The sequence below is a fragment of the Lissotriton vulgaris genome, chromosome 1_1, assembly GCF_964263255.1.
Source record: "Lissotriton vulgaris chromosome 1_1, aLisVul1.2, whole genome shotgun sequence".
Taxonomy (NCBI): domain Eukaryota; kingdom Metazoa; phylum Chordata; class Amphibia; order Caudata; family Salamandridae; genus Lissotriton; species Lissotriton vulgaris.
Window position 1 is genome coordinate 72,881,899 of NC_141685.1, and position 72,089 is coordinate 72,953,987.

At 45.7% G+C, this 72,089-nt stretch overlaps 1 long non-coding RNA gene and 1 pseudogene across 2 annotated transcripts; both read right to left on the reverse strand.

Annotated features, from left to right (window-relative positions):
* Nucleotides 1–18,128: 18,128 nt before the first annotated feature.
* On the reverse strand, nucleotides 18,129–21,154 carry LOC147737360 (uncharacterized; annotated as a pseudogene). Its single transcript, XR_015296047.1, has 2 exons — nucleotides 21,140–21,154; nucleotides 18,129–20,058 (listed from the first exon to the last, which is right to left on the reverse strand). The product of XR_015296047.1 is annotated as an uncharacterized LOC147737360 (transcript).
* A 476-nt stretch (nucleotides 21,155–21,630) lies between these two features.
* LOC147737361 (uncharacterized) lies at nucleotides 21,631–47,990 on the reverse strand. Its single transcript, XR_015296656.1, has 4 exons — nucleotides 47,917–47,990; nucleotides 35,593–35,643; nucleotides 31,765–31,881; nucleotides 21,631–21,718 (listed from the first exon to the last, which is right to left on the reverse strand). It is a non-coding gene; the product is annotated as an uncharacterized LOC147737361 (long non-coding RNA).
* Nucleotides 47,991–72,089: the final 24,099 nt, after the last annotated feature.

A 72,089-nucleotide genomic window follows, 5' to 3' on the forward strand; every position in this document is an offset into this window, starting at 1 on the left:
TTTCAATGTGGAGCAATCAACTGGAACATACATTTTTATTTGGTCCCAGAATACGAAGAAGACCCCTGGTGCAAAGGTTCTACTCAGTAATGAGGTGTAGTGTATAGTCTTTTCTTTATGTTCTTTGTTTCAGGCTCACTGTCTATGGAATCCTTCATTGAGTTCGAGGTTCCACATGTTGCATCCTCGCAGAGAGTGTATCATCAAACATGTTTATGTTTGAAGATGCATCTCTCGTGGGGCTGCCTTCCAGTTCGGATCACAGCTGTTGGTAAAGCCATTCAGCTGTTGGTCCAACTTCAAGGCAGCAGCACTCCCGAGTGATGCCGATACTTGGAATAAACCTTTCAATTTAAATATCTCCTGCTTCTGCCTACATGTGCTATTGGATGTTGGATACTTCACATGAGGGTTGTCTGCACTTAAAGTACAGTAGAGATCTGCACATACCCTTTCTATTCATCACGTCTAAAATGGGAAGGTGACATGTGCTGCATTGCCCTTCTATCAGCTGGAAGATGTTGGCCCTGGTATTGGACACTGAAAGCTACCTTTCTCTTAGGCCAACCAAGTGCAGATGTTTCTAGGGCTTTTGCTCTGCATCCTACTAGCAGGCTTCTTCTTTCTGAGTGAAATTAATTTTCGCTGTTGGTCTTGTATTCTTAACATCATTCTTTCTTTACTGAAGTCTATATTTTCAGATCTCTTTTCATAATGTCGCACTTCACACTAGTTGAAGTGGGGGAAAAATGTGGGGAACTGTGGGCGGAGAATCAGAGGGTGGGAATAACTTGAGGATTGGATCAGTGGGCGGAGTCCGAGGTGTGGCCACACCCACGCATATTTCTTCCTCTTATTGTAGTTGAAATGTTGGTATGTATGTAATAGGTGCGCAGAAGAAGTTTTCATTACTGCTGCATTGTACCTTGTTCTAATTATGTTCTTTGATTCAGTGGCTTGCCTTCAGGACTATTAAACTGTTAAGGAATGTGGCCATTGACAGAAGATGCCATACAGATTCATCTCAGTCATAATAGCAGTAGTCACGTGTTCCTGTATAGTCCATTTCATATGAAGCAGCCATACTGCTCATGCTCCCTCCCAGAAAAAAACGAGACCGAGGCTTGCTTTGATCTCTCTCCCCCACATCAACCGCTAGTGAAAGTCAGTGTTTTTGTAATTAATCATGGCATCATAATAACTACATGAGCCCAATGTCTTCTTGCCACAACTATATAATCAGACTGATAAGACTGGTAATGATTCTTGATGCCTTTTTTGGGGAAAAATGTGATCATCCTCAGCCTTTCTTTGTAATACTTTGGATTTGATGTTACCGTTTAAATCGCTTTATTGGCATTTTCATATGAAGATGGCAACAGGTAGAGGGCAGCACTGCTGAGTCCCGGCCTCTGTCTCATCTCGGACCCCGACCATCGCCGGAGACTCGACCTCCGGCGCACTCACGCGCCTGTCACCTCTGAGTCAGAGCGCACTCTGCTGTCACCGTCCCTGCACTCTCGTCTCAGTGTCAGACCTCTCTCACTCTCGTCTCAGTGTGTGTCAGACCTCCCCCCTTACTCTCCGCTCTCATCTCCGTGTCAGATCTCTCTCCCCTTTCACTCTCCACTCTCTCTCCCCTCTCACTCTCCGCTCTCTCTCCCCTCTTGCTCTCCACTCTCTCTCCCCTCACACTCTCTGCTCTTTCTTCCCTCTCACTCTCCACTCTCTCTCCCCTCTCACTCTCTGCTCTCTCTTCCCTCTCACTCTCCGCTCTGTCTCTCCTCTCACTCTCTGCTCTGTCTCCCCTCTCACTCTCCACTCTCTCTCCCTCTCACTCTCTGCTCTCTCTTCCCTCTCACTCTCCGCTTTCTCTCCCCTCCCACTCTCCTCTCACTCTCCTCTCACTCTCCACTCTCTCTCCCCTCTCACTCTCCACTCTCTCCTCCCCTCTCTCTCCCCTCTCACTCCCCTCTCACTCCCACTCTCTCTTCCCTCTCACTCTCCGCTCTCTCTCCCCTCTTTCTCTCCCCTCCCACTCTCCACTCTCTCTCCCCTCTCACTCTCTCTCCCCTCTCACTCTCCACTCTCTCTCCCCTCTCTCTCCACTCTCTCTCCCCTCTCACTCTCTACTCTCTCCTCCTCTCACTCTCCGCTCTCTCTCCCCTCTCACTCTCCACTCTCTCTCCCCTCTCACTCTCTACTCTCTCCTCCCCTCTCACTCCCCTCTCACTCTCCGCTCTCTCTCCCCTCTCACTCTCCACTTTCTCCTCCCCTCTCTCTCCCCTCTCACTCTCCGCTCTCTCTCCCCTCTCACTCTCCGCTCTCACTCTCCGCTCTCTCTCCCCTCTCTCTCTACGCTCTCTCTCCCCTCTCTCTCTCCGCTCTCTCTCCCCCCTCTCTCTCCCCTCTCACTCTCCGCTCTCTCTCCCCTCTCACTCTCCACTCTCTCTTCCCTCTCACTCTCCGCTCTCTCTTCCCTCTCTCTGCTCTCTCTCCCCTGTCTAGGCTGCTCTCTGACTGTCTCCAGTGGCCTCTGTCTGTCTCTGGTCACCCCTCCTCACCATCACACACGCTCACATCCACTCACCCTCACACCCTCACCCTCCCTCACACCCCCTCACCCTCACACCCCTCACCCTCGCACCCTCACTCACCCTCACCCCCTCATCCTCACACACCCTCACTCACCCTCACACCCTCACCCCCCTCACAACCCTCCCACCCTCACACCCCCTCACCCTCACACACCCTTACCCTCACCCTGACACACCCTGTCACCCTCACACCATCACCCTCACACCCCCTCACTCACCCTCACACCCCCTCACTCACCCTCACACCCCCTCACTCACCCTCACACACCCTCACTCACCCTCACTCACCCTCTCACCCCTCACACACCTTAACACATCCACTCACCCTCACACACCCTTACCCTCATCCCCTCACCCTCACACACCCTCAGTCACCCTCATACCCTCACCCTCACACCCCCTAACCCCCTAACCCTCTCACACACCCTCACACTCCCTCACACCCTCACCCTCACACCCCCTCACACACCCACTCATCGTCACCCTCACACCCCTCACCCTCACACCTCCTCGCCATCACATCCTCTCACCCTCACCCACCCTCACCCACCCTCACTCACCCTCACCCACCCTCACTCACCCTCACACCCTCACCCACCCTCACACCCACCCTCACACCCCCACACCCCCTCACCCTCACACCCCCTCACCCCCTCAACCCCACACCCTCACACACCCCCACACCCTCACACACCCCCACAACCCTTGCACCCCTCACACCCTCAAGCCCCCTCACACCCCCTCACCCTCACACATCCTCAAACACCCTCACCCTCACTCATCCCCACAACCCATACCCCATCACCCTCACGCCCCCTCACCCTCACACCCCCTCACCCTCACACCCACTCACCCTCACGCCCCCTCACCCTCACACCCCATTCATCCTCCCTCACACCCTCAGACCCCCTCACCCTCACACATCCCCTCACCCACCCCCTCACCCTCACTCACCATCTCACCCATGCTCACCCACCCTTTCACCCTCACCCTCACTCAATGTCTCACCCACCCCTTCACCCTCACACACACCCTAACTCTTACACACACCCTCACTCTCACACACCCCCTCACCCTCACACCCCCTCACCCTTTCACACCCCCTCACCCTCTCACACCACCTCACCCTCACCCTCTCACACCCCCTCACCCACTCGCACCCCCTCACCCTCACCCTTGCACGCCCTCACTCACACACTCGCACTCTCACACACCCTCACTCTCACACACCCTCGCTCTCATACACCCTCGCTCTCGCACACCCTCGCTCTCGCACACCCTCGCTCTCACACACCCTCACTCTCACACACCCTCGCTCTCACACACCCTCGCTCTCACACACCCTCACTCTCACACAACCTCACTCTCACACACCCTCACCCTCTCACACACCCTCACCCTCTCACATACCTCTACCACTCTACCGCCCTCACTCTCCCACTCTACCGCCCTCACTCTACCACTCTACCGCCCTCACTCTACCACTCTACCGCCCTCACTCTACCACTCAACCGCCCTCACTCACTCTACCACCCTCACTCACTCACTACCGCCCTCACTCACTCTACTGCCCTCACTCACTCTACCTATCTATCGCCCTTCCTCACTCGATCTATCAATCTATCGCCCTCCCTCACTTGATCTATCAATCTATCGCCCTCCCTCTATATCGATAGCCCTCACTCCCTCTATCTATCGCCCTCATTCACTCGATCTATCTATTGCCCTCCCTCTATATCGATAGCCCTCACTCCCTCTATCTATCGCCCTCACTCACTCTATCTATCACCCTCACTCACTCTATCTATCGCCCTCACTCACTCTATCTATTGCCCTCACTCACTCTATCTAGCGCACTACCACAGCATCATTCAGGGGTGTGTGAGAGTGCGAGTGTGTGAGTGAGGGCGTGCACAGGGGTACCACAGCATCACTCAGCACCACCACAGCATCACTCAGGGGCACCACAGCATCACTCGGGGGCACCACAACATCAATATGCGCTACCACAGCATCACTGAACGCCACAGCATTACTCGTCGCCACCACAGTATCAATCTGTGCCACCATTCAACATCAACTGGTTCAAATATGTTCTCTCAATGTTTCAAGCTTTATTACAAATGTCACAAATATGTTAATATTGCCATTATAAATTACAATAACTTTTATTTAAGTATTATGTATTTAAAAAAATTAAAAGCCATTGTTATTTGTAATATCAATACATCTAAGTCACGTAGACACCAATTCACAAGTACAAGCAAAAAGTTTAGGGGTGAACACGCCAGAAGGGCCAAGGCCAACACTACCCCTGGGCACATATGTAAGAGGGACCTTTCTCTGGTCAAAGAGTGTTTTTTAAGAATGAGCTGCTGTGATAGAGAGGGAAATGAGCTGTGGAAGCCTAGTGTGAGTAAGTACATTGTGTTAAACACTGTACCAACCACGGAACCTTATCTTCTAGGTCTTAAAAACATCCATGATTGTTTTCTATTGACCCAGTTTCGGCTCAACCTCTTCCATTACCTCCTGGCACACCCTGTGGCTCCCACAGAGGCCTTGTGCCTCATGCCTTGTGGCTGCAAAGGTGGTTCTCCTCAGGCCATGATGCACTTTTTTTAAATGTTTTGTAGTTTTTATGCTATCCCTAGAAAGTTATTTATTATTCCCATTCTCAAAAAAGCGGGTTTTAGGATGGTGAGACCAGCTCTTATCTTTTAACAACTGCTCTCTAATGACACTGTTTTGCATATGCTTAACATTTTACGAGTCGCTGTTAGACTCAGGTCAAGCTGCTATTAACTTCTGTACTGTAATTCATGAATTTTTACCTTGTGTTCTGATTAACTTGGACATATTATATTTGTCAATCTATAACTTGGAAGATGTTTTTCTTTTATAAAACCAAATAAAGTTTGTTGACAATAATCACTAGGGGATTCATTTACAGGGTAGCATGGTATCCCTCACAATAACTCCAGGAGTCACAGTCGACACAATGTACATGCTTTGTTCCCCCTCCTTCCAACCTTACATATACCCCAATCACCTGCCCAAACCTCTCCCTGCTGATGCCAATGTGGTCCTCCGTCAACCCACAGACCATATTTTTGGCCCCTTTGAAACTGCCCATACAATAAAAATGCTGCAGTTGTAAATACATATCAACTACCATTTGTTGTGTTTGAAACATTTTATTTGAATAATAAAACCTAATAAACATAAGCTGATTATTAAAGCAAAACCAAACATCAGTTGCCATACACTTAAGAGACAAAAGTAGTACATAAAAATCAACGTACTGTAACACAGCAAAGTTATGTAGAGCACGATTCCTAATTTTGGGCAATCTTTGAAGTTCAACAATCGAAACGATCATAAAGAACAGGAAAGGAAACAAAGAAGGTGGGATACAGTGATTTCATTAATGTAATGCTTCCTACATATAGAAAAACAAATACTAATTATTTTCCTTAAGCAATACATTCCTCACATTAAAATATTTAGAGACATATATTGAACAATTAACATTTCATATGTATTTAGAATTCAATTTGAATATTTTAACACCTTGGCTGCTAGGTGTTTCCCCTCCTGTGCTGATCCTGGATGAACCCCATTGTTCATGACGAGCTCAGCTCGTCATCAGCACAGCTCAACCGTGCCTCATGACGAGCTCAGCTCGTCATGAGCATGGAAGGGATTAACCTCCTCAGCATTATTTGACTCATGATTACAACCTGAATGCTTTCTGGAAAGGAACCACCTCATGGGGTTCAAAATCATATATTTTCCAATAATTGGATTCAAATGATAAACTTGAAATTCAATCCAATGTATTGATTTAGGCCATTTTGGAGATCAATAATTTAAAATATATACAAAATCCATACACTTTTGTAAAATTGTCGCCTAAACTTGAATTCAATCCACTTTTTGATTAAACACTTCCCATTCCAGCAAGCATCACAGGACCACTTGTTGTTATCTTCCTAATTAGTGATAATGTTTCGGTTGGCAACAATAATACATTTTAGCTCCGAAAGCAAAAAACATGCCATTTCTGAAACATGGTGCACAATAAAATGTAGGAACAGAAGGGCATCTTTTGGTGTAGCATTCATTAAGGTTTGACCAGGCTTGGAACTAGAATTCCTGAACTTTTGGACATTTAAATGCCATATTTTAAAAGAGTTCAAACAGACACAGCACGAGCTCCGTGAAAAATAGAAGATGAGTGAATTGTACTTAGAGAAAATGTGCTGATAAGTAATCTATTGATGTAAAATACAGTGGTCAGGAAATGCTTGTGGATCTAATCTATTCAGATTTCAACTCCATAGTTTGTTCAATAAATTGGCTGAGCATAATACTTGAAGGTCCATCTCTCAGATCAGTTCTATTACAGTTTTAGTTGCGATAACACTAATAGAGATCATTGATAAATAGATTTTAAAAGCCATAGGTGGAATTGATCCTTGGTCTAAATCAAGATTATTGTCTGCAATAGAAACCAGTACAAACAGATCAAATCTAAAAGCATTGAATATGTTTATAATAGTGGTTTAGAGTAAACCCAGAAGACACACATTGTTCCTGAAACTTAGAAAATGTATCTAAATATTATGATTATATCCTATTTCATGTCCAGAGACCGCTATAGATGCTTTCCTGTTTAAGTGACAACATTTGCAAATATATTTACCAACACATTAAAGATGGATGTTAGACATTCTGTCTTTAAGTATTGTGTAAGAGTTGTGTGATGGTTTTTATTTGATCTGAAGCACCACTAACACTAAATAGGTATGTGCACAGGTTATCATTCAACTAACATTATTAGCAAAGTTAATATGGAGGGAATTGAGAAACATGGCCTCGTGCACCAAAGGTTTTATTGTTCAAAAATCCACTGGTTCAGTATTTCACAGAGTTTGCAAATGCTAAACCCCTTTTTGAAATGTACTAAGACCATTTAACAATTCAGATTTCGAAAGTGGAATGTTAATAGTGTCCCTTCTGAATATTTAATACATCGTTACAGTATGTATTGAGCTTTGAAATCATATGTCGGCTGAAAAACCTTAACAGGAGGTAGTAACTCAAGGGGACATTTGTGAATCTGAAAGTAAAATGGGGTGCATTAAAAAAGGCCTTTACTTAAAAGCAATCACAGACAAAGTAGTGTGCTGACTCTACAAGCAACCACTTTTTACCAAATGGATTATTAATACATGAACCTTAGTATTTCCTATATTGCTAAAATGTAGTCTCTAATATTTTTGTCATGTCGTGTAAATATTTGTTCCTGTTATTTCCCATTACAATATTGTCTTGAAATGTACCTATTCTTTTTGTTAAACATATTGAAATATCTTTATCATTGGGGCATTCTAAAAAGTGTTTTCACTCTTTAACTTGAAGCTTCCTAAGAAAAATACTGACGCCAGTTCCTGGTTTCTCCTAGATCATTTAGCTTTCTCACTAAAACAAGCACAATATTGATTTGAGAGAGGTGGTTATTGTAGTCATACGCACTGTGGTTAGTTTAGAAAGGATCAATATAGAACTTCCTTAATCTCTAGAAATAATACTTGCAAAGTTTATGCTCAATAATTTCAGATAATTTACTGATAAAGATATCAGATAAAGATCCCCTAATTTCTTATACCTTGTGGTATCAAAAATCTGCTAGAATTAACAGACTTCTCTTCTAGATAAATCCAGGTTTGAGAAGGTATTAACTGCGATTATCAACTTTCCGTTATTTTAAAATATTTTCTCAGTGCACAGAGTAGTTTTCCTACATTGATCACAAGATTTCAAGCAATGGTCTGTGCTTGAACGTACAAAGAAGGGGTACAAATTTATTTCTGCCACAATCAAGAAACCCTTGGGTCTCTGAGGATTACTGTTGCAAATGAAGACCTAGCTAAGATGAAATATCCCATTAAAAGGACGATTTCCCTCACCCACCATAGTTGGCATGCTTTCTTATTGGGAATCTCCTTGCACCGTGATACAACCCCCTCACTGAGAGGGAGGAGTTCAGGCATGTTTTGTTATGGAGAAAGGTATACTAAATACCACAATAATGAGCTCAGGGTATTGGGGGCAGCAGAGTGAAAGTTCAAACGTGCTAAAGGGTATGTGGTTTCCATTATTTGTACGCCCCTGGGCCAGGATTAAAATTTAAAAACAGGGCACCGTGGGAGAAATATATATGCACCGTTAGAGTAAATAAAAGGTCAATGTGAGAAGTTGGCCTGATATATAATGCTCACTAATTCTAGTGATCACTTTGTATCAGTCCAAACAACCCTTATGGTGATTGGTTGTAAGTCAACCTTATAGACCAGCTATCCTAGTGGTAGCATGGAGAAAGCAGTCTTAGGCTAAACTCAAGAGGGCATGTGAAGCCAGCTGTTTTACCATATATAACCTTTGAATACCAAATGAAAACACACCACACAAGTTGTTATGAAAATAAACTATTTATTTATAACAAATACCTCTGAACTCTTTATGAGGTCAGGGGCCTAAGCACATGACAATTGCTAAAAAGAAATAAGAGTATCCACAATATTTACACAAGTGCCCTAGGGGCACGACAAACCATATACTCAATAAATGGAATGCGAGGAAAAGAAGAACAGTGAGAGGATCCAGAGGCTAGAGGATCGCTGGGACTACGCTACCAACTGAAGAAGTAAGGAGCAGGAGGCCCACGGGACCCACTTGCAGAGTGGAAACTCACACGCGGGATGCGTACCAATGTCTATAGATCGTACTGTTTGTTAAGTTACGGATTCCGGACGAACCCAACTAGTTAAGGGAAAAACAACAGTGGATCTGGACACTAGGATAGTGGACACAGACTTCAGCACCCAGATGCCTTAGTTACCTAACCCATGGGCTGCGGGTGCATATGGCTGAAAGTGTGTCGGGTTTCTGTGTTGATCCCAATGGAGCCTGAAGTAAGAGTTGCTGGCAGGTGACCAGATGGAGGTGTCCGGAGTGATCCAAGGATGGATCGAGGAAGAAGAAGTCCTGAAAGAGAAGGGGACAGAGTCTCAGTCACTAGCCAGTGACTGGGCTGGAACCAGGAGGGAACCAAATGCTGTCGTCGCGATCAGGATGAAGAGTGGACGCTTGACTCGCGGACCAGGAGGTGTTCTTGATGACCAGGCTGGAGGCACGAGCTGTCCCACAAAGACTTCTGCTGTTAGCTGTGTTGGATCGTCGATCTGGACAACAGGCCTTGGCAAAGGCAAGCCCACGCGGTGGAGCAAAGATGGCGTCTGGTGCGGACCAGGAGGGTCCGGGGTTCTTCTCCTTTGCAGGGAAGTAAGGGCCAGTCTGGGGGACCAGACCAGCGGTGTTGTTTTCTTCGGGTCGTCGTCTCAGAGGTCACTAGCCAGCCGGCAAGTAGATCTCGTGGATGCTGGGGGGCTGGTCTTTGGTGCAGGTGCTGCTTAGGTCTAGGGCTTCTCAAACCCCGATGCACTCACTCGAGGATCCCTCGGCGGTCGTGCTGGAAGCGCAATGCAGGCTTGTGAAGATAGCCGGCTTCAAGTATCTTGTAGCATCCACGGGTCCCAGCTGTGCTGTGGAGGCAGGTTGCGGTCAGAGAGGTCTGAAGATCCAGGTCTCGTCGAGCTGGGCAGTCTTGTTCCTGGAAGAAGGACGTTACAGCAACCCGCAGAGATGCTTGATGGTGCCTGCGGAGCAGGATGGTCACTCCCTGACCATAGGGGAGATTCTTCTGTCTTCTGAGGAGCAGAACGTCGAAGGGTCAAGAGTTTCTTCTTCTGAAGTTGTCAAGAGTAATCTAATTTCTAAGAGACCAGCTCCTGCCTTTATCCGTCTAAAGGGGGCTGCACTATGACTAGGTCCCTCCCCTGGGTGGGACCAGGAAGGGGGGTGGTTACACCCCCTTTCCTTTGTCAGGTTTCGCGCCAGAGCTGGGGCTGGAGTGCCACAGCAGCTGGTTTGAACCGGTGTATGCAAGGGACACCGTGTGTGCCCCAGGCATGTCTCATTCTATTCAGCCTGGTCCTCCCTAATACACAAAGTCCTGTCTGGGGTGGTGCTGGCACCTCCCCAGGCAGGAAACCCTTTGTCCAAGCCTCCCTCGCTGGAAGAACTCCCAGCAGCAGGAGGTCAGACATGTGTCTGTGGTGGCAGCATCCATTTTGTGATGCTGAGGCTCTGGTTAAGTTTAACCGGGGTTCTGGTTCTGTACATGTTGTGACCCTCTAGAAGGGTGGAATGCTAACCCCGTTGCCAAAACTGGCAAGGGGGTATTATTCCAATTCGTATGACACCTTACTCGACATGTTTTGATAATGCTATACCCAAGTTGGCAAATAACCGCAAGGATTATAATGCACTTAAGAGTATATGGTATAGCGTTATCATGGAAACAGCCTAAGGACATGGTTCTGAAAGCTGCAGACAGGCTCAGCTCATGCTAGAGCACCATCTCACATATTTCCAAGCACTCTGCCTCCAGGATTGATGAGGCCTACCATAGGAGTGACTTAGAGGAATCTATGTGTCCATTTTAGGTTAGATATAGGTATGCTAAATCTATAGCAAAGGGTGATTACACCACCTTGCCCCAGCTGTACTACCAGCCAGTTGTGTCAGTTTTGGATGGCCAGCCAGGGGTGGCATAATACATGCTGCAGCCCCTGGTAGGCCCTGGGTACACCTATGCACTGTACAGGGGCTGATAAGGTGACCCAGCATCCAATCAAATATGTACCTAGGGTACATGGAGTCTATGTTAACAGAGAGAGCAGGAAGCCTGGGGCCCTGAATAGCAGGATCCGAGGCCAACTATGTCGAAAACCAGCTAAACACTAGGCAAAAAGTTGGGGGCAACCATAGTCAGGTATCCACCTTCCTACAGTCAACATGTTTCAGCCTATTAACCCTCCAAAGAGGTGTTTGCGGCATTCTTCAGGACTTAATCAAAAGTTCTGCTGCTCAATATACTCCATCAATAACAAGCATTGGCATAGCCAATAGGTCTCGCCTTTGGGACCTTATAGGTGTTTAGTCATGCAGATCCAGTAACAACGTGAAATAATTTATAAAAAAGAAGACTATAAACTAACTAAGCTAGCCGTGACTTTATAAGGTTAATCAAACGTTTCTGGAGGTTTAATATATATAAAGAACTCCTTTTATCTATGGTGTGTCACATAAAATTGATGCTCTAAATTTTGGTAAGAGTACACAATGTGAAAAAATTCAATACTGCCTTTATAACAATTTACTTTTGAAAGCTTGAAGTGAAAGACAAATGGCATTTGCTTATGAGTAGGCGCTAATGACTATTGCCAGATGACAAAATTAGCATTTTTTGTATAAGATGTGTTAAAAGTATGGGTAGGGAAAATGGCTATTTTGGCCAAAGGCTCCCCTTTCTATATGCATGCTAGTTTTAATTTGTAAACAGAAACCCAATTTTGTATGTGGTACACTGTAATGTTAGATGAATTTGTTTTACCCTTCTGATAAGCAAGGGATGACAATGAACCATTTTTTCATCCCTGGTTTAAAATGGATTCAGGTTGGAACAGACAAGGTGTTGGTTGACTTTGCCTCAGAAAATGGTTGTTTCCCGCATGCTGCTTTCATGCGACTTAAATCCCTTCAGTGGGGAGAGGCGGCTGCATGCCTTCATATATGGCCAGATCAGTACTTGGCTGTTTCGGTTCTCCAGTGGGCTAGAATAGAAGCTGTTAAGGGCAGGGGCTTAACTTCCCATTGGTGCAGCAGGTGCAGTGGCACCAGGTCCCAGATGCCTTAAAGGCCCACTGAACCCTGATAACTGCTGTTTGTCACAGTTCAAACAGAGGCCTGTGGGGCCCACAGAACAATCATTATTGCTGTTTTCCACAGTCCAAATAAAGGGCAGGGGTCACATTTCCTTTCTTGCCTTGGGGCCCTGGGCACACTGGCTAGGCCCCTGATTAAGGATGCAGTGGGGAAGAGGTGGCGAGACAGGTGGATTATTTAAACAGCTCGACAATGACTTCATGCCTGGGTATTAAAGTATTCATTGTAATTAAGCGTTGAAGCAGGAATAGATCTCATAATATAGGAAGGCCTATGTACAAATGCAGCTCGATTAGCGGCTGCCTTTTAACTTTTCACTTATCACCTTTCCTTAGTTTACGGTTTTATTTTAGATGCAGACTTAAATCGTGACCTATGAATATGTTTATCTATCTTTAGGTTACAAATGACCCATCTTTTCCATATGTAAGTATCAGGCAGGTCGGAAACGCCTAATGGCTTTGAACTTGATAAAGCCACATTAATCACTGTCTTGAAATGCAAATGGAAGCATTAGGCACACAGAGGTGTAATCTACGTAATCTCATTATGTTCAGGGTACGGGAGAGTATTTAGGGCATAAAGCACTTTGACAAAAACATTTCCGCCACCTTAGAAATTCAATCTTCCTTGTCCTCCCCTAGTATACAAGTAGTACCACATTCTTTGTATACCTGAATTAAATAGGCACGCAGAATAGTAACGTATGTAAAGGCCCAGTTCAGAATTACAGGGAAGGTGCACTGTCCCAGACTACACAAGGGTTGAGCAAGAGAAGTGAATTGCTACAATGGCAATGTCTTCAGTGGGTGCTGTCATCCCACACAGGGATCGAGGGAAAGAGTCTTCAGAAATGGTATCTGGGAAAAGTCAGGACTTGAGCACCATTGTAATAACAAAGTGAGATGAGTAGAAATGGTAGCTGAAACTGAATGGAGGGCTCCAAATTTCATAGTGTTGATAAGATGAGAGTTACCATTACCAGGAAATGGTAAGTTAGTTACTCCACTGTATCTGTCCCTAAAGATTATCTGGTGTTATCTTAAATTCCAGGAATATTTTATTTACTTTGGAAAAAAGAATTCGGCTAGTTCATTACAGCTTTTCGGCTGGGAGTTGCTACATTTTTATAATCAAAGGATGAAAGTGATTTAACTGTGTTGAACAATAGGCTGTAACTCTTCCTCCAAAATTGTTATTGGTGCCTACATTTTCTTTTACATTTCTTGAGATCATAGGAGTACCATGGCGCGGAAGGGGCAGACAGATGGTTAATCTTCAATCTAAAAGGCCCTACTTGACAAACTGTCTGGTAACAATGTGCAAGATGATTAGCCTTGAGTAGCTCAAGACTTTCACTGATCAGAAGTAGCTCTCACTACAGAAAAGGTTGAAGAGCCCTGTTGTAAACACTTAATATCCCCCAAATCAAATAATTTGAAAAATGCACACAAAAAAACACCCTACACCACAGCACTGCCACCAACCCCACCACAGTAACCTTGAAAACCATAGCCCCTTTCCCCAAAACACTGCCATCATCCGCTCCCACATGACACTGGCCCTTTCTGCTTGCCCTACACCTACTGCTCCACACTGCCACCTACACTCTAAACACTAAATGGCTGTCTGCTTCTGCCATAACACTGCCCTCTATCCTGCCACCCCCTCCCAAACTGACCCCTACCCTACCATTGTCCCTATTGCCAGACACTAGCCTCTACACTCACCAATGTATCCTGAAAACACTGGACCTCCAGCACCAAAACACTAGGGAGGGAAGGCTGGATGAGAAGGGGTGAGTGGGAGCCACCAAAGAACGGCCAGAGGGCTCAACCAGTTGTTTTTTTTAAGCAGTGGACGGGGCACTGGCACGTTTGGTGGGACCCTTTAGAAAAATATTGTCCCACTGGGCCCGGCGTTTCACTGCATTTAAATCTTGGCTTGTCCCCGGTCCCACCACATCCCGCATGGGAGCTGGACCCCTGCATTAATATACTGCCCCCTCTCAGGGGCCACCATGCTGGTTTTCCCATGCCCCCTTCCATTTCCTTGCCTAGGGCACCCACAGCCCCAGGAAGAACGAGCAAGCTGTAGGAGTGGAGGCGACAGATGGATACTGCTTCAGCATGCCAGTATAACCTACCTGATCTTCTTTTTGGTTCCCCGTTCTCCGACGTACAATCTGTTCTCTCTTCTGGCTGCAGAAGAGTCCAAGCTGTAGCCAGGAAGGTCCGGCGGCAGGTGGTGGAGTCCAAAGCCCTCCAAATCATTGCAAAACAGCAGGCAGGCCGGTGTGGAGTAAATAAACAAAGAACACATCACTTGCCTGCTGCTAAGATTCCTCCTTTTATTGGCCCATTGGCAAGCGCTGGATCAATGCAAGGACGAGGTAGCATTCACTGGCATTTTTATGAAAAGTGCAGACTTGTTACAAAACTGGCAATTTTATTTTGTACATCGCTATATCCTGGAGGGTCTGAATGGCAATGCTCCCCAATATAATCATGCCCTGTGGGATACAGTGTGAGTGTTTGATTGGTTCAGATGCTTGGGCTAAAGAACGGTGATGGATTAAACCCAGATCTCTTGACTGAGTGTGAGTGTTTGATTGGTTCAGATGCTCCGTTCATCACCACCCCCTTTTTTACCACTTTTTGTCCGCCATAAGTGTATGCTCAGACGTGAATCCCTTGCTCACTTTGCCACTGGATTCAAGCAAGCCGGGCCGAAGACGGTGAAATGCCAGAAACCGGTCCCCGGAAGCTTGTTTCTGGTCCAGGGAAGGCATACCTTGGCAGTTCGGGCTGGACTGTTCCCATGAGGCACAGGGTCAGACTGATTTGCATATGGCTATGTCTGAACTGGGGTGGCAGAGTGGGCTAAAGAACGGTGCTGGATTAAACCCAGATCAGTTGACTGGGTGTGAGTGTTTGATTGGTTCAGATGCTCCATCCTTCACAACCCCCTTTTGTACCACTGTGGGATACAGTGGCCCAAACTCTGCCGGGAAACACAAGCTATTCAGGATAGCTGTGTTGCAGCAGTCAGTACTATGTTGTGACTTGGATATAGCCTATTGCTTGGGTCAGGCAATTGGCATGAGTGTGGAAGTTCGATGCATTGCCTGGATTAGGTCTATATGCTTCTCTAAAGATACCCAAGCATCGTTAATGGACAAGCTGTTCAATGGCTCTCACCTTTTAAGCAAGAAAGCGGACTGGGCCCCAGACAGATTCCTTGGGTCTGTCTGCCTCGGCCACGCAATTTCATCACAAATCTCATCCCCTTTTGGCTACAGTAGGGTTTTTCAACACTGCCAGCGCCAGAACCTGCTGCAAACCCAACAGGTCTCCAAGTTCTTTCATGGCCATGGCACACAAAGGCAACGTCCAAGACATCATGCCACTGAGTGACCTGCTGCTACAACTGGCGCAGCTGCAAAACCTCTTGGTGTCCTTCCAGACACTGACTCACCCTATTGTAGGCAGTATCCAACATTTTCTCCAGTGAATTAGATTGTGCCAGTGGCAGACCCCTCTCCCTATTCCACCCAGACTCAACAGTGGCGACGGATGTATCACGTCTGAGATGGGAAGGCCATATGGGAGACAGAGACTAGGAATTCCTTGTCACCGGCAGAGACACAACTCCACATCAAGCTGTTGGAGTTGCGAGCATTTCACTTGGCGGTGAAGGTCTTCCGGCCCACCATCACAGGATGGCGGGTGCAACTTCTCATAGACAAGACAGTCAATGACGATGGTCTCATCAGGAAGAGTCACACTTGAACTTGTTTGACAGTGAGCCGAGGATTCACTGGCTGCAGTTGTTTGGTCCAATGAACAGGCGCTGGAACTGCTTAGTTGAATTTGACTTCCTCCCAGGTAGGCTGCCCTGAGATACTCGGTTGTATTGAATATAGTGTGAGAAGCATATGGGAGAGGAGGCGATCTACCATCCTGTTGAGACCATGATAATTAACTGGAACGGTCGAAACATTGACTATACAGGAACTATTTCATAAGAATGATGTTTTCCAACAATCGCCTTTGCTTAACGTGTATTCGACAAAAAGATATTTACAGCCCGGTTTCTGTGTACAAAATGTGGATCCGACTGTTTTATCATCATATCACTTTCATCTTGAGCACCGTGCAGTCATCACTACATGATTTATATATACATGTGCTGCTGAGAGTACAATTAGAATTTTTGGAAATTAAAAGGCCTCATCTGAATTCTAATCATGATAAAAATGGAGAATTCATATCTGCCCAGGGCCTGCATATGTGATACAGACCTGTGAGATAATAAACTTATAGACCCCTGTATTTGTTCACAGTGCGCTTGAGAAGTGCTTATATGGGTCTCCACTTCTCACTTCTGGAGCAGAATGACATCGACACTGAGCTGCACAATGTCTCCTGCTGCGTGCAGCAGGACTTTTTAAAGTTTGAGGATCCAGTCTGAAGTGTAGGGAATATTCACAAGGTGAGAAATCAGCAGGTAAAGGAGTATCCACCAGAAAGAGCGTTACCGAAGGCAAGTAACTGGTTTGTTATGTTTTCCTGCTGTTGTATAATATCTAATTTTGGGTGGTGAACTCCGCTCGCGGAGTTTTCCATACTCTGTGGAGCTTTCAGAGTTTCTAAAAACCCCGCTTCGTGGAGCATAGCAAGGTTTTTTCCCATGCTTGTGCTCTTTAACGTCAAGCACCTTGCTCTAACTCGCCATGGTCCAGTTGGCGAGCAAAATCATCCTCCTGGCGAGATTTCTCAAAGCGGGTGGTTGGATTTCCCAATGCAAGTGGTCGTGGCAGGTCACAGCCAATCGCGTTAAGAAACCTTCCGTTCGCATTGACAAAGCTGCAGATCGAGTAGAAGCAACTGCAACCTCATGCGCTGCACCCGGAGATCAAAATCACCACAAACGGCATGACCCTTACGCACTCCGCTGCAGTGCCGGAGTGTTTTTGTCACTTTGCGGAGTTCCTCATTGCGGAACTCCGCCTAGGCTTAATCTTATGATGAAAATATAGATATCAGTCATATGTTAAGAAACAAAGATGAGTAGAAACCTTTTGGGTGGAGTAAATTTAAGACATTAATATTGTAATTTTTTGGGCAATTAGTTGATTTTTGCAAGTACTAACACTTCTCTGTGTCAAGTAAAGACCTTGAGAGTTTTGTAACTTTCAGATACTCAAATTGTGGATTTTGTTGCAATAAAAAGCAGCCTCAGGTATCCTGCAAGAGTTTCTTGATTAATCCTATTGCAACTACAATATGTGCTCTCTCATGTAAAATTAGGTTGTGAGAAGCTTTTCTGCAACTCAAGATACGCCTTACTTTTCACCTGGTGTGGATGCATTCCTCATGTGTAGTGAGATCTCCTTTCTCAGTAAAATGTTTCTGGCTTTCCCCTCCTGTATTAGGCTTTAGTCCAGTGTGAATTCTCTCATGTGAAATGACATTGTATTTGTGATTAAACCTTATCTGACATTCAGAACACACATAAGGCTTTTTTCTCCCGTGTGAGTTCGCTCATGACAAGTGAGAAGTATTTTGTAATCAAAACTTTGCTTGCATTTCGAGCACTCATAAGGTATTTCCCCAGAGTGGGATCTCTCATGAAGCATAACACTGTCTTTCAGATTCAAGCTTTTATGGCATAAGGATTTTCTCCAGTGTGGAGTTTCTCATGGTGAGAAAGTGTTTTTCTCTGCAGCTTTTCTGGAATTCAGAGCACTCATAAGGATTTTCATCAGTATGGAGTCGTTTAGTGAGGCTGTGCCAATCAAATAGGAATTTCTGGCATTCACAGTGTTGGTAATGTTTTTTCCCTGTGTGCGTCTGCTCATGTAGAGTGGGATTGCGTTTAAAATTGATGCTTTTCTGGCATTCGGAGCACTGAATTATTTTTTATGGTGAGTTTTCTTATGGTGCATGTAACCATCTCTACCTCTGAATCTTTTCTGACATTTAGAACACTGATAATGTTTTTCTCCAGTGTGGATTCTCACATGTTCAGTGAGATGAGATTTTTGGCTGAAACATTTTTGGCATTCGGAGCACTGCTAAGGTTTTTCCCCAGTGTGGATTCTCACATGTTCAGTGAGACTAGATTTTTGGCGGAAACATATTTGGCATTTGGAGCACTGATAAGGCTTTTCCCCAGTGTGGATTCTCACATGGTCATTGAGATTACATTTTTGGCTAAAACATTTTTGGCATTCGGAGCACTGATAAGGTTTTTCCCCAGTGTGGAATCTCACATGTGCAGTTAGAAGTGATTTAAGTGTGAAATCTTTTTGGCATTCAGAGCACTGATAAGGTTTTTCCCCAGTGTGGGTTCTTATATGCTGAGTGAGATGGCTTTTTACACTGAAACATATCTGGCATTCGGAGCACTGATATGGTTTTTCTCCAGTGTGGGTTCTTATATGCTTAGTGAGATGGCTTTTAATACTGAAACATATCTGGCATTCGGAGCACTGATAAGGTTTTTCCCCAGTGTGGGTTCTTGTATGTTCAGTGAGTCTGTTTTTGAAACTGAAACATTTTTGGCATTCAGAGCACTGATATGGTTTCTCTCCAGTGTGAGTTCTTATATGCCGAGTGAGACAGCCTTTATCACTGTAACATTTGTGGCATTCCGAGCACTGATAAGGTTTTTCCCCAGTGTGGGTTATTATATGCTGAGTGAGACTGCTTTTCTTTTTGAAATATCTCTGACATTCAGAGCATGGATAAGGTTTTTCCCCAGTGTGGGTTCTTGTATGCAGAGTGAGACAGCCTTTTTGACTGAAACATTTGTGGCATTCAGTGCACTGATAACGGTTTTCCCCGGTGTGGATTCTTATGTGCCGTGCGAGACTACCTTTTATACTGAAACATTTCTGGCATTCAGAGCACTGATAAGGTTTTTCCCCAGTGTGGAATCTCACATGTGCAGTCAGAAGTGATTTAAGTTTGAAATGTTTTGGGCATTCAGAGCACTGATAAGGGTTTTCCCCAGTGTGGATTCTTGTATGTTCAGTGAGTCTGCTTTTGCAACTGAAACATTTCTGGCATTCAGAGCACTGATATGGTTTCTCTCCAGTGTGGGTTCTTATATGCAGAGTGAGACTGTTTTTGTCAATGAAACATTTCTGGCATTCTGTGCACTGATGAGGCTTTTCCCCAGTGTGGGTTCTTGTATGCCGAGTCAGAGTGCTTTGATCACTGAAACATTTCTGGCATTCAGAGCACTGATAACGTTTTTCCTTAGCCTTAGAGTGGTATCTTGTATGCTGAGTGAGACTGCTTTTGTCTTTGAAACATTTCTGGCATTCCAGGCACTGATACGGTTTGTCCACAGAGTGGGTTATTGCATGTCGAGATAGACTCTGTTTGTTACAAAACCTTTTCTGGCATTCAGAGCACTGATAACGTTTTTCCTTAGCCTTAGAGTGGTATCTTGTATGCTGAGTGAGACTGCTTTTGTCTTTGAAACATTTCTGGCATTCAGAGCACTGATAAGGGTTTTCCCCAGTGTGGATTCTTATATGCTGAGTGAGATTGCTTTTGTCTTTGAAACATTTCTGGCATTCCAGGCACTGATACTGTTTGTCCACAGAGTGGGTTATTGCATGTCGAGATAGACTCTGTTTGTTACAAAACCTTTTCTGGCATTCAGAGCACTGATAAGGGTTTTCCCCAGAGTGGATTCTCATATGTTCAGTTAAATAAGATTTTCGGTTGAAACTTTTTGGGCATTCAGCGCACTGGTAAGGTTTTTCCACAGAGTGGGTTAATGCATGTCGATATAGACTCGGTTTGATACTAAACCTTTTCTGACATTCAGAGCACTGAAAAGGTTTTTCCCCAGTGTGGATTCTCATATGCTCAGTGAGATAAGACTTACGCCTGAAACTTTTGTGGCATACTTTGCACGGAGAGTGGTTTCCCCCAGTGTGGATTCTCATATGCTCAGTGAGATAAGATTTACGCCTGAAACTTTTTTGGCATACTTTGCACTGAGAGTGGTTTCCCCCTGTGTGCATTCTGTCAAATTCTGTGAGATAAGATTTATGGCTGTATCTTTTTGGGCACAGGTAACTTTTTTCCCCAACTTCGGGCTAGTTAGATAATGTTCAGCACTTATCTCTAAAAATTGTGTGTAATCTTCTCAACACTTGAATTGAGCAAACTATTTCTGGAAGCAGCCCTGTAATACCTGTTGAAATTTTTCTAGCAGATAATAGTCTTTAGGTAATAGCCTCTCCGGCAGCAACTTAATTTGTGACTGAAGTTTTTCTCAAATCTATTTGTATAGGTTCTTAGCAATGCAGCAATACGGTGTTAGTCTGATATTTAATGATTAAATTGATAAGTTCCTTTTTGCACTGACGTAATGGCAGTAACTGAGGGAGTTAGAACGTGCACAGTACTATTGTGGATCATTAGTCGTTGAACATCAGTTCCTTCTACTCTTTCTATGTTTGGTGTAAGGTTAAGGTTTGTAGTTCTGAAGATGAGGATTTATTTACATTAGCTATAGCGCAATGGTGATCCTTTAATCCATTTTTATATTTAACAGTTTTACATATCACTCCTGCACAACAGATAATGTTGAGGCGATTTACATAGAATTACAGAACAGTACACAATAAAAAAGAAACAATCTGAGATGGCCATTAACACAATAAAGTGGTGCATTTTTAAGGTCTTCGCAAGAGTGAGCAGAGTGGGTCGAGGTGTTATATCCCGAAGCAGATAGTCTCAAACTTGCGTAACTGGTTAAAAACGGTTGTTGAACAAAGGTGATTTTCTAATCTTTTGGTTGTTAACGTGTCAGCTTCGGAGTCTTCTTTCAGCGTCTTTTCTTTGATGGTATCCAGATGAAACCTTTAGTTGTAACTTTCTTTTATGCAGTGTGTGCTTCCTCTCTGGAATTACATGATGCTTTAGATGAACGTTATTCTGTCATGCTGAGGCAATTTGTCTTTCTGATAATATTTCAGATGAGGATGCTGAAGTGGTCTTTCTACATTATTTCTGATGCTGTGTGCACAGATATGGCTTTGCTCTGGGTTAATGAAATGCAAAATTAGAGACTTCACTTACAGGTGTAGTACTTTCCTCGCCACACTTATATTTTTTGAAATTGTTTAAACGTAGAATGCTGGATGTCCTTCCGTTTTTCAAAATAAACCTTCTTTTGGCACTGACATTCAGTTGCTTAGTGCTAAATCTTGCTTTCTTCGTCCGTATTTCAATCACCTATAGTATTAAAATTAAATAGTTAATACATGCACATTTCCAAAAATATAATTTACAAGCCAAATCAATGCAGAATTTTGAAAGTGTTGAGCTGTTCTTCAGACAGAGCAGAGTGTAGAATGGTAGCCCGAGAGTACTTGGATGTAGGAGTGAGGATTTGTAGAATTTTCAGCATTTTATTAAGCTCACAAAGGATACATGTACCCTAAGGAGTTGCAACATAGAATGCCAAAGGCAGATATTAAAGTCATATGGACTGGCAGCAAACAGATATTAAAAAAATATATGCTATTAATTAATTTAGGCGTTTTCCCCTGCCCTGAGTTACCACCTACTTGTATCTGGTTTCCTGACTTTTGAGCTCTGGCCTCTGCCGCACGCACATCTATTGTGTGCTGCGAGGACTATGCCTAGACCTATCCCTCAACTATGGTCCAGAGTGTGAATCAAGGGCAATGAATTAAGGCGTACTTTCATGTGTTCATTTTATTCCACCTGATTATCAGTTGGGTGCAGAAAACCAGGACACAATCTTTTTCCAGACAGAAAAATTAGACTCAAAAGACGCATAAGACTCTGGGTGCAGCAGAAGCAGCCAAGACTTATGCTGTTTTTTTAACTAACTGGGGAAAACACACAATTCTTTCCTCTGTTGGTGTTCACAGTTGTTGTCAGCCTGTGATTCGGCGTTGAGTGCAGAGCATATCGATTAGAGCCAAGGGGCCGAGCTGAGGAGGAGTTGACGAGCAAGCAGAGCGGAGCCTGGGACGACTGCCAGGGTTTGTTTTGTGACCGGTTCCCGCTTCACCCGCGTCCTGTTATACGGGCGCTTTAAGTTCTACGGATCTGCTGTGGGGGCAGGAACGGCCGCTGCCAGCACCGCGGTGCTAAGGCGCTGCTGGTGCTGCTCGTGCGGCGGCTGCTGCAGGGCACCCAGGCGCACAGAGGAGCCTTGGCATGCCGCCTGATTTTTGTCAAAAATGTGTTTATTAATAATTTTTTTCCACAGTCCACAGGCAAAAATGACTTCCTCACTTGGTCCCACGCATGGATCAGAAAGCCTCAACAGGTGGACAAAGTGCATTCATCAATATAAACCAGCTCCTCCTCTTATTAGATAAACCAAATGAAAGATACAGCTTCTAAGTGCCCCGGAGCTGAGAGAGAGAGATAAAAAAGAAAAAAAGAAGATCATGCAACTTTGCTAAGCCAGCAGATAGGTCTAAAGAAAACTCAACGGCCTTCTGTAACGGTAATTTCTCCAGGTTGCTCCACCTAGGTGTTGTATGCGGAATAGCCAAAAAGCGTGGACAAACTCATCCTAACATGGGATAAGTAATTATGAATCTAACAAGGAACAAAGAAAAAAACACACAACAAACCCCACCCGACGTGGCGGCGTGTTCATACTAACGAGAGATTGGTCGACACTGGAATTGTGATCAAAACTGGAAGAGATGGCGGGCTCTGATGGTGGAGGGACACACCGCTGACAGACGGCCCCGGGAGAGGAAGGAGACAAGGGGACCCATTTAAATTAGAAATTCTTATAATTATCCCTGAAAATATCAGCCATACCTTCTAGGCTAAGCAGTCTCCAAAGACGAGAGTGCCATAGGGAAATAGTTGGAGCCTCCCTTCTCTTCCAGGAGGCTGCCAGGGGGACCTTAGCTGCCCCACACGCACCAATCTTAAAGTATGGGACTCAATTTCGGGCAACAACAGGTGGACTTCTTTTCCATCCCCAATCACTCCAATCCATTTCAACCCCCGGCCCAACATGAGAGCCCTTTGATGCCGGGAGAAGGGGAGGCGGCTTAGCTCTAATACATTTGTTACACAATTTTGATCCCCTTACTTTTGATCAATGTCAAAGAGTCTTTGAATTGAAGAACACGGAAAGATATCAGTATATCCAATTAATGCACTGGGCCCTCACACCTCAGATACGGAAGGCTGCTCTTCGACCTCTCACAAAATTTGAGGCCTTTCTCACCAAGACTGCTAACATGAAAGGGGTGATCTCATTTATCTATAGCTTCCTCCTTAAAACAGTGATTTGCACACGCCCCCGGTATATGTCTATGTGGAAAGACTTAATTCACGGTCCTATTTCCGATGAGGAATGGACGCATCTATGGTCCGACATCGCACGCTTCAATCATTCCTCAGAACTCAGGGAACTGCCGCCTGATTTTACGTATACACCAAGCATTGAGAAGAGCAGAGCTGAGCAGAGGAGTGGAGGGAAGTGCCTACATCTGCCGTCTGTAGTGGGACTGGCTCTGGATTCCGCTCTTGCTCCTGAACGATTGCCAGCATTCTCCCTTGTACTCTTGATGGCGATGAATAGCAACGAAAAAGCAATGAACAGTGAGTGGTGAGTGATAAGTGGCAAGTGGTGTGTGGCATGTGTCGAGTAGTTAAGGTTGATCGGTCCGTAGGTCGCTGAGCCATTGGGGTCTGTAATAAGTCTGTAATACAAAATCTGAGAAATTATACAAAGGGGAAAGTGACAACAGACTTTGACCCTGTTAAAGCACCCCTCGACCCCTGAATTACTATGCATGCCTAGACTACAGCCCTACCCGGAGCCCGGCAATTAATCAATTGATTAATTAATTAGTTAATTAACTAAGTAACCAGCAGCACCGGCGGATTCTGTACTGAGGTGTGCTTTGGGGATGTTTTCCCTTGGAGGTGTTTGGAGGTGTTTTTGTCCAATCAAAGCACTGTTTGGTCTTGTCACTGGCCCGTTTGAGTCTCTGAAAGAAGCAAGACTTCTTCACCTTAGAGGGCGTATTATGAGGTCAGGAAAGGAGCGGCCACCTTTCCCTCCTATCAAAAGGAAAAGAAAAATACAACAAATACTAATATTAGATACTTTTTAGGTATTCATGGGGGCGCACCAAAATGAGAGTCCAAAAAGAATAAGTAGAGAAATGTTCTTTATTTATCTTTGTTCAGCAGAAAAAGGCACATTAATAAAATATATAGTGAGATCAGCCAACGCGTTTCACTCCCTACCAAGGAGTTTCTTCAGGGCGCTATGAATATTTTCGGTAAGTTGTCGTTTGTAGGATCCCTCTGTGATCACACTGATATTTTCTCGGTCGTTATTCCAGCCTATTTCTTTAGAAGACTTTTTGGAGTATCTATCTTCCCTTCTCTTTTCTTGTTGTAGTGGACTTTGTAGGTCTTGTCCAAAAAGGTAGTTCTGGTACTTCAAAAAAGGAGAAACCCGTCCCTGGTTATGTTTGTTCTAGGTGGGTGAAGTGCTGTAATGACCGTCGTCAGTTTCGGCGTCTCGGCATGGCTGGTTCTAATATTAGATACGTTTAAAATAAAATAGCAGGTGACATATAGTCCTTTAAATCATCTAAGGTCCATACATTTGGGAAACTGGGAAAGTCGCCGTCAAAGTTTGATTTTATGAAAGATCCAACATTGATAACTAACCAATGTGATCTTCAAACTCCAATTAAACCACTGAGTAGAACAAATATTATATCCCCTAAGCAAGGAGTAAGTGAACCAGGCCACCCTGAGTCTGAAGCTGAAGTCGAACAAATGTCAAATTCAACTAAGGACTAAGTCAACCATTGGGGTCAAATAACGGACCTAGAGATGTCAACTATTCCACTTATTGTTCGTTCAAAAGAAGAGGACGCAAAATGCACAAATCTAACAATGTGAGATACTCAGCAATTACTACCAACTAGGCAGCCAATGTCAATAGAAGTGAAAGTAAAAATCAGAACAGCTAACGGTATAGGGGAACCATCTCATTTGGGCCAAATAAATCAACCAGACCAAGAAGCTCCAAATGAACTAAATGGTGGGGTAAAAATCATAAGGGAAGCCAATACCCCCCTGAAATCGGACCTTACTCTGTCTAAAATAAATTCAGTTAAAAAACAGGAGCAGCCGAAATTTAATCAAAATAACGGATCTTAAATTAATAAGGACAAATACAACAGCAACCCAGAAACTCTGCAGCGTTGGAGTACTCCATATCAAAAAGACGTTTTGAATAGTAGTCCACAATTCATTAATTCTTGTGATGAGGGACATGATTTTCAAGGACAACAAAAAGAGGAGTATAAGGACCTATCATTCATAAATGGGCAACACCATAACCCAGGTACTCAGGTACCAGGAAGTGGGAACGCAGGAGCAATTTGGGATTTATTCTTCAAAACCTCGCAATTAACTCTGGAAGCTTTAACATATCAGTCCAACAAAAAGGAGGTCCAAATAGATCTCTTGAGTGCTACGGCATCCTCTGTTTCCGGAACTGAGCAGAAGATAACAACACAAAATAATCTAATAGTAAGGGCACAATCTCAGCCAATATCTACGTATGCAGAGTGTAGCTGTGCCCCACTAATTAACAAACTAGCTACCATTCCGGATATTTTAAAAACAATAAATGACAAGGTAAAAGGGAATTTTCCTAATGTGGGAATTCAACCCATCAAGACCGACTGATGATACAATAAAGATACAATAAAATGTAAAGACAATACTGTTGTTGTTAAAGAAAAAATAGATGATAAAACAAAAGATCAAGAAGTGATAAACCTATGCTCGACACAATCAACAATGACAGACGCAGCTCCAGAAGTTCATATATCCAAAAGACAGAGGAAAAAACTACGGAAAGCAAGAAATAAAGCTTCTAAAAGTATGAAAAATACAAATGCATCAGATATAGTGAGATTGAACACTAGAAACAACCATGAACAAAGATCACATTGTGAAGGTGAGGGTAAACAAATGTCTCCAACAAAACCCTTCTACCCTCTATTTAATAAGGATCTATCGGAGATACAAACAGTTATAAAAAATAAATGCCTAAACAATCAAGCCGATAGTATAAAAATGATAGAGCATGGGAAAGTTCAGTCCTTAGAAATGCTGCAAGTGGAGGAATGTAATAAACAGGTGGAAAATAAGCCATCACAATTGGAAGCAAATAGAGCAAAGAGGGAGAGTATCAGAGGGGATGAAACGAATAGAGATTTGTTAAAAACCTGGAAGGATATTAAATTACCACAAGATCTGGGAACCAAAACGAAGCAGTTACATAAACATCGACAATCATGGTCTCAAACTGTTAGTAATCATAATGGAAGGTTAATTGGGCATGCTCAAGGTGAAAATAGCCTGCAACAAATTAAATTAAATAACCCAGATCAAAAAGAGGGAGTGATGCAGGTAATTTTTGTGATGAAATATAAATCTAGGGGTAACAATGAAACAACTTGCAAACATCCGGACCCAACACGAGATGGCAGGAGTATGCAAAGCATGTGCATCTACAGCATACATGCCTCGAACAGAGGATTAATGGCCCCAAATCCCTGCTGTGGTATCTTGTCATGTTGTGGCTGAGTGTGCCATGTGATGTGGCAGGCTATAGTGCTTGGTGTGATTTGGTCATTTTTGAACAGTGCTGAACGGTTAGGCAAATTTTGATTTTCTTTGTTTTTGGGATCGTGTGATATAGTGCGGTACCTACAGTATGATGTAAGTAAATAAATTACATTACTAATATACCATCAGGATGTGGGGTGAGTGCTATTAGGGCCGAAGCCTTGCTGATTATATGCAGAATAACAGGTCTGGGAGGTCACTACCGACTAGGGCAGGTTAGCAGCTGCACAGGCCTTGGGCATTGATCCTATTGAGGATAATATGTGACGGCTCTGGTGACTGGAGCTGGCTAGCAACAACGCTGGCCTCTGGTATTCATTACAAGCAGGGTAACAATACATGTCAATATTGACTGGAACTGGTTGGCAGTAGAGTTGACCTCTGGTTTTGAATATTAACAGGATTTAAGGTACAGGGGTCACTGCTGACTGGAGTTACTTAGGAGGGTAATAGGTCTCACGGGGCCCATACTGACTGAAGCTGGTTAGTATGATCACTAGTCCCAAGGTGCTACTAATGACTCAAGTTGGCTAGAATTATAACAGGTCCCAGGGGGAAGTACTAACAGGAGCTGGCTAGTAGGCGTACATTCAGGTCCAAGGGGCCACTACTGACTGGAGCTGGCTAAAAGAATAACAGGCCCATGGGTGGTGGGGGTGCGAGTGGCACCAGTGACCGGAGTTGGCTAGAAGCATTGCCAACATTTGGTATTGATTAAATGCAGGATTCCAGGTCACAGGAGACACTGCTGAATACAGCTGGATAGCAGCAGTGGTGGCCTCTAGGAAGAAGAATTGAGAAAGCATAACTGGATATACTGGTTTCTTTAATACCGATAATTGGTTACACATGAACGCCACAATGTGCATGGATATATTACATTACTAAATTACAATAGTCTGTTCGCCTTAATGTGCCTGCAAAGTTATATGATTCTATTGTAGTAAATTGAATATTGACAAACAAAAGTGTTATGTCCAGAAACAGTGAATTCTGCAGCTTGTCTGTGTATCTTTTATCTGCACCTCACAGACTCACCTTCCTCTCGAGAGAAGATCCTGCCTCCTACTCATTAGTGTTGTTTCAGTAACTGTTTTTATCACGTGTTCATGTTTGGTTGACTAGTATTAGGAGGAAAGTGCATAAAAATACATTGTGAATCATTAGCATTAAATACTCCACCTTGCTTTAGGGTGGATGCTCTCGTCCATTGCAAAGACACTTGTCACTTGTTAGTTTGCTTGGACTTTTGCTATTTTTGCATTAAATTTATGATAGATTTGTTGGCCTTAGGTGTGTTGTGTTTTATTTTACATATCATAAGAGATGATGAGGAAAATGACAGTCCAGTATACACATTCTTCATATACGACCGGGCCTAGGGCCAGTCTCTATGCCGCACCCTACCGCCACAAGGATAAGCTACTCTCGTCGAGATCTTCTCAGCCTCAGACCCACCAGGAACAGCACCTGCCATGTAATGTACGACCCCAATGTACCTTTCACTAGATGTAATATCTGTAAACCAGGGAACCTACTCCTTCCCAGTCGGGCTGTCCAACTCCCAGGCCTCAAACTGTAGATCGCTCCCCAAGCACGCCCTACTCATCAACCATCTGATCGTCGATCTCGATCTGGACATACTCTTCCTAACCGAAACTTGGATCACTGGACATTCTAACTCCGACATAGTCTTGGCCTTACCCCCGGGCTTTTTGATCATGTCCCAACCCCGCCCTCTTGGTCGAGGAGGGGGATTAGCCATTATTTATCGTGACTACTTCACCTGTCGATCCAGCGATATTCAGAGCCAGGAGTCGGAGAGCTGTCTCTTTACGCTACTGCTTTCCCCGACCAACTCCCTGTCAGGCCTCCTGGTTTATCGGCCCCCAGGGCATTTCGGCCCCTTCTCTGCCGCTTTCCTGGAAACCGTTTCATCCCTGGCCCTTTTAACATCTAACTTCCTGATTACAGGAGACCTCAACATACATTTTGATGATCCACTAGATACAGGGGCTTCTGATTTAATCTGTGACCTGGGAGCCCTTGGCCTCTCCCTTGTCAATTCAGGAGCCACGCACTCGAAAGGACACCTGCTCGACCCTGTGTTCTCGAACATTCCTTCCCTTCAGTTCACTAAGTCCCTCCCCCTCCCATGGACGGATCATTTCCTTGTCTTGGCCCATCTTCCTGGGTCTTTCAAGAAACCCCAAAAACCCACAACTTACACCAAGGACAGAGCCTGGGCCAGACTCTCGGTGGAAAACTGGGCCATTGCTCTGGACGCCACTACCCCCAGTCTCACAGCTGACCCCTCCATTGCTGATACTCAGTTCAGAGACTGGATCTCCTCTTCCCTCGACAGCATCATTCCTATCAAAAATCGGGAGAACAAACATAGGACTAAGGACCATGCTCCATGGTATAAGTCCGAACTCAGAGCGCTCCGTAAAGAGTGTAAAAAGGCCGAGAGATTGTGGAGAAAAGATTGGCTCCATAGCAACAAAGACATGTACCATAGCGCGGTGAGACGCTACAAAGCAGCCTTAAAGCTAGCCAAAGCTGCATTCTATGACAACAGAATAAAAACCGCGACAAACTCCTCAAAAGAATCATACCTGATAGTCAAAGAACTACTAAACATTCCAATAGCACCTTCCCCTCACTCCCCCCCTCCAGACAGAAGCAAGGATCTGGCCAACTACTTCGACTCTAAAATCCTGCGGATACTTGACTCCCTCCCAACCATCAGTCCACCTACCCCCACGGACATAGTGGCCTGCAACAACAGCCCACAGTTGGACACTTTTAGAGCAGTCTCCCTCACAGAGGTAACCTCCACGCTGGATAAAATGAAAAGCGGTTCTCCCCTTGACCCAGCCCCGGTTAGATTCCTAAAAACTGTGTCCCCCAACATAGCCCCCACCATCACGGACCTTATCAACACATCTCTCTCCCAAGGAACGGTGGCCCCCAACTGGAAGAACGCAGTCGTTAAGGCCCTGCTGAAAAAGCCCCATCTCAACCCGGACGACATGGCCAATTACAGACCTATCTCGCTGCTCCCATGTATCAGCAAGATGGCGGAAAAGCTAGTGAACTCGCAACTGTCTCAATTCCTTGAGACAAACAATCTGTTGCGTCAATCCCAAACAGGATTCCGTCCCGGCCATGGCACGGACACTGCTCTCCTCTCCGTCATCGAGGAGGCACGGTGTATCCTGGACTCAGGAGGATCAGTGACAGTGATCCTCCTGGACCTCAGTGCCGCCTTCGATACGGTGGATCACCGTGTCCTTTTACACCACTTGGCCAAAGCAGGAATTGTGGGAACGGCGCGAGCATGGATCGAATCCTTTCTATCCAACTGCTCCTTTCAGGTGTGGGACGGCAACTCACGCTCTGAACCACTATCACTCAAGAACGGAGTTCCCCAGGGGTCATCGCTCAGCCCCACCCTGTTTAATGTATACATGCCCCCCTGGAAGATGTAGTGGCCCCCTACGGGATAAAAATAATAAACTATGCAGACGACACTCAACTAGTCGTCTCCTTATCTCACCTGGATAACCACCCAGACAGCCTGCTGAACTGTCTCCAGGACATCCACACCTGGATGTGTGATTCCGCCCTGAAGCTGAATGGTGCAAAACTGAGATCATGCTCCTGGGAAACAAATGGACGTCCATCCCACCATCAGTTTGGCCGGACACCTTTGGTGAAATTCCCTCACCAAAAAAAGAGATCAAAACACTAGGAATATGGTTGGAACCTGACCTCACAATGAAGACTCAGGCTGCTAAAACAGCAGGCACCTGCTTTGGTCTCCTGCGATCCGTGCGCAAGATTCTCCCTCTTCTCCCCCCTCTATCCAGAAAATTACTGGTCCAGGGACTTATCTTAGCCCGGCTCGACTACAGCAACGCCATATATCTTGGGGCACCAGAATCCACCCTGGACAAACTCCAACGCACCCAAAATGCGGCGGCCAGGCTCATTATGAACCTCCCACCCAGAGCTTCAGCCAAGCCTGCCCTCAAAGCCCTACACTGGCTCCCTGTCCGCCAGAGAGTAGAGTTTAAAGCCCTGTGCACCACCCATAAGCTCATCAATGGTGTTGGTCCAGCCGCTCTGAGAGACATGGTTACTCCATATAAAGCCCTCAGACCCCTTCGTTCCGACGCCGAACATCTTGCCACTGTACCAAAATTCAGGAAGGCTCGCACCGGTGGTCGTCGCTTTTCGGTCAGAGCTTCCACAGGATGGAACGCACTCCCACGCAGTCTACGTCTGGAACCCTCTCACGCCTTATTCCGAAAAAAACTCAAAACCCTCCTGTTTCCCAAATAGCTCATTTCCTCTCCCCCCTCCCCTGGTCTTCACAGATTTACAGCGCGGGGATGCCTACGGGTCACCAGGCGCTTTAGAAATCGCAAAATAAATAAATAAATAAATAAAATCAACTCACAGTATACTATTCCGGAGGTTCAGTCGCACAGTAAATATTGGCGCTTGCTCGTTTCATAAAAATGATCCGTTACCTGCCTCGGAGCGCACTTCATACAGACGAGTATGGGGTTATCACGCTGCTGCTACAAGCTCCTTACCTGTGTGAGTTATCGGGATCGATGCAGGGGCAGACCCAAACCAGCAACACGTGGAGGTCAATGACAAATACTGAAGATTAACAGAGCTTCCAAGCTGGTGACCATTACTTAATTAACCTTGAAAATAAAAGACACAGTTTTAGTATTCTGGTGACTTGTGTCAAATACTTAAAAAATGGAACTGGATGTGCTGAATTGGATGTTGTCCCAGGTCATGTGTGACACCTTCCACCACTATTGCTTATGGGACTTGCAGTTTTGTTTTTCTCATTAAAAGGATGGTCTCTGAAGTCCCAGTCTTCTAAGGGATGTTGGTAAAAATCAGAGGCCTGGGTGAGGGTGAAGCATGACACTGCTCTGCTTAGCAGTGAGATGACTGACAGTTCCCCAGCCCTTCCATTCTTTGACCTACAGAGGCTCGTTGGCCATTCATATTTTTTTGCAACGACAAAGAAACATTTATTGTAGCTTCTGTCAACTGAAGAGATAAAACGCCTGGGTGTGTTTCATTAACTACTGACAAACATGAACAATCAAGAACATGAGTTTCTGGAAAACTATCAAGCACTATCAAGCACCCAATCAGAATCAGCCGCCCTTCACACCCAGGAATTCTTGAGGATTTGGAGAGGATGAATTGCACGTGGTATAAGAGGAACAATACATCGATCAAAGCTCACTTCTCAGGGATGTACTGAAATGCCAGCCTCATGGTACACTTAGCCATCTTTTCACCTCCTCCTCCTCCTCAACCTCTTGACCAGCTATCAGGGCAAATGAGCCTGCAGCAAAGCATCGCTGGCTTGGTTCCACACCGGACCAGGCAAGGTGGTCAACTCCATTCTCCTCCGAGTCAGCAATCACTCTGGTCGGGCCAGTCCTAACCCCACATGAATGTTCCCCATCACAACTATTTTAATGGTACTAAGTTATGTTTCTGCCAAATGATTGAGTCAAAAATTGAAAGGTTTTACTATGAAGTGCTGAAAGAGAAATCAAGAAGTTTTTCAATATTTCGGAGTCTGCCACAGTACAGAGGAGCATTATTTCTTTACAGCAGCAAATCATGTATGTGCCCTGTAGAAAGCACGTTTGAATGAAACATGGAATGCATTGCAACTTATCCCCTCTGCTTTTTTCGATTTCTATGGAGCCATTCCTAGCTGCGCTCCTGGCTCAGCCCAAGATAATCCCTTTTAGCTCCGGACCCCACTGTTTGAAAATTACCGCTTACGCGGACGACATAGCGGTATACTCATCAAATGTTACAACAGCACTAGAGGGTATAATGATTGAAGCGGAAAAATTTGGCAATGTATCTGGCTATAAACTAAATGCGAACAAAACTCAGATAGTGGGGTTAACATTTCATCCAAGATTAGCGATATAATTCCCATTAACTATGATGTGCTGGTCAAATCAACTAAGCAGCTTCTTAAAAAACGGCATAAACTACCATTAAATATTATAAGTAGAATTAACTTAATTAAGATGAAAATCCTGCCGAAATTTCTTTATTTCTTCCGTTCTATTCCTTTGGCACTGAACAATATTTTTTTTAAAAAGCTAGACAGAATATTTAGCAGCTTTATCTGGGGTTACAGGAAAGTTCGAAAAAGCTTATCTTCACTAAAAGGATCTACTGATATGGGAGGCCTTTGCTTCCCAGACTTTAAACTTTACTTTTGGGCAACTTTTATAAGACGTCTTCGTTCCTTACTTAATCCCGAGCTTAATAATTTTTTCTTTCATACTATAATGTTGAAATCAGATGCAAGAATGTTTCTGCTCAGATTGAACAACCCACATTTTTACAAACGAGTGAAATTTAAGACAGCCCGAGACATTGCTAAGATTTGGTTTGGTATGATGTCCTTTTGTAAAACTTCCTTCTATCATTCAAAATTAAGGCTATGGGACAACCCAGGACTTCCGAGGATATTTAATGACAGCAGGGCTAGTGTTTGGGCAATACAGGGTATATCGACCTTAGGGGACTTGTATGGTACTAATGGCTTTTTAGATTTTGAGACATTAAAACATCTGTACCATCTGACAGAGTCTATGAGGTTTAAATATATTCAGATCCACGACTTTTTGATACGTCGTATGAAAATCTTAACTATCTCAGAATCCGATATTTGGGATTGCCTCTACTCATCTAAAATTAAATCAGTAATAAGCACTGGCTATAACTGTCTAAACTCTTATGTAAAACAAGATTGCTCCAAACTAGCGGAGAAATGGAGCTCTAAACTTGGTATGACGGTCTATCCGGATCAGATCTCACACTCCCTCTCTAATATAAATAGGCTGGTTCACTCAGCTAGCCTTCGGTTGCAACAGTTCAAAACTTCTTGTTTATTATATCACACCCCGGAAGTGATTCTTAAATAGTCTTCAAATCCACTATATACAGATCGTACCAAATGTCCTAAATGTGATACTATGGGTGCAAATATAGAACATATGCTATTTTCATGCCCTCAACTGAAAGACTTCTGGCACAATTTGGATAAAGCCTTGAAATTTAAATTGGCAAGACCACCGGTACTGTCAGCCTCTGCCATACTTTTAGATATACACGGTACTACCTTACCCCAAAAAGCTTTAGTCACTATTTTGCTATCCTGTGCTAAACTTATAGTAGCTAGGGCTTGGATATCGCCACAGCCACCACAGATTATGCAATGGTGGTTTTTGGTTAATGAAATCCACAATATGAAAGCTGGGTTAGCTCGAATAAGGGGTACCAGTTCTCTTCTTAAATTTGAGAAAATTTGGGGCAACTTTCTGTAACATTTTTCTTTGCAGGGACATTATCTTCTTTTCTTCCTACTGTATGAATTTTCTTGTATACTTTTTAATTTTTTTTTTTTAAGTTTCTATTTTTATGCCTTTCTGTATAGCTCTATGTATAGATAATGTTGGTATAGTTGTACTGTTTGTGTTTGACTTCTCATTATGTGCTGATAATAAAAATAATTAAAAAAAAAAAGGAATGCATTGCAACCAACAATCTATGCAAAATCATAGCAGAGTGCAAGATAACTTGTGTTATTATTCCAGCAGAACGAAATGCCATTCCTAATGTGTACGTCATTTTAAAGACAAACCCAGAAAAATGTATGGTCAGTGTTGTTCTTCTGCCAGTTAAAAGACAATCTCCATTAATGTGTCAGGAAATAAAATACGATGAGAAATCCTACTCTATGGCAGGGTGCTGCCTGCCACTATATTGCAGGTTACTTCCAACATAATCTGATTTATACATACTCCAGGGTGCTGCCAGCTATCGGTCTGCACCCAGCAGACTGGAGCCACTCAGGATGGCAGTAAGCTCTACATTTCATCTTAAGCCCTTAGGTTACATTCACAGCCTGATGGGTCTGAAGAACTTTATCCTCGCTCTAACTGCGCCGAGCAGATGGACTTAGCCCAACATAGGCTGTGTTGTGTGCTGGGTGATTCTTGGCATCTTATTATCGTTGGCGGATGGATGAAGCTCTGATAGGAGCTACTACAAGAAGAGCAGAGAAACAGGACCACAGATCGCCACCGAGCGACAACTGCCCAGAAGCTGAAGAAAGAACTCTGGAACAGCACACCTCCTACACCCTGGAGATTTTCCAGGATAAGCAAATGATGGTAATGAAATGCAAACTGCAGCATTAAGGTCACACACTACAACATCTTTCCTTTTAAACCAAAGGTAAAAGCCTACAAGAAAAAACTAAACAAAAAGCAACAAAACTAGAAAATGCATTTCCAAAAGCTGCAAAAGAGAAACAGTTAATACAAATGAAAAATATTAAACTTTGTTGGTACCTTAGTAATGTGCTTACTTCTTGGCTTCACTCCATCTGCAGCAATAATGCTCTGAAAGGAGAAATTACTGCTGTGAGTCTCAGAGTCTTCAGTGTTACTGGTCTCAGTCACGAAGACTGTGGTGTCGGAAGATAACTTTCTCTTATTTGGCTTTATTGTTCCAACAGCCACGCCATCGCTTTTAGCCGACACGCTACTGTCAGCAGCATCATAACTACAGGCAGATCAGCAAAGCGGATATCACCACTCACATTGGGTGAACAGACTCGTCTCTGCTACATACATCCACTCTGTTCTCAAATTTGCTTGGAGCTGCCAAAATGCAAAGAGCTGCAATATATTCCTCACACTTTCCTGACCACCTTGTTTTTAAAAGTTGTGACATTCAAGCGTGATTCTTGGTTCATCTGCAAGCTGAATTTTTTTAGAGGTTCTATTGCCACACAATACTCGTCCCATATTCCAATTTGTCCACAGGGTGCTTCAACCCTGGTAGGTTATCAGCTGCCTGTTTTGCAGATAATTTCAGATTGTTTCTGTAAGAAACGGAATTATTATTTGCGGTAGATGAGCAACAATCACAACCGTTGTCAGAATGAACTTTCAAAGCCATTCAATTAACCTAGGATCAACCCCCTGGTACCTAAGCACCGAACAGGCAGGCTTATCTTAAGGTAATATATAACATATTTATGCAGAAACCAAACAAGTAAAATTCAAAATGCAAAACAATAAAAAACCCAAACCGAAATAGAAAAATAAAGTAAAATGTATTGAACAAAATGACACTAAAATGACAAAATCCAATAAGGGGAATGAGATATGAACTGTAACGCTGTAAGAATCACAAGGTGCCAATGGACGAGGGGCCCTGGCATGGATTAGTCTCTCTGGAGCTGACTGACAAGTCAGAGGAAACCAGAGGCCACGGCCTGCAAGCACATAGTGCAGGAATTAGCCACAGTGGTCCAAAAATACATCTAGTGCTCCAGGATCAGATAGGGCTGCTGGCCTACAGGGGGATTCATGGCAGGTCTGGGCACAAAGTGCTTAGAGTATTGAGAACAAGCAGCAGATGCCCAGTAGGGCAATAGCAGACGGTCGAAGGCAGCAAGGCCCGGACGAGACTGAAAGGGAGTGACACCTCTGGCCCTGTCCATCATGCAATAGCGTAGTGGAGCTCAGCAGGAGGACAACCCGTTGACAGCCTCCTACTGGGGCTGGGACCCCACGACAAGGCAGGCCGGTCTGGTGATGTGGTAAGAGATATAGCAGCCATGTCCTCAGCGAGAAGCAAGTAGGATCAGAATCTAAAAAAGATGCTGACCAAGCTCCTGATGACCGGCAGTGGAGAAGGGAGGCTCTCCCCAATGACACAAATCAGCCAAGATGCGGACACCTCTGAAGCCCCAGTTACCCACGCCTATTGAGAGTCGCTATTCGGTAAATTATGGGGCGACTTGCCGACGCTGAAAAGGGAAATAGCGGGGGAGATGAAGGAGATAACCGATGGAGGCCACACGTTCCCAAACTGCATCAACGTCCCGCCTTATGATAAGACGGGACGTCGATGCCGTTGGGGACCGTGTGGCCTCCATCGAGGATCAGGAGCAAGCCCGGGAAGAGGAGGTGGAGCATCTACAGCCAGAGATACTCCGGCTCAAGGCTCAACAGAGCGATCTCCAGGCACACACAGAAGACCTGGAGAATCGGTCTTGGCGGAACAACATCCATGTTAAGGGAGTTCCACCTAAAGAAGAAAGGGTTAGACATCACACAATACCTGCAGGGTCTCTTCAGGAGCATACTGGGCGCCCCCACGGGCGCCCCTGGGCTTACATTACAGGCTTTCAACCAAATGAGTGTATACTACGTGCTGTCAGGGACAAACAACCACTAAGATATCAGGACCACTCCATAGCTTTGTACCAGGACCTGGCTCTAATACCCCTTCAAAAGTGTTGGGTGTTCTGAGTGGCAACCACACGTCTTCGAAATCAAGGAATACCGTATTCTTTGGGTCACCCTTTCTGGCTGATTTTCATATGGCAGGGCAAACTCCTCCAGCTCAGATCCATGCACGACACTTGCCAGGTGCTGGGCATCGCAAATCCAATCCAGGAGGAGAGGCCGACCGACCAAAACTCCTCGAGAAAGATTGCATAAGGTCTACGGGAGGCGAAGCACAGAGCGAGCGACGAGACCGGACCCCAAGACCATGGCACAAGAAAGACTGGCAGTGCTGGAGACACTGTCGAAGAAGACATTCCCCCATGATGACACAGTGAACGACTGAGGGACAGATAAGTGACATTTGCAAGGCTGGGTGGGCGGCGAAGAAGTCTGCGGGGAGTGTAGAGACACAGGGAGTGTAGAGACACGGGGAACTGGCCACATACGTTCTCAACTATTCCGACTTCCAAGGACACGCACTCACGAATGGCGGGCCCTGGACAATTTGAGGTTAATGGGTTTCTAAGTTGGGGGTAGGGAGGAGAACTGGTATGCAGGTTAATGGCGTTGAAGAGAGGATCAAAGGACAATGGAGGACGGGAGACGTTGGGAGCTCAGGTGGAAGAGGGATCACAGGGATCCAAATACAGGCCAAAGCTGGTGCACTCACTATGACATGCTATTTCCCAGCCCACACTGAAAATTCTCACTCTCAATGCAAAAGGTCTCAACAATCCCAATAAAAGGAGGACCATCATTTCCCACCTGGATAACATGGAGGTGTGTGCCTCCTCCAGGAGACACAGCTCCTCTCCAAAGATTGGCATAGAATGAGGTCACGACTCTTTCCCCAGCAGTTCTTTTAATCTACCTTGGATAAGAAGGCGGGTGGCTATTTTAGTAGCCAAACATTTTAAGGGGACAGTGGGGGAAAAGGTGGCCGAAATCAAAGAGGTTGATGGGAGCAGGGCCATCGATAGTGTAGGTATTGGTATGAGTATTTTAGATGCCGAAATTGTGTCGCAAACCGGCAGAGTTACTGCTCCCGCAATCACCCTTCACCCGATATACGATCAATCCAGGGGCTGCGTCAATTGCCTATAGATAGAAACGGCTCCTCCCCCCCTCACACACCTATACCAATAACCATTTCAAATACCAACCCCACCAGGGATGGTGGTTAAACAAGTCCAGGGGCTCGAATCAGAACAGGTTGTCTAGTACCTCGTGCATTAATGTTCCTGCCACCCCAAGTATGAATGGCTAATCAGGATGTCCTGAGTCTTCCGCCCGCTGCTTGCCCTTATGTGTTGGTACTGGCAGGAGTACCTACTTTAAAGAGGGATCAGCATGAGTCATGGGACCAGCTACGCATTAAATGTGCGGACTGGCTATCAAGGCATAGAAGCGTCCATGTATCCGAAATAAAGGATATTATTATGGCACGCAGGGACAGTATTCTAATTAACTTCCGCCGACCTTCTTTGGTGAGACACCTACTAAGGGGTTGCAAATTCATAACATCTAATAGCACTAACATATGCGCACTACCCCTTGGTTATTTCTACAAACCAAGTCATGCTCCTTTCACCAACAATTCCTCTTGAATTACTACCTCTAATAGGTTCCAGGCCTTATCTGGATTAGAGACCCAAGACTGACTATCAACTTTTGGGGAAAATACCTCTTGCCCTGCCAGTAACTGAGTTTACTATTCCCACAACCCACTTATCCCCCCTATGCTAACGAAGGCCGCAGCAAGTTCAGACCTCCATATCGTTAGCTGGAATGTTGCAAGATTGTACTCTAAACTTCACCAGCTAGATTGGGTACAACTTATTAAAGACCGATATATCCTTTTATTTCAGGAAACATGGGTCACGCAATATTTGCATATTGAGGGGTTTGAATGCCATAATATCCTAGCAACAACCCCCAAGCAGGGTCGACCATTTGGGGGTTTATCAATCTTGGTCAATATTAAGACAGGGGGATGCATAAAAACTGTAGATACAGATAACAATAATTTTCTAGGCATATTATTTAATAGTGGAATTTCCTTTTAGATAATTAATGTTTATAACAATGATTTTCATTCTGTTCCAAATATGCATTTTATAAATGTGATTAATTTTATTGCATCAATTCGAAAATCCAAAGACTCAAGTCAGTAGGAATCTGTCTGGGGGCGATTTTAATGCTAAGCTATCTTACTCATGGTCAAGCGAATATTCACATAGCAGCAGACAGACATGCAATAGGGGTAGAGAGCTAATGGACCATTTGAACACCCTTAACTTAATTGATGTTATAGAAATTGATGCAACTACAAAAGATAATGCCCCCCTGAACCGACATTCAGAGGGGGGGGGGTGTTCATCTACAATTGATAATGTTTTTTATCTCCCCCGCTTTAGAAGCAAGCTTGCTTAAAGCCGAAATTATGGCCACAATCTTTGGGGACCATAACCCAATACAAGTAACGTTACCGATGTCTCCAGTTCCAACGGCTCAGACAGAATGTGGTGCTGGAGATCTATCACCATCCATAGATAACCGCAGACTGGGCTGGCGAGGCATTAATAACGCAGACCGATTCAGTTCTATGGTTAGGGGAAACATGAATCTTATTAACAACTGTTTAGAGGCCCTGTTGCACACCCAGTGGCTATCAGCGCCTTTACCAAACTCAGTGGAGCCATTAAATCCTTGCTGTCTAAACCTATTTGTACAGTACTGCACGAACCTAGATGGTTCAATCAGGAGTGCTCAATTGTCAACAGGAAGCTCCGCAAGGCCCTATCTCAAAGCCCTAGGTGTAAAGATGTGGTCAAGTCCTTAAGGTTGACATATAAGCAGGCTATTGCTAATAGGAAGGAACAGTTATTAGGTGAGCACTGGGATGCGCTCATTAATGCTGCCAGCTTAAATAATGGGAATATATTTTGGACTACCATTAAAGAGTTAATATCAATGGGACCACCGTTCACTCCCATCATATGCAACATAACGAGCGCTACCTGGGAAAGTCACTTTTCCACTATTTACCAAGAGCCTGCTTTTGAATCCGACCCTTTTATGAAAAGGGTGCCACCTGGAGTCTCATTATCAATAAACGAGGTTGAGGAGGCTATACGTCAGAGTATGGGCAATAAAACTCCAGGCCCTGATGGGTTGTCCATCGATCTTAACCAGATTTTTGGGCCCCAATGTTGTTAAATATTTTTTATATTCTAACCAATGCACCCTGCCTAAGAAATGGTGTACTAGCACGATCGTTCCCATTTTTAAAAAGGGCGATTGCACACAACCTTGTTGCTGTAGACCGATCTCCCTCATCAATAACACCCTTAACATTTTAGACAGCGTTTTAGACACAAAAATTTTAACCTGGACAGAGGACAATCAGACAATGCCAACTAGGTTTCAGGGATAAAGTTTGTACAAACGAGCAAAGTCTTAATCTTAATTTGATCATAGGGAAGTACACTATTGCACAGCACTCGCCACTTTACTTAGCTTTTATGGACCTGTCCTCAGCTTTCGATTTTGTCAATAGGTCCCGTCTATGGTCCATCCTTTTAGAATATGGACTGGATGAGGCCCTTGTTTATTTTTTAGCCTATCTCCATGTGGACCTGAAAGCGCGGGTCAGGATTGGTGGTGGGGAGAAGTTTCCAATTACATCAGTGTAGATAGAGGGGTCAGACATTTATAAGGTCCCAAAGGCGAGACCTACTGGCTATGCCAATGCTTGTTTACCTGATGGGCATGTGCGGACCGCTACCTGGTTACTGAGGGCTTTGTGAGGTTGAGACATATTAGGGGGAGTTTTAGCCACATCAGATGATGCTGTGCACGCCCAAGCCTAGGTACAATGAGGCGCAGTCGGAAGTGCTGACTGGGAGTGTGTTCTTTCACTTTCAATTGACGGGGCTGCCCCCCTTTACTCTGGTGAAAGCCAAACACGGAATTCAAGTCGATCTTCTCATCACACAGACTTTTCAGGCGAAGAAATTGTCAATGTTTGCTGAGGCCCTTCAAAATAGTTACCCAGCTCCAAAAATGAGGGTCAATGAGCATTCATTGCAAAGACAGTTTTGGTGAGATGCACACCTTCTAGCTTTCTCCATATTCATTCATTTTCAACCTTTGTTCGGCGTGCAAGCTTGCTCCGCGCTCCGCCCATTGCACTGCAATTGTGAAACCAAACTGAAGAGGAGCCAATTATGCCCCCGCCAAGCTGCACAGCCGTGCCTTCAAATAAGTCCAATAAATCAAACTCATGTTATACTTCCGTTAATCCATATTTACTCCATGTTTATCAATCTTTTTATCCTTTCTTTTCTTGGATTTATTTTACTAATTTCTTTTCTTTGTCAACGTCTTTTCACAACAACACAGGAGAAACGTGTTTCCACAGGTCACAATTTATTCAAGAACACCCAATGCATTTCGGGATTACCCTTCGTCAGGGGTTTATCTGGGGGAAAATATATACACAACTATGAATAAAATCCAACTTCTAAGTTTCTGTACATAAGCATCAAGCCAAGTGTAAAGCGTCATTTATCAGTGCTATCTACTACAACAGTCAACCAGTGTGCAACATCTCATTGCTTATTTTTCATACTCCACATCTCGGTTACAATACCCTCCTCAATTTAATACATCACGTAGCTCCCTTTTTGATGTGGAAAACTAAACCGTTAATATAATTTACATGTGAATGGATTGGCAATCGCATCCTTTCAGAAAACTTTAGAGTACATGAAGACCCCCAGTTTCCCCCTGAGCCCTCCATCTAATCTCTGTTCCAGTTTAAGCAATCGAATAATTAATCCCCATACAACGCTTACCGTGACTAGTGTTCGTTGGCTATTTAAAAGCATCATTATAATCCGCGTTACGCGTTTAATCAGAACTTTCCCGTACCATCTCACGGTCTATCTGCGGTTACCCCGGCACTCCTTTACAATCAGTGTCATGATTAGGGGTGTCCATAGATAGAGGGCGTACAGATTCATATTGATAAAGAGCCAGGTCTTCAAGGCCTTACAGAATGAGTGTCCAGAATCAAAATTGAAAGAGGAAGGGAGTTCAACAAATTGTCCGCAGCAAGCGAAAAGGACCTTCCCCATCTAGATTTTCGGAATCTAGGCACAGTCACCGAATTCTTGCTGGAAGATCTTAACTGCTTACCAGGGCCATATCTCCAAAACAGTTTTTTGATTCCTTCTGATCCCATATTATAAAAGGTCTTGTGCACCAAACACAGGGCTTTAAACTCAATTCAGACCCTTATTTATCCCTACATAAAGGGCATTGCAGTAATCCAATCTGGACAACACAAGGGCCACCACTGCCTGTTTCCGCGTGGGGGGGAAAGAAATTGATATATCTTTCTGAGAGTTTTTATCATTCCGAAGCAGGTGGAGAATTCTATTTATTTGGGGGCCCAAGGAGAGGGAGGTATCAACTATGATGCCTTGATTTTTGGCACTGAGGCCAGGGCGAGGGCAAGATCCAAGCGTATCTGGCCTCCAGGCCCTGGACCAATCTCCCGATTGTCTCAGAAAATTAAAATCTCAGTTTTATCCCCATTGAGGCTTAGATAGTTCTCTACCATCCATGCAGCTACGGCCTGCATGCCGCTTTTAAAATTTACTGCTGAAGCTTCAACACTCTCAGTGATGCTAATCATGATGTGAGTGTCATCAGCATAGGATAACACTTCTAGGCCTAAATATCTTACAACCCAGGCAAGCAGGGCTATATAAAGGTTAAAAGGGTGGGACTCAATGAGGATCCCTGGGGAACTCTGCAGAACAGCCGTTTCGGAGCAGAAAGGAATTGACCCATCGTAACTCTTTGAGCCTGTTCCGTAAGGAAAGATGTAAGCAAATTAAGGGCGGAGCACTCGATCCCTATTTCCCGGAGCCTCCCAGCCAATCTAAGGGGAGAGATGGTATCGAAGGCTGCCGTTAGGTCCAGAAGGGTCAGTAAGGTGGTGTGACCTGCGTCGACCTGTTGTCGAATGTTGTTAAAAACAACGGTTAAGGCCGTCTCGGTACTGTGCTCACTTCTGAACCCATGTTGCGAGCCATCGAGCAACTGATGATCCTCCAGATAGGTGCTAAGATGGAGGTTCAGGTGCTTCTCCAAGATTTTAGCTGGGACAGGCAACAGGAAATTGAGCTGTAGTTCTTTAGTTCCGCCGGATCCAGAGAGGGCTTCTTTAAGAGAGGTTTAACCAAGGCCATTTTCCAGGCAGTGGGATACTGGCCAGAATTAATAATGGCATTAAGAACTACGGTCAAAGTAGGAACAATAGCCTCCTTTCCTAGTTTCAGGATCTTCAGCGGACAGGGCTCTTCTTGAAGTATAGGGGGAAAGGCGCTCAAGCGGCAATCCTTTGGAGGAACTACCAGAGAATCCAAAGGACGATCGGCCTTTGACCCTACAACATTGGATATCTCCAGGGAGGAATATATGTCCTTGATTTTGTCAGTATAAAAGCATGCCTTTTTATCACAAAGCTCCTGGGAGACCTCGGTGTTGGCAGAGGCCGAGGGGGCTAGGAGGGAATTAATCACAGTGAAGAGTTCCCTCTGGGATTTGATGGATTCCGTCATCTTAGAATAGTGGAAAACCTTTTCCTCATTAATAGCTAGCCTATATTCCTTTAATCTGAGTTTATGCAGGTTCCTTTCGGCTGGGATAAGCTCACGGTGCCATATTCTTTCCTGCTGTCGGCATACCTGCCTAAGGTTTCTCAACCTTTCGGTGAATCAGGGCGCCAAAGGGCCTTTTCTGGCCACATAAAGCTCCTTAAGAGAGGCAAGAGAGTCCAGAGCCACCAAGAGCCAGTTGGAAAAATCATCATAGATTGAGTTAACATCCAGGTGGGGGAGACAGCAATAACTGCTGAGCTTAATTAGAATATTTACAACAAGGGGTGGTGAGGGACAGAGTCTCTGAATTAAGCAGAAAGCTCTCACCCAGTCAAGAGATCAGGGCTAGATCCAACACCGTTTTTTAGCTCACTGCACCATCCCAGTTTCAGAACCTGGCTGTATGCAAATTAGTCTGTTCCTGTCCCAGTGCATGATGGGAACAGGGCAAACCAAACTACAAAAGCCAATTCTTACACTGGGAAGGAAACAAGCTCCCGGGGACCGGTTTCTGGCATTACAGCCGTCTTCGGCCCGGTTTGCTTGAATCCTGATGGTGCAATGAGCAAGGGTCTCACATCTGAGAATACCCTTCCACGCTTAGGGTGGACAAAAATATTTACAACAAGGGGTGGTGAGGGACAGAGTCTCTGAATTAAGCAGAAAGCTCTCACCCAGTCAAGAGATCAGGGCTAGATCCAACACCGTTTTTTAGCTCACTGCACCATCCCAGTTTCAGAACCTGGCTGTATGCAAATTAGTCTGTTCCTGTCCCAGTGCATGATGGGAACAGGGCAAACCAAACTACAAAAGCCAATTCTTACACTGGGAAGGAAACAAGCTCCCGGGGACCGGTTTCTGGCATTACAGCCGTCTTCGGCCCGGTTTGCTTGAATCCTGATGGTGCAATGAGCAAGGGTCTCACATCTGAGAATACCCTTCCACGCTTAGGGTGGACAAAAATATTTACAACAAGGGGTGGTGAGGGACAGAGTCTCTGAATTAAGCAGAAAGCTCTCACCCAGTCAAGAGATCAGGGCTAGATCCAAGACGGCTGAAATGCCAGAAACCGGTCCCCGGTAGCTGTTTCTGGTGAAGAATTGGCTTGGTAGTTTAGTCGGCCCTGTTCCCATGATGCACTGGGCCAGGGACAGACTGATTTGCATATAGCCAGGTTCTGAGCTGGGATGGGGCAGTGAGATAAATAACGGTGATGGATCAAGCCCTGATCTTTTGACTGGGTAAGAGTGGTCTGCTCAATTCAGACACTCTGTTCATCACCACCCCCTTTCTGAATCGTTTTTGGCCACTATAGGTGTGGCAGGGTATACTCAGACATGAGTCCCTTTCTCACTGCTCCATCAGGATTCAAGCAAGCCGGGCCGAAGACGGCTGAAATGCCAGAAACCGGTCCCCGGTAGCTTGTCTCCTTTCTGGTGAAGAATTGGCTTGGTAGTTTAGTCGGCCCTGTTCCCATGATGCACTGGGCCAGGGACAGACTGATTTGCATATAGCCAGGTTCTGAGCTGGGATGGGGCAGTGAGATAAATAACGGTGATGGATCAAGCCCTGATCTTTTGACTGGGTAAGAGTGGTCTGCTCAATTCAGACACTCTGTTCATCACCACCCCCTTTCTGAATCGTTTTTGGCCACTATAGGTGTGGCAGGGTATACTCAGACATGAGTCCCTTTCTCACTGCTCCATCAGGATTCAAGCAAGCCGGGCCGAAGACGGCTGAAATGCCAGAAACCGGTCCCCGGTAGCTTGTCTCCTTTCTGGTGAAGAATTGGCTTGGTAGTTTAGTCGGCCCTGTTCCCATGATGCACTGGGCCAGGGACAGACTGATTTGCATATAGCCAGGTTCTGAGCTGGGATGGGGCAGTGAGATAAATAACGGTGATGGATCAAGCCCTGATCTTTTGACTGGGTAAGAGTGGTCTGCTCAATTCAGACACTCTGTTCATCACCACCCCCTTTCTGAATCGTTTTTGGCCACTATAGGTGTGGCAGGGTATACTCAGACATGAGTCCCTTTCTCACTGCTCCATCAGGATTCAAGCAAGCCGGGCCGAAGACGGCTGAAATGCCAGAAACCGGTCCCCGGTAGCTTGTCTCCTTTCTGGTGAAGAATTGGCTTGGTAGTTTAGTCGGCCCTGTTCCCATGATGCACTGGGCCAGGGACAGACTGATTTGCATATAGCCAGGTTCTGAGCTGGGATGGGGCAGTGAGATAAATAACGGTGATGGATCAAGCCCTGATCTTTTGACTGGGTAAGAGTGGTCTGCTCAATTCAGACACTCTGTTCATCACCACCCCCTTTCTGAATCGAGCTTAATTAGAAGACCCTCCTTATTTATGCGGCTAAGGTTTCTCTTCATCTCCGCACTGTTCTTAAAATTAGGATCTGGGTGGGATTCTGCAATTCACAGAAAAAATGGAATGGGATTATTCCCCTCTATCCTAGGATCATTAGAAAAGATCCCGTCCAGAATGTGTCCTGCCGTATGAGAGGGGCTCCTCACCAGCTGAGGAAGGCCGCAGGAGTCCATAGTTTCCAGAGCACAGTGTTTTTTCCAAATGGAAGTTAAAATCACCCAAAAGAGTGACATTGGATCTAGCCAAATAAGGCTCAATCCGATTTCTGAAGTCCTGAATAAACATTCCTCTGGGTCCGGGAACAAAACTATCAATGAGTAGGATCTTCAAGGAGAAAAATAGGGCCTGTTAGGGATCTGAGGGAGTGGTGAGGGCCTCAGTGAAGCACGAGAAGGTGTCTTTATAAAGTAGTCCCAATCCCCCTATCCTTCCTTCCCTATCAAGTCTGGACAGAGCATACCCTGAGGGGATGGCCTCCACCAGGTCAGGTCCTGAACACACTCTCGCACAGGTTTCAGTAATAAATACCCAATCAGGCCTACAGAGGGAGACAAAATCATTAAATTCTGCCGTAAATGTAATCTTAGATCTGGCGTTCAGTCACTATCTAAACGCAGTAGCAGCGCAACAGCATGGCACCTCTAATCAGGGTGAACCACTATCCGCTGTGTGTCCGGCCCAGTACGCAGATTAAATAGCTGGGCCGGGCAGGAACAACTAGAGCGCTGCCCATCGATCTGGGACAGGAAGTAGAGTAGAGCAGCAAGAGTGAAACACTCACTTCCCTCCACACGCTTGGCGAGCCATGGTGGACCGGGAGAGGAGCCCCATGAGACCACCCCCCCATGAAATGAAGAAAAAAAGCAGAAGAGTGCCTGGAAAGAATGCAGTAATCCCACAAAAGTAAGCAATTAAAATAGTTTTTAAAAATATTCCCCCATTAGAACGCACACAATGATTCAATACAATCTTAAAATCACAGTCACTTTCTAAACGCAGTAGCAGTGCAACAGCGTGGCACCTCTAATCAGGGTGAACCACTACCATGTGGTGTAGAGGAGGAGACAAGTGTGATAATAGTTAAGGAGCTGCTGGGAAAAACTGACCTAAAAAGGAACTGGGCCTGCACTGCACCCCCCAACATTTCCAGGAGGAATGTGGCTCCATCAGGTGATTATCAGAAGTTTGATAACAACAAGAATAGTGCACAGAGGGAGCCAAATGCTGAAGTGAAGAGACAAAAAAACAGAGATCAAGAAAGGGAATAGAGAAAGAAGAAACAGGGGAAAAGGAAACGTAGAGTTATAGGAATTCTTACCTGACAATTATTTTATTTTTTGTTCCCCCAAGGTTGGCAGCCACGCTGCACAGCCTGGTCATCCCAGAATACCTTGAAAGGAAGTAAAGAAATAATTTTGCATCACACGACAATCACACTTCATCACATTTTACAAATAACCGTCCTGAACTTCCAAAACAAAAGAATCTCTTGTTCTCTGGAGGCCATTGTGAAGCAACTATGGTTAATGAATAAATAGTTTTTTGGTTCACCAAGAACCACGATCCCGTTCTGGAAAAGGTCTCTGTGAATATAAAGTGCACCCACAGTCTCAGAGAACAAACCCTAACAACCCAGTCCACGTCTTCATAACCCCCATCTTTCCATTTACAGACCATGAAACTTGCAAATCAAAACAATCTTATTTGGAAAGGTATGTTAATGTCCTTGTACATAATTCTGCCCACACTTCATAAATCAGTCAACCACACTCTAAGATTCTTAGAACCAATGCTCTCTGAGAAACTGCAATTCAAGTACAAGCTGATGTAGAGTTTGAATGCTGAGCAATGGAAGCAACAAGGCATCAATGTGTTGCCGCTTTTTATCAATAAATTATCTCAAGGGATGATGTGGAGGGTCAGTGTCTTATGAGCCATATAGGATGGTGACCCAAGGAATAGAATTTGAAATAATGTTGAGATCTTTTGAAAACAACAGAACAGCAGCAGCGTCTGAAACCTGATCTAGGCCCGCTGCTCTCAACATTACAATGTCCTAATACACAGTCTCTGCATCTCCAAAATATATGGATTGGGCAGGAGTAGGCAGAAGATAGAGCCTGCAGCAGGGAACACACCTTCCTCCTCGCGCAGCTTGCAGTGTCACTGGAGTCTCAGGGGGAAGAGGGGGTTCTGCTCATCTCCTGCATCTCCCGACTCACCTGCATGATGAAAACCAGTTTAGCCGCACCCAGGGAGAGCCAGGGGCTGACTTCAGCCTCCTTTACCAGCTATTGCTGTGAATGTTCAACAATTAACCGCCGTGGTCCTGCTTGCGGCTGTTAACTGTTCAACATTCACACTTACAGCAGTTCGGAGTACCGGAGGTGTTTCAAGCCCCTCGGTCTCCGAGACAACGTTGTTTTATTAATTCACACATTCTGCCCTCATGGGGCAAAAAGTGTAATGACCTTATAGTCAGCCGTCGCAGGCAATACTGCCCCTTAAAGGACCGCTCCCTTGGTAAAGGCCCTTGCCTTTGGAGCTACAACAAGATTCAAAGCTATATTAAAGGTTTCAAATAATTACTGAAGGCATAAACATGGTTACTCAGTCATAGAAATAATTATCATAATATTTGCAGAAGAATCACATAAAGGGAACCTCTAAAGTATATGAAAAGCCAGAATCAGAAATAACTCCAGCTGTAAGGTCAATAGACAGACCACACACAACAAATGTGTGCTAAGAAATAAGAAAAACTGTTTCTTTAATATCAAATAGCAAACTGACATAGAACCTGCTTAGTTAAAAATCAAGGAAAAGTTCTTAAGTACAAAATCAGTAAGAGGACTGACATGTAGTCTGTCTTTAGGAAAAGTGTAAAATAAAACAATTCCAGCAAATAACCCAAAACAGTCATTTTATACGTTTTTAGACAGAGAGAACACATTTTTGACATGGTTCATGATGAGGTAAAAATGACAGCAATCAATGAATGTTCATGAAAACATGGCACAACAAAATGAAATTTAATAAACCACACCTACAAAATGAATAATGAATTGTGACTCTTCACCTAAAAGCCACAAGTCATTTTACAAGGTTATTCCCTAACATGATAACTGGATCTTAATCACAGTTTAAGTTTGTGGCCATTCATCATTGACCCAATTTGTAGGGGAACATCTGCTGACAGCTCGTTAGTTGTTTATTAGAAATGCCTACAGCTTGGACTCCTTTCCCAAGAGGGGTGGGTTGGGCGCTCCCGTCAGTCTGACTGTGGAACGGGAGGCACATTTATTGATTACAAGTGATGCTGGATTCTCATCTAATTCTTCTACAAAAGGGCTACTCTAGGTGACCTCTAGGACTGGCCCAAGCATGCAATCCTTCTCCCGTCTCAGGCACAGTCATTGTGTCTGATTCAGTCCAGTAGAAACTCCTAGTGTAGATGCAAGTTGTGAAAAATCCTTATTAATTAAAAAAGAATTTTGTTGAAATCTTAAATTTGTTAAGAATTTTGGCGTTCTATTCTACACTGGGCTGTGGGACTATCGGGACTGTAGGCATGTTCCAATATATCTGCCTTTGATTCTCCATGCTCGGCACATAGGCCAGTTGGGCTGGGACCATTGACTGAGACAACCCATTCTGTGCCATCAGATTCATGTGCCAGTTTCCCAGGTTCCTGCAAACAACGCAAGGAGGGTGTCTTATTCTGCACAATATTAGTGTTTGAGGTATTTAAACTGCCACTGTCAGTAAAACCTACACCCTGAGCAGGGCCGGACTGGCCGTAACGGGCTTCCAGTGGTTCCCCGGGAGGCTGAAAGAGTGGGGGCTGATTCTTCAGTGCTGGGAAACGTATTTGTTACTGGGGGCTGGTTTTGCTGTGGTGCTGCTATATCGCCCCCCAGCAACAAAAGAGGCAGGGGGCTGGTCTGTCAAAATTGTCAGGCCTGGTTTGGGTTCCCAGTCTGGCCCTGACCCAGAGGAACAACATTTCCTCCTTGCTCATACTGAACATCATTACTCTGCACATCAACGCCGTGCATATCCAAAGTCACACCAGCAACAAACCCAGAATCAAAGCGAGAATACAGTCCGTGAGAACCACTTTCGTCACCCGTTTGGAACATTTTTGTCTGAGCCATCATTATTTTTCTGCTTAGTAACAAAATTCTCACTACAGAACTTTGCGTAAAACAAAAACTCATCCGGAATGTTAGTCTGCGGCCCCTCACATTTTTCAGGATATGTGCACTAACCTCTGGATGCAACGCTAAAAGATGCGCCCTCTTTTACCCGGTCTTTGCCTTTGCAATATTGTCTGTAACTCTGCATTAATCACTTGTAATATAATAAAATATTTTGAGGCACTTCACTCTGTGGTTCTTCAATTGGCCAGTTTACAAGCAACTTACACTCATTCCACATATCTCTTGGGACAAATATTAACAAACTTAAACTCAGCTCTCGACCACCCCGCTTGGACGAACAGGCCTCATCTCCACTGCATCCCTCCTGGAGAGGCCCCACCTCCTTTGAACCACCCAAACACAGGACAGGCCTCACCTCCTCTACACCTTCCTGGACAGGCCTCTCCCCCTCTGCATCCCTGGACAGGCCTCACCTCCTCTACACCGCCCTGGACAGGCCTCACTCACCTCCTCTGCACACCCTGGACAGGCCTTGCTTCCTCTGCATCCCCCCGACAGGACTCGCCTCCTTTTGCACCTACCTCCAAACAGGCCTTACCCCCTCTACATCCCATGGACAGTCCTCCCCTCCTCTGCACCTGCTGGACAGGGCTCACCTTCTTTGTGCCTCCCCCTGGACAGGCTTCACCTCTTCTAACCTCCCTCCGACAGGACAGGTCTCACCTCCTCTGCACCCCCGGACAGGCCTCATCTCCTCTGCACCCCTGGACAGGCCTCACCTCCTCTGCACCCCCTGGACAGTCCTCGCCTCCGCCACCCCCCCTGAACAGGCCTCTCCTACTCTGCAGCACTGGACAGGCCTCACCTCCACTGCACCCCTGGACAGGCCTCACCTCCTCTGTTCCCCTGGACAGGCCTCACCTCCTCTGTTCCCCTGGACAGGCCTCACCTCCTCTGCACCCCTGGACAGGCCTCACCTCCTCTGCTTCCCTGGACAGGCCTCTCCTCCTCTGCAGCCCCTGGACAGGCCTCGCCTCCTCTGCACCCCTGGACAGGCCTCACCTCCTCTTTGCCCCTGGACATGCCTCTCCTCCTCTGCACCCCCTGGACAGAACTCTCCTCCTCTGTGCCCCTGGACAGGCCTCTCCTCCTCTGCACCCCCTGGACAGGCCTCTCCCCCTCTGCACCCTTCGACAGGCCTCACCTCCTCTGCACCCTTGGACAGGCCTCACCTCCTCTGCACCCCTGGACAGGCCTCTCCTCCTCTGCTCCCCTGGACAGGCCTCACCTCCTCTGCACCCCTGGAGAGGCCTCACCTCCTCTGCACTCCTGGAAAGGTCTCTCCTACTCTGCACCCCTCTCCTCCTCTGCAACCCTGGACAGGCCTCGCCTCCTCTGCACCCCTTGGACAGGCCTCTCCTCCTCTGCACCCCTGGACAGGCCTCACCTCCTCTGCACCCCTTGGACATGCCTCTGCTCCTCTGCCCCCCTGGACAGGCCTCACCTCCTCTGGACAGGCCTCACCTGCTCTGCACCCCTGGACAGGCCTCATCTCCTCCCGACCCCTGGACAGGCCTCACCTCCTCCGCTCCCCACTCAGCCTCAGCAGCTCTCCTGGCGTCACTATGAATGCCAGGAAGGGGGGAATCTGATCCATGGATTAATAAATTGCAGCCAAGTGAGTTAGCAGCTCACCTACCTGAGCAGAAACCTGTCCAGGTTCTCTCCTCCTCCTGGAGCTGGGGGGGGGGGGGGGGTATGTGAGGAGCAGGGCAGATTTGAGGTCTGAGGGGGGTCTGTAGATGGTGGTAACTGCCCACCAGACAGGGCTCCTTCCTCCTCTGCAGCAGGCTGGACACACCAGGAGAGGCCGGAAGTGATGTCAGCATCTGCTGCTGGTGCTGTCTCTGCCACCGCTAACACCGAAGAGAAAACCCTTCTCCCTTCCACCTAATGTGCAGCTCCGTAGTTTCATCTGCAGGGGAGGAGCGCCCTCTGATGGCCGCTTACTGAACCGCCACCTCCAGGCTCCAGGAGTGAATACATTTCACGCAAACAAGCACTTATACCTGTACAGACCTGGGATTTCAGATGTCACAGACGGGAATGTTTTTAAGGGTCAGACAGTTCAAGTACAGGGCCTCACACTTTGCTGCTGCTGTAAAAAAGTATTTATAGCTGCACTTCAGATGAGCATCTTCCAAACACTGATGTAGAGGACTAAAGAGTATTTACAGAAAGGTGACAACTGGAAGTGGCAGTCTGTATTTCAATGAATATATTTGTATTTCAATGAATATATCTGTATTTCAAAGAATATATCTGCATTTCAATGAATATATTGGTATTTTAATGAATATATAAGTATTTCGGTCAGTTTTGCAATTAAACTGGGCAGCTTATTTATTCTTTTAAATCATTTATTTGCAGTTTTTCAAATCCACAGCGTGCTAGATAGCAAAGTAAATAGAGGTAAATACCATGGAGTTTCATACACCAGATCAGTGACAATGAGGCATAGGTCATGTGTCAAAGCGACAATTGAAGGAGCTTATTTCTAATTTTCCTGTGTCTGTGGCTTATTCCTTATATTTGATACGGTTTTATATCCTCAAACAAGACTGAAATGTAGGCCCTAATTAGGTTTTGAGTTTCTGGTTTAAGAGCACAACTGTCTCCTAAAATATTAAGATAGCGGCCTCTTCCAGGCTTTGGTGTTTTGTTTCCAGTAACCACCATCCTCTCTCAACAAAGATTCACTGACAAAAAATAAAGCAATATTTCTTTGAAACAATTAATTCCTAAGATAGGGCAACCGAGTATGAACCAGAAATTTCTCACACAGTTTTCATTGTATCATAAGAATGAGTGGGCGTTACTGGTCTGAAGAACAGGGGAGGGGCATTTCATTACTCGAAAATATTCTACTCCTTCACATAGGCCCCTATATCACAGTACACTCGTCATCAATACACCGCTGATTAGTGAGTGAGTCAACTCTTTGTAGCATTGTCATGCAAGTAGCCTTGAATGCCTTGACAGCAACATTAATTCAGACATGCATACATCAGAGCCCTCAAGCCTCACTCATCACGAGTGACACTAACACATTTGGAGGTCGTGCTGAAGTATCACTCAAACCTGGCCCTTTCTTCCAAAATATGGGGATTAACTAGAACTTCACACGTGACTATTCAGCACAGAGCAGACCCTCTGTCCCACATTTTGTTGGCAAACGTTTCTCATATTTCACCATGAGTACTGCACACAGTTCAGTGGAATGTTAAATTGAATGTCTATTTTAGTGAGACTTGGTTGTCAATCATATCACTTTACATGTGTTCTCATCATGTCTATAAATTCAGTAATGTTTCTTCCTTTGGTACTGTCAAAGTCAAATGTTAAGTGACACCACTCGCTGTGTCTTTGTTTAATACCTCATTTATCTATTGATTTTTCATATACAATGAGCTTATTACAGGGATGGAAGTTTATCGATTCAGCAGAGTCCAAGATACTGTGTAAACTAGAACTTGTGAGAAGACATTGATAACCGGAAAAACAATAAATAAAATAACCCGTCCAGATAGAGGTGATGTAGCCCAGAAGATCCTGCAGATTATCAGGGAAGGAGGACGAGGGGAAACATGAGGGGAAGGGACGTGGGAACAGGAGAGAAAAGTCAGGGTGCCGGGCCCCATGGTCAACCCCCAAAAAGCCAACTCCCACTACGAAGGCCGTAGCCAGAAAACTCTTACCATGATGTGTTAAATCCTGGAATATTGACATTTTGTGAAGCAAGGTCAGATGGGCCATTAATTGCGGTGCCAGCCCTAGGTTGGTCATCAAGGTATCCCAAATGGAGCCGTAGCAGCACAAAGTGCTGTACAGTCCGCAGGAAATGCAAAATGTCACAGGCAACTGCGCCGCACCTCCAGCATGTGGAATAGTCTGCCGTAAGTGCTTTATAGACACACTCCAACGTCCAGTGCCAGTGGTGTAGGGACTTGAAATAACTGAATTTCAATCTGACCGCCTGGAGGAAACTGCCATAGTCTTTCCAATGGTCGTGCCTGTCCTGCCCAGAGAGTGAGAGGCCCCGCGGTACAACGGTACATGAGTAGGGAAGATCCTGACTATTTTTTCAATAATTTCGAAAGGAGGGCCATGGCACCATCTTGGCCACTTGATAAATAGGGCCAGTACTTGGGACCTCTCCTGTCTGGTGACTTACAAGCAGCCTACCAGGCCGCTACAGTTCAAGGGATAACTCCTTATGTTGATATAAAGAGGTGCATCATGGAGAGGTTGGGTGTAGATGACGAGACCTACCGGCTAAAACTATGACAAATGAAGGACGGACTCCAAGACTTGGACGGTAAAAGATATGGCGGATTGCTGGTTAAAACAGGTCACTACAGATAAAGATGGCATCATGGCCAAAATATATTTGGAGCAATATTTGTCCTCACTTCATCCGCCCATTCAGAGGTGGGCGCGTCAACAGGCTAATCTGACCCTAGAAACTGCCGTAGAGATTGCTAGTGCCTACAACAGAGCTCAAAAAAAGGGTGAGAGGAGTCAATAGAGAAAACAGAAGGCCCAGGAGTACATCGTCAGCCCCGTCCTACCCTAGCAAAGAAGTCCAAACCTGTAACCATAATTCCTAGAACCCCTATTATCAGACCTCCTACTATGGGTCCTCAATGTTTCCAGTGTGGAGGGATGAGACATATTGCCCGGTTTTGTCCCCAAAAGGAAGACCCCATGGAAATATGTATGGCCCGCAACTACTATTGCCCCCCTTCAGAAAAAAAATCACCTCCCTATCGCTGTACAGTATCAGTGAATGGACACCCCGTGACAGCTCTGGCTGATATGGGATGCCTACACAGCATAGTCCGAACTCAAGACCTGGGATCCCGCCTTGGCCCGATTGATGGAACTGTAGCTATACGTTGTGTTCATGGTGACACCAAACCGTACCCCACGGCACAATTACAAATACAACACCCCCATGACCCAGGAACCACTTTAGCGGTTTGACGTATACCCCGGTTACCAGAACAAGTTATACTCGGAAACGATTACCCGAAGTTATCTCAGTTGTTGCACGGCACTAAACTCGAAGATGAAGAATGGTGGGCCACAGCACCTTTTTCACAGGATACAGACAAGGAGTGGCCACCATCAAAAACTAGGAAGAGTAGAAAACAAAGGAGGGCAGAAAAAGGCAGGAATCCATTGGTTTTGCACTTTCTACAAGATGAGAACCCCTGGGAAACCGATAGAAATTTCCATGCGGCACAAAGGGAAGATCTGGTGTTAGAGGAAGCAAGGAACAAGGCCCTAGAGGTCAAAGACCCACACCACGTAGGTCCATATTTCTTTAAGAAAAAGGGGTTGTTGCATGGAAAAGGGAGTCCTACTCAGAACCCCCAGCTATTGATCCCCGGTCCATTCAGGGAAAAAGTGTAGTTTCTAGCCCACAGCCACTTATTGGGGGGACATTTTGGGGCAGGCTAAACTGAAAAACAGATCACGGAACAGTTTTATTGACCTGGCATATACCAGCATGTGAAAAAATACTGCAGAGAAAATACTGCAGAGAAAATACTGCAGAGAATGCCGGGTATGCCAAAAAAATAACAGATACCATCCTCCGACAGCACCCCTTCAACCACTTCCCATAATAATACCACCCACAAGAAACCCTACGATCCTCAACTGCCAACCTCCTCATGATTCCCCACACAAATAAGGTCCCCCATCCCTAGCTTCGACAGTGGCAGAGGAGACCGCTGGGCCGGGAGATGAGGAGATGCCATCACTAAATAATTTCATGAAACTTTATTTAATTCCCTGCGCAGATATTTTCAGGCGCTAAAACAGAAAATGGCCGGAGAGCACCGCGAGTTGCGTTGAGATGTAGATGGATTGGGGGAACGAGTGGCGGCGGTGGAGGAGGAGGAACAGTCCAGAAGCGAAGAAGTGGAGCTGCTTCAGCAAGAAGTTATCCGCCTCAAAGAACAGCAAGTTGACCTGCAGGCGCATGCGGAAGCCTCGAAATCGAAAATCGCTCTAGGAGGAACAACATTAGGGTCCGAGGCGTTCCATCCAAAGCAGAAGAGGACAGTGTCACAAGCTTCTTGCAGGGAATGTTCCGGGAGATTCTGGGGGAAACTGACGACTTTGCAATTCGCATAGTCTGGACACACAAGGTAGGCCTGGTGTGGCGTGCACCTGCCCCCCCGCATAACATCCTGGCCTTCCTGCCTGACTTTCCCTTGAAAGAGAGGATCCTTCAAGAGGCGCGTCAGAAACAACCTCTCCAATATCAGGGATACCAGGTTGCATTGTATCGGGACCTCTCGGCCATCACCTTACACAAGAGAAAGGCCTTTAAGGTGGCCACGACGTTCCTGCGTGACAAAGGCATCCCCTACTCGTGGGGCCACCCCTTTAGACTGATCTTTAAATGGAAGGGGACCCTGCACCAACTCAGATCCCTGCACGACACGTGCGCCCTCCTGGGCATTGACCTCCACGAGGAATCCCAGTCACAGGAAGCTTCTCCGCGATCTTCACAAGAGAAATCACCACAGCCCTCGCGAGATGGGTGGCAACGATTGGGCCGCAGGCGTTCGCCCAAGGTCAACTTAAAATCGGACCTGGCCACTGTGGCACAGGAACAAGCCTCGGCTATCCAGGAGGTGTCTAAGGACACAGCGGCATTGAATTGACCTAACAGAGATGGGGTCTTTCTTCGCATTCTGAGCATGCGGGTCAGATGGGGGGGTGGGTGGGGGTGCAAACGGGTCGCCACAGCCACTTGCTCCTTCACATAATGTCACCACAGACCAGAACTGGGTGTTATCCGGCCTGGGACTATGAAACGACTCTGGGAGTTCTCTGTTGGGGTTAGAGCGGGGGTGGAGGGGACTGGGGTGCTGGGGAAGGCTTTGGGGAGGTTGGGGTTAGGGAGGGGGGAGGTGGGCAGAGGGTGTTGGGGCTCGGGTGGGGGTTGGAGGAAGGCGGGTTTGGAGGGGGAAGTTGGGGAAGGGGGGGCGGGTAGATGGGTGAGACGGGAGGGGGGTAGGCGTTGGGTGAGTTACGGGGTTGAGGGGAGGGGGGTGGGAACCAGTGTGCCGGCAGGGGCCCTGTGCGCAAGGTGCAATGAGACAGCAGGGGGCGAACCTTGCACACACCACTCATCGAAGCCACGATGACTAACGATACCTTAAAAATCGTAACACTGAATTTGAAGGGCCTCAATAACCCCATTAAAAGGTGAGCAGTACTATCATATCTAGAGAATTTAGGGGCGGCAATATGCCTACTTCAAGAAACACATTTACTTTCTAAAGATTGGCACAGGCTGAAGTCCCGGGCATTCCCTCATCAATTCTTCTCCTCCACCCCTGATAAAAAGGCGGGAGTCGCGATTTTAGTTGCCAGGCATATCCATGGTCAAGTCAGAGACAAAGTGGGGGAGATTAAAGGCAGACTTCTGGCCCATAGTATCACGGTAGGTAACATGCAGCTGACGGTGGGGTCCTTATATGCCCCGAACATGGGGCAAGAACCTTTCGGTCGGCACTCCCCAAGATATTGCACCTCTTTCAAACTATTCCTGTGACCCCGCCGGCCGGGACTATCACACAATTGAAAGCAGCGATGCAGCATTTTGTCCGGGGGGGGGGGGGGAGAGACCGCGCATGCACAAACAACTGGCATACCGGGGAATGGACGAGGGGAGATGGGGATTCCCAATTTACAACAATATTTTCAGGCAATGCAGCTACGATACTTAGTGGAATGGTATAGGCCTGAATCAGTGAAGAGATGGCTCTTCCAAGACAGAGCCATGGCTCAAACATCTCTGTGGAAGATTCCATTCCTCCGCCACCCGCACAGACCACGATACCTCCAGAATTCGCCCATCACGCGCACCATACTAAGGGTGTGGGACTCGGTTGCTGCTAGGTGTAAGCTCACAACCTTCCCTTCGCCGCTCACTCCTCTATTGGACAATCCAGAGTTCCCCCCGGGCACGGATCTCCGAGCATTCCCGCAATGGCGATGTTCCAGCTGTAGATCTGCAGGGCATCTCGTCGACTTAGAGGGCTTTCTCCCATTCACCGTGCTGTCCCAAGGGTACGACATCACATCGATTCAGCTCTTTCAATACTTTTAGCTGCAGCACTGGCTTCTGCAACCCACGATTAGCCCACTTGTTGGTAGACGTATGACCGCGTTTGAGAAATGGTTGGTAACAAGGGACTCGGATCGAGGCCTTATCACGGATCTATACAAAATGCTTACTCCTCTCCATTAGACACGCCACACTGCAGGGCAGAGACGCTGGGAACAGGAGTTGGGGAGAACGTTAACACTCCAAGAGTGCCTATCGATTTATTACAGAGTCAATCACACAGTGAGGAATGCAGCAGGCAGAAAATCAGCTGTGAAATTGGCCACGTACTGGTACCTCACACCTGCGAGGCTTCACAGGGGCAACCCAGCCCGGATCGCGTCCTGCTGGAGGGGATGCGGGGAAATAGGCACGCTAACACATCTCTTATGGGAATGCACTGAAGTCAAGGCGTACTGGACCGCAGACCTCAATGGTATAGATAGTTCCATAGACACTGAAATCCCACGGCCTCCGGCCTACACCATTCTAGGTCTCCCGAATGCACTCACTTTCCCTATGAAATCCAGTAGGGGGCGCCAAATGTAAATGTGATGTGTAAATGTACAGGAATTTATATAGCGCAAATCACCGAGCGGTTTCTAAGCGCTTGCTTAGGGAACCCGTCCTGGTATTACCCTGTGAGATAACCCCGGCAGGGTATCTGCAAGGTGAAAGCCAGGCATCCTGCCGCGAGGGGCCGTTGTGGAGATTAAGCAAGCTATTGCCCAGAGTCGCAGAGTGTGAACCCGTGAATCGAGTAGGCACCGGAGCGAGAATTGTCGAGTCCATGGACATTTTTAGGACTCAAGACCCCGCCGAGCCGGGAATTGAACCCTGGTCCCGGGCTGACCTCTGCTTCCAGGTCTGCCTCCTCTAACCAGTGAGCCACACTTCTCAAATGGGCCTTTGCGATACAGTCTGCCTCCCAGCACATACTTTCCTTCTGGGGGACTGACACAAGGCCCACCCACACGGGCTGGCTGCACAGACTTTGGTTCACACTAGGGATGGAACGTATCCAAGCTACACTTACACAAACTACAGCAACATTCCACACGGTATGGAAGCCACTGCTTACACTTCTCTCTCAACAGTTCAATGAAATTACGTGCCTTAGATACCTCCGTCTATTGCGCCTGACAGACACAAACGATGATACCATAGAGCCCAAGAAGAACGCACCATAAAGCGTCGTACTTGAAACATCCTATACTCATAAGGTTCGGCACACTGGTTGGGGAGGGGGGAAGTTTTGGGGGCTGGGTGGGGGGTTTTTTCTTCCTGTTTTTGCTAGCTAAGCTTCACGGAAGATTATTGCTCGATGCCGCAACTCATTGGAGTGATACAATGAGAGAACGACTATTGGATCCTACAAACTGTGTGAGTTATTTGTTGTATCAGACGAAGTGGATCGTCCAGCATGTTCGCCACTTTTTTTTGTGGCCGCAATATTGCATTGTATTATCTGTGCTTTTTTCTTTCCCTGAAACCAATAAAACAAATTTAAACATAAAAAATTCAACATTCCCTTCCACCTCCAAGCAGATGATACCCAGATCTATCTGGAAACCTCCTCCACTGAAGACATTCAGAGACTGAACGGCACTCTAAGAGAAGTCCAACACTGGCTATCACGCAACCACCTAAAACTCAATCAAGACAAGACAGAAATCCTACTAATCTCCAACGATGAGAAGAACCCCCAAATCACAGAATGGCTAAAAGGGATTGATGCGCTCAACTACAAACTCACCTTAGCCAACTCTGCAAAACCGCTGGGAATCACCTTGGAACCTAAATTAGACATGAGCAAGCACACCAAGAACACTGCAAAGAATGCCTTCCTCAACCTTAAAGTACTCAACAAAATAAAACCCTTCAGCCCTCTGAATGAACTCAAACAGGCTACTCGTGCACTTGTGCTGTCCAGACTAGACTAAGGGATTGCAACCCTCACAAGATCAGCCAAATCTTTTTAAGATCAACTCTGAACGCAGCAGCCAGAACGGTCACAGGAGTAAAGAAATACGAACACATCTCTCCTGCACTCATAGAGCTAAAATGGCTCCCCATCGAAATGCGGACACATTTCAGAACTGCCTGCCTCACGCACAAAGTGCTGCACACAGGGAAACCCGCCTACCTGGCTGCCAAACTCCAGCAAGTTGCTTAGACAAGAAGCCTGAGAAGAACCAACACCCTACTCCTTATCCCTCTGAGAACTCGCAAACAAAACAAGCATTGGAAATGCAATAGGCTCGCATTAGGAAAGTTTGAGCTATTGGTCTTATAAATGATTTTTTTTTATTTATGTGTTATTTTTTAAAATAGCTAAAGTAATAGCTTTGTCATTTACAATGCCAATAGTTATAACTTTCGCAAATGTGACACCTATAGCATTTGTAATGCAACATGTTTTGTATTTACGTGACTTAGATGTATTGATATTACAAATAAGGAAAAAAAGAAAGAAAAATGGACCAACAAAAGAAGTAACGGGTATGAAGAGAAAATGCAAAACAGGAAAAAGACAGAAGAATGAAAACAAAACGTTTAAAAAAAGCTTGAAACAAAGGGCAAGAAAATAAGAGACAAGAGTATGATGAAATGTAGAGCTAGAGGGGTCGGGGTGAGCACAGAACGAAGGTAGGAATGATTAACCGTCAGCACCAACAGTGGACATGCGATTGTGAAAATTGTGCTCTGGAAACAGGACGGACACAGCCGTGGGCCAAGTGCAGAAACGCAGTTAAAGCTTAACGTGAGAGAAGTACAGACACACTTTGCAGCGGTGAAACTAGACACGAGATTGGGAGTGGGGCTGGGCCGGGCGGTGCTGCTCTGCACATCATGGAAAACAACAGTTTATCATGGCGGGGGAGGAAGAGGTAGACTGCGGGAAGAGGGCAGGGAGGGAGACGGCTGCTCGTAAAAGATGGAGACAGAAAGAGGAGTCCGCGAGAAGAAAAGGCGGGCAGAGACAGGAGAATGATGTGAGCACGGGGACTGGTGATAGATATCAGGGCGACAGGAGGGAGAGGGCGCGAGGGAAGGGACTGCGGGTCACGAGAGCTTTCTGTGCCGGGGAGGAAAAGGAGATAAAGGAAGAGGGAGGAGATAAGACAGAGAGCAGCAGGGGGAGGGAATGCAATGGAGACATGTGGGAGCTAAGAAAAAGAAGGAAAGCCGGTGGAGGGAGGGGTAGAGAGAGAAGCAAAGAAATGTGGCTGGCGAGAGGGGGAGGGGAAAAGAGATAAGAAGAAGGAGCTACAGTGTGTATTGAAGTAGAGACAGAGTCTGAATACTGTAGAAAAAAAGCTCTTGGCATTGCTGTGGGGAGGGGGGGATGAGAAATGCGGAGAAGTGCACTTTAAAAGTAAAGTGCACCCTACTGCGATTGCTACAATAGTAAATTGTGGATGCGTTCACAATTGATGTGTGCACTGATGGTTGGTGGTGTGTGTGCCTGTAGTAATTGTGCACTCATGTCCGGTGGTGTGTGTGCCTGGTGAAAGTGTGCACTGCCGGCTGGTGGAGTGTGTGCATGGTGGAAGCGTGCACTGACGGCTGGTGGTGTGTGTGCCTGGTGAAAGTGTGCACTGACGGTTGGTGGTGTGTGCCTGGTGAAAGCGTGCACTGACGGCTGGTGGTGTGTGTGTGTGCCTGGTGAAAGCGTGCACTGAGGACGGATGGTGCCTGTGCCTGGCGAAAGTGTGCACTGATGGTGTGGTTGTGTGTGTGGTTGTGTGTGGTTGTGGTTGTGTGTGGTTGTGGTTGTGAGTGGTTGTGTGTGGGTGGTTGTGTGTGGGTGGTTGTGTGTGTGTGGGTGGTTGTGTGTGGGTGGTTGTGTGTGTGGTTGTGTGTGTGTGGTTGTGTGTGTGGTTGTGTGTGTGTGTGGTTGTGTGTGTGTGTGTGTGGTTGTGTGTGGTTGTGGTTGTGTGTGGTTGTGTGTGTTGTGTGTGTGGTGTAGCAGAAAAAACATGCTAGTGAGCCACTACAAAAACATGGATGGGCATAGTTATAGGTAATGACCTTTAGTTTGTAGTGTACCCTTTTTTGTGCATTTGTCATCTGGCATGATATTTGTATTGGGAGCGAGGTGTCAGTCTGGGGAAGCTACAGAGGCTTTGCATAGCAAAGTTGATTATTTTGTTTAGGCAAGTCAATCTATATAGGCTGAATATAAGGGTTTAAAATGAACTAAAAAATGTAAATGGTTATTGTAAAATTAATTAAAAATATACCTTACATAGAGCATTCAAATTAACAATTAGAGGACAGAATCCAAACAGTGTTATTTTGATTGATGTAACTCATCTGCTTTATTAAAAATGTAATCTCCAAAATTCTTCATCCTGGCCTAAAAGAACAAAAATATAAGAGGCATACCGGCAAGCCTTAATTTGTCCTAGATATAAAAGTATGATAATAAAAGTTTAGAATTTAACTTAAAATCAGACCAGTGATCATTTTGTTGGTATGGGCCAGGCTCTTTAGCCTTTAGGCGTGGCAGGGCAGCGTATATGAATTAAACAAGGCGTCTGGTTATTTTGATATTCTCTCTGCTCATTACATATTGTAGGGCATCTTTAACAGGGCAACACCCTTTTAAATGAAAAGTGGCCTTTGCAATCTACAGCGTCTAGGTCGGTAAGCCGGGCAAGTGCAAACAGTGTATATCAGTGATTCCGTTTTGTAATTGCACAAACGCCAGCGTTTTGAGTAGTCTTTGTATGTTGACCACTGTTGCTTGTACTCCATTAGAGGAATGCATACCAAGACCTGAGTACAGTCCGCCAGCAAACAGTTGAACACAATAGCCTGCCATTATATAACCCACACCAAACACGTGTATTTGCCTCACCATTTTTCTGAATTTTACCTTAGTCAGACTTAACATCTAGCCTCTCTCAGCAGACAGGCCCAAAGTGAAAGCGACGGTGATATTAAATAAATGAAGGCGCTTTGTCATGCTGTGTTGGGAGGCGGGAGGGATCTGAAAGCACCAGCGATGTAAATAAAGGCACTTCACCATGCTTAGGTGGGAGGGGTGTTCTAAGTTAACAAGTAAACTATTATTGTAATAATGGGATGATAGCGCATTTGATCTAAGTTTGTGCCTTAGAGGCACATAATTGGCAATAGAGAAACACAGCGGAAAAGCAAGACTTGTAGTTAACAGCAACAATACAGCTGTGTTAACGTAAATATGGTGTTTTTATAAACCTGTGAAGTAGTTACCTTGGGCTCCAAGAAGAAGGACGCCAAGTGACACTGCTACTTTGAAGTTATTTGTTTCTCCTATGGCGCTAAAGCACACAATGTGAAGAAGACCTGTGAAGTACTTGGGTGCAGCTTTAACGCCAAGCCAAGCAGCAAGGGTGCAAGGATGTGTTTGTATTGTAAAAGAAAAGCACCAAATGAAAATGAGGCCTGTAAATTTGATAGCTGTGGCTACAAGAAAATGGACGTTAGGACAGACACTAACGTAGTTTAAAAAAAACAAAAAACTATTGTGTGCGGAGGAATCACAGGATAGCTATAAGCGAAAACCATTTTACATTTATAAACATTATGCGCTTAGCAGCAAAAGACTATATAACACCAAAAAATTGTAATTGGACCAATATTATTGGTCCAATATAATTTACTGTGCTCTTTACCCTTGTGTCCTCTCCCCCCCCTGGAACTACCCCTGGCATTAGCGCTCGGCGCTTAAAGACTTTACCCTAACACTGCTAATTCAATCACCGATTTGAAGGTGAAGCTACCAGCATAATTTTAGAATTTTTAAATACATCTTTTGCATAATCAGGTTAGGGCCGGCAGATTCACTTGCCTGCCTTTTTCCTTAACGTCCGGCTGAAGGCAAAGTCGGCATCCCTGGGGGCTCGGGCCGAAATTTCTGTGGCGGCCATCTTCGATAGGGATATCCTCTTCTGACGCACGAGGCGCCGGTATAAAAACATACGGCTATGACTCCGCGCATCCGACGCGTACAGCGGGCGCGCCGGATTCGCGCCGGAGTCAAGCCAGAGTCCTGCCCGTCTGCGCCCGTCCGCGATCGACCGGGGCACGGGGCGGGTCTCTCTGGCTCTTCTGCGCCCATTGTCCCTACAGGCACACTCTATAATACTTCCTACAACTACTCTAAGCAGGATCTGCTCTTCTAACGCCAGAGTCCGACTACTAGCTGCCATCACATTTTTCGGCCGGACTCACTGCCCCCTTATTGCGAAGCGTGTAACCAAATTTTACCGTCCCTGCAAAGGGACGTGATAGAAGACACTAAATTAAATATGATATTATTAAACTGTAGATCTATGGCTAAGCACAAAACTGAGATTTATGAGTTGCTAAGAGATAAAAAGCCGGAAGCAATATTTCTTACAGAGACATGGATGGATGACGCCTCATCTCCAGATGCTCTCGAAGCTATTCCCCCTGGTTACAGTCTACTAAGACTGGACAGAGAAAAACAACGTGGAGGTGGGATAGCCCTTATCTACAAATTACATCTGGCATGTACCCTAGTCAAGACCCCACTACTTAATAGTGAGAGTGGTTTCTTTACTATAAGAGTTGGACCTAAGAATATTATTAATGGACTATTGATATACCGCCCGCCAGGAAGTACTGCTAACTTTGGGAACCAACTCCTGGAACTAACAACCCAATCAGTGCTAAGATATAAAAAGTTTCTCATTCTGGGTGATCTAAACATCTATTTCGATGACATAGAATGTAGAGAGGCGCAAGCTGTGCTTATGGCACTGAAACCCCTGGGGTTAATTTGTTATCCACAGCACCCACACATCAACTTGGCCATCTTTTAGACCCCATTTTTGCCAACTGGGAAGGTATTGAAGTCCTACCCCCAATTGAAATAACTTGGTCGGACGATACTATCGTCCCGTTTCAACTTAAGAATGTGCCCCCAGATACTAGATCTAGGATACATCTTCCTCTGAAACGTAGGGAATGGAAGAAATTTACATCAGAAATGTTTGGAAACGCCTTATCAGAACATCCTTTACCCTTAGGTGATACCTTACAGGAGGTATGGAGCAATTTTGAAAGTTGGATGTCCAATGCCTTGGATAAAGTAGCACCCTGGACCACCAAACCCCCGGCAAGGCAATCCAAAACCGCACCATGGTTTTCAGAAAAACTGAAATTGGCTAAATCTAAATGTAAAACTATGGAGCGGAGATGGAGAAAAAACTATGCCCCAGAACATAAAGCTCTTTATAAACTAGAATTAAAAAAATATCAAAAACTTGTAAGATCTGAGAAAAGCACTTATCTTAAAAATAGGATTGAGCTGGCAGACAATCCCACTAAAGAACTCTTCGTCATTTATGAGGAGCTTACAGTTCCCACTAGACTGGAGGCCCAAGATACTTTCTCTGATGAGATATGTAACTCTGTAGCTGACTTCTTTTTAGAGAAAGTCGATAAAATCCATGCCACTTTTAAACCCAGTGTCGATGTCTCAGGCCACCAAAGCGGCATGAGAGACAGCTCGGGGTCCATTAGGAAATCTCATCTTACATGCTTCAAAACACCTGAAAGACATGACCTACTGGCTATCATCAATAGCATACAATCCGGCTCTCCCAGCGACATATGCCCTCCGGCACGTTGCAAAGAGATTATGGAAAGTATGCTAATTGACCATATTAGCCATATGGTGACACTGTCCTTTCAGGAATGTTATATACCTGAAGCGTGGAAAACTGCCCAAGTGATTCCTCTTAAAAAGAAGCCAAACATCCACATTTCTCAACTCCAAAATCTACGCCCCATCTCCCTTCTACCTTTCTGCTCCAAAGTTGTAGAGAAGGTTGTGAATAAGCAGCTAATGGCATATCTAGAGGAGGAAGTCCTCCTCCATTCCTCCCAATCAGGATTTAGACCTGGCTATTCTACGGAATCGGCCGTCCTCTATTCCACTGAGTGCCTCAGAAGGCTAGTAGATGAGGGTGAGACAGCAGCGTTGGTGTTATTAGATCTAAGCGCAGCATTTGACACCGTGCTGCACACAACGCTGCTGTCCCGACTCTCTGAGATGGGGGTGGAGGGATCGGCGTTGGAGTGGATACGTTCCTTTTTGGTCAATAGGAGCTTCCAAATTCATTGTCCACCCTTCAGGTCATCGATTAGGAAGGTAAGCCATGGGGTTCCTCAGGGCTCAAGTTTGAGCCCTACTTTGTTCAACATCTATATGGAACCCCTGGCTCACGTGGTGGAGGCATTCGGGATGACCATTGTTAGTTACGCCGATGACACCCAACTAATATTCAAGCTCACGCCCGACCACAGTGATGATGCCACTAATTTCTCCAACTGTTTATCATCAGTGGCATCATGGATGAACAATAACTGCCTTCGCCTAAATGGCGAAAAAACAGAACTGCTAGTGGTGGGGAAAGCAGTATCTGGCTGGTCGCATAGGTGGTGGCCTACTGAACTGGGTAGCCCACCCACCCCTGTGGATTCGGTAAGAAATCTTGACGTGATGCTTGATTCTGATCTCTCTTCCAAGTCACACGTCAATAAGGTGACAGGCAGGTGTCTCAGCGTACTAAGGGTCCTTCGGAAGGTTCTAGACCTCCTCCGAATTGGTGCCAGAAAAACTATTGTCTATGCCTTGGTGACCCCCCACCTCGATTATGGAAATGCCCTGCTAGCAGGCTTGAGTGTGAAAGGACTCCATCAACTACAGTGTGTCCAGAACGCTGCTGCACGACTGGTGCTTGGACTTCCTCGCAGAGCCTCTGGTAAAACCGCGTTGGCAAAGCTTCATTGGCTCCCTGTTAGGGAGCGGATCAAATTTAAAGGCCTCTGCTTTGCTCATCGCATTGCACAAGGTAAAGGCTCGAACTATCTGCAGAACCTTCTCACTATACATCGTCCCACCCGGAATTTAAGATCCTCCGGCACGATGTTGTTCAAACTTCCTCGAGTCAAGAGGGCCAGGATGGGTGGCCGCTCTTTTAGATACTTGGCCTCTAAACAGTGGAACGCACTCCCGCTATCTCTGCGCATGGAACCCTCGGAAACTAGATTCCGGGGTAAACTTAAGACATTCCTGTTTCCCATCATGTAACCTCCTCCTCCCTATGGCTCTGCTATCATCTGTCTTTTTGAAATCTTAGCAGCAATTAGCGCGGGGACACACTGTCTTCTGTGTAACCAGGCGCTCAATAAATGGTTTTTTATTATTATTATTATTATTACAGGCAAAAAGATTTGAGACATTAGCAATATGACGTGTTTGGCTAACAAATAGCACAGTATTAGTAAATGTAATATTTAACTAAACGGAAAACGGCAGTGGAGCTGTAGCTGAAACCGAAACATTGCCTTGAATGAAATGGGACAGTAAAGCAAGCTTCTGTGCAAGTCTGCTGGCTAGGTCCATAAGTATAGAAATAATATCGGCAAACACACAGCACCAATGTAAATGACGGGGGAGCTGTAGTGAAACAAAAACATTGCCTCAAACGAAATGCTGCATATGTGCCGCTGGCTATGGAAGCTCAGAGGTTACTGCTGGCGCGCTGTTTTTTATTGAAGCTCCTTAACGTTTACTGAACATGGCACAGAGAAGGCTTAAGAAAATAGTGAGATACAGAGGGAGATATAAGATATAATTAGAATAAGAGTGTGTGACAAAGAGAAAGAGACAAAAAAAGGAGAGAAAGCATGAAAGAGAGAGGGTTATGGGTTGACGCATGCATGGATGAGTGGGTAGATAGATGGGTGGGTGGGCTACTGGCTAGCTGGCTAATGGGATGGAGTGGTTCGGTAAGTGGATGGGTAGTAGAATGAGGAGATAAAAACCGAGGCAAAGAAAGAGGAAGAGTATGAGGATGGTTTTAACATTTGTGCCATAGCAACTTTTCGTTTGTAATCCGGCCCTTAACCTGGCTCACCAAATAATTTTTAGGCAAGTTTGCGCTGAGAACATATTGATGACAAAACTGTTATAGGGAGCGCAGTTAGATGTCCATATAGCTGGTTACAATACATGCTTATTAACTGTTTGGCGTGTTTGCTAAGCGCACAAACTAATGTGGGCTGTTTTGTTTGCTTACACTAACAGCACATTGAGTACATTACTGTACAAGGAACTCAGTTAAATGTCCATATAGTTTGCTACAATATAGGATTACTAACTTTTCTGAGCGCACCCAGTGATGCAGAGTGTGTAGGTGTTATAAGCAAGCACCAATGTAAAGGGCAGGAGAGCTGGAAACCGAAGCAATGCATCGAACGAAATGGCAAAGTTAAGCAATCTTCTGTGTAAGTCTGGTGGCTGGGTCCATAAGTACACAAATAATAGCGGCAAACACACAGCAGTCAAGAACTTAATTGCTATATAGTATGAATAAGGCAGTGGTATAATGGAGGTGTGGGAGCGTTGTAGCTAAAATGAAAATAAAAACTTAGCCTCAGAAGCAACGCTAATGTGTTGATGCAGAGGCATGGATCACTAAGAATGCGGTCTGAGAAATGCGTTGCGAAAACGAAATGCAAAACACGACATAAGCAAAGCAGTTGCTACAGCGAAAGAGCTGTAGCTAAAACCAAAATATAGCCTCGAAAAAATCACCTTCTGTGGAAAGCAAAGCTGTAGCTGCAGTCTTTCGCAAAATTGAGCCACTATTAACAAGCAAGCAGCAAGCACTAATGTAAAGGGCAGGGGTGATCGTACAGCGGTGGTGGGGGAGGGCTGTAGCTAAAATGTAAATAAAAACATCACCGTAGAAGCAATGCTAAGTGGTTGATGCCGAGGCATGGAGCACTAATAATGCGGCATGACAAATGCTGGGGAAGCTGTAGCGAAAACGAAAAAAACAAAAACATCACCTCACGTTGAAAGCAAAGCTGTTTTAGTACAGTCTTTCGCAAAATTAAGCCACTGCTAACAAGCAAGCACTGATGTAAAGGGCAGGCGAGCTCTGGCTGGAAACCAAAACATTGCCTCGAACCACAAGCTGGGTCCATACCTATTGAAATAATATTGGCAAACATATAGCAGTGTATAATAACTTCATTGCCACATTGCATTAACAATGTGGTTGTACAATGGAGGTGAGGGAGGGCTGTAGCTAAAAAAACAAGTTAAAACAAGCAATGTCCTGAGCAAATGGTGGGGGACTGAAGCAGTGGAGTGGGACAGGTGAGGGGGGAGTCACGGGGAGATTAGGGGACAGAAGGCAAGCAGATGAAGCGACAGGGGCGTGAAGTGCAGGCGGGGGGGCAGGGAGCAGAACCTTTGAAGAGCCAGAGTCACGGCCTGCGGCCGTGAATAAATGAAGTGAATAATTAGGGGAGGAGAACTGGCAGGCTGATAGGCAGAAGGCTCAGGCAAGCTCGTGCACGAGGCGTGCACTTCCCAAAATCCGCTTTTGGGGAGAGCCCTTGGCCTTAAGTAGTGGTTTAGCTGCATTAGGGCTCTTTTTCCTATTCCTGCGGAATAGGAAAGGCGAGCCCTAAAAACGCATTAGATCCTTTGCAGGAAAGGTACCCAAAATCTGAAACTCCATACCAGTCCATATTAGGACTATCCTCTCCTACTTGCAATTCAAAAGGCAGCTCAAATACTTCCTCCTCAACCGATCTCTCCCAAATGGATAGATACCACCTAACCACCGAAGCCTGCCCACAGCAGCACACAGACACTTTGACATTAAGACCTCTAGCTCACTCTCCTCATGGCTCTCCTATATCCCCCCTCCCTGGTCTAATCTCGCCACAAGTCATTGTGCTCTTGTTGACGACAAGTCTTTGTACATACTATTGAGTTAACATCCCCTACGAGCAACACTGTGCTCTCTACGATATTATGCGCTGCATCTTGAGTCATTGTACATACTATTATGTTTATGTATCTTTATTATTATTATTATTATTAAAGGGGTTTGTAAAGCGCCTGGTGACGCCTCCCGGCGTGTCCCCGCGCTGTGGAGAAAGAGTCAGAGTATGAGTGGGAGAGGAGCTAAAGGGCGAATAGATAGGTTTTTAGCAGTTTTCTAAATGTGGACTCATTATTTGCTAATCGTATGTAGGTGGGAAGGGAGTTCCATTTGTTTGCTGCCAGCGAGCGGAAGGAGCGGCCTCCCATTCTTGCTTTTTTTATACGAGGGATCTTGAGCAGACCCATTCCCATGGAGCGAAGGGATCTGTTAGGCTCGTAGGGAACGGCAAGGTCAGACAAGTAGGCTGGTGCTTTATGAGAGATAATTCTATAGCACCAGAGAAGTGCTTTAAATAGGATTCTCTTCCTAATAGGCAACCAATGGAGGGTAGCCAAGGTAGGTTTAGAAGGTGCTCTTCTGGGAAGTCTCAGCACTAACCGTGCTGCAGAATTTTGTAATACCTGCAGTCTCCTGATGTTCTTTCACGAGGTTCCCAGAAGAAGCACGTTACCATAATCAATGCGAGAGGTTATTAGTGCCTGAGTCATGGTACGCCTTGACTCCAAAGGGAGGAGGTCCAGGGTACGATTGAGAGTTTTCATGACCCCAAAGCATTTCCCTACAATTTTATTAACATGGCTGTCAAACGAAAGTTTAGTTTCCTCCCAGACACCTAAGTTCTTCGCCTCCCGACCAGGAGTGGGTAGAGGCCCCAGACCGGGTGGCCACCAGTCTTTGGTCCAGCTAGTGTCCTTACCTCCTATTATTAATACCTCAGTTTTAGAGCCGTTAAGTTTGAGGCAATGTTTGGTCATCCACCCTGCGAGATCGCACATGCAGGTTTTGAAGTTTTCAGCATCTGAGGAGGGAGCCTGGGACAAGGAGATCAACAGTTGAGTAGCTCTGCCAGCGGGGCCATATAGAGGTTGAACAGGGTGGGACTCAGGGCAGAGCCCTGAGGTACCCCCTGTTCTAAGGCTATGCTGTCCGAGAGAAAGTTGCCTCTCTGAACCTGAAAGCACCTGTTAGTAAGAAATGCTTTCAGCCACCCCAGTGCCTCTTTGATGACCCCCGCAGTGTTTAGACACTGTAGCAAGATGGAGTGTGCTACAGTGTCAAACGCGGCACTGAGGTCCAGCATGATAAGTGCCATGGTCTTACCCTCATCAGCCCCTTCCCGTAAAGTTTCGGTCGCTCTCAG